Source organism: Chiloscyllium plagiosum, unplaced genomic scaffold, assembly GCF_037043375.1.
Source record: "Chiloscyllium plagiosum isolate Xiang-an unplaced genomic scaffold, Cpla_swu_hap1 HiC_scaffold_41, whole genome shotgun sequence".
In the NCBI taxonomy this organism is placed as follows: domain Eukaryota; kingdom Metazoa; phylum Chordata; class Chondrichthyes; order Orectolobiformes; family Hemiscylliidae; genus Chiloscyllium; species Chiloscyllium plagiosum.
Genome location: NW_028270179.1, coordinates 31,646,563 through 31,718,651, shown reverse-complemented (window position 1 = coordinate 31,718,651; position 72,089 = coordinate 31,646,563). Strand labels below are relative to the sequence as shown.

Genomic DNA, 72,089 nt, shown 5'->3' with positions numbered 1-72,089 from the left:
GATCTTCAGGGAAACAGCTGCATCAGACAAGGGTATTGTTTGAAAATACATCTACAGAGCATCAGCATGGGATCTCTGAGTCCATTAACGTTTCCACAAGGACACTTGTTGCTACTTTCATTCAGAAACAAATACATTCGTATTATCTTTACTCTCTTTGTAGATTCCTAGTCGGTCTGCCTATCTCTCCCAGTCTGTTTGGTGCTTGCACACTGCAGAGAACATGCATGCCCTAGGTCAACACCCAATGCACAAAAATCGAAAAAGACTACAGGACCGTTTTCGCGTTTAAACCATTTCTCTAATAACTTGCGCAATTGCTGAAATATCCTCTGCCTGAAACTGACCAGAACGGGGTTCGTCGAGGTGGGTTCGGGCTGGGGAGTTGGAATCCTGCACCGAACTCTCCCCTCACGCTTTTCAGTTTTGAAGAAAAGCTAAGTGAATCACTTCCTTCCCCATTGTGCATAATTTTCACTATCAAACAATTCCCAGATATCATTATTCATCCTTATTTAAGTTAGATTTCAGTGAATCAATGTATGGCTTTGCTTCCCCCAAATCCCCAACCCGCCCATTAATCAAAAGACGTGAAGACAATACTGAGGGCCGCATTCAGGTAAAGGGTTTCCAGGGATAGATGGATAACTGCTTTATCAGGAGGTGAATGTTTAACTAGTCTACGTAAATCTACTTATCCCTGAGCAGAATCCGGCTCTGATACGAAAATTCAACTTGTTAACAAAAGGGGTTAACAGTTATATTCCTGCTGCATCATTTGAGAATCTCACATACAGTTCGAGGTGCACCAATCCGAGAACATCTGCGAGTGTTTCATTATATTTCAGACGTCTGCCTTCAAGAAGGTGGATGCGCATTTTCAAGAGTGGCGACGAGTTCCTCACCACTGAAAGCATTGCGTCTAATCTGAACCAGTATCAATGGCAATAATATGATGAATAAAGTACAACGTCAAGTTGATCCTTTCTTTGTTGAGTCATTGAGCCCTGTCTGACAGAAAATGATTTTGTTGATGCCATGTAAGGAAATAAATCCTTCAGCATACAATGTTAACCCCTCATTTCGTTTCCTCGTATGAACATTTCAACCGAGTTTGCAGGACGGTTGTTTTCTCTAGGTCTTGTCCTCTTTTCTCTAGGATGTGAGAATTTTCCTGCTCTTTTGTCATCAGTCATACAAGTTCATATAGGACGTGCCTTGCTGCTTTTGCGGATTTGTGTTATGCGTATTCAGTTCTTTCAGGCCTGAAGAAGGTTTCTGTCGGAACTGGTGCCGCTGTTCTTTCTTAGTTCCTCTGTTACGCCATGTGGATTGGTCACACCACCTCAATACATCTTCCTTCTCTATTTTCTTTCACAACCATGCTCTGCCAATCCACTCTTTTCAATCGCGTCTCATCTTTTGAGCAGCTCTGAGATGTTTCCTTTCGAAGTTCGTTTCATAATTATTATAAGTGGATATTTCACCATGCTCTTCAACTCTTGTCTGAACTTGGATTGTGTCGCAATATAAATTAATGCGTTTGTGTTGCAATTTAAATTCTGCAACATATGTGCAACATCCTCAAATGTACATTCACAATTGTCATCGAGGAGTTCATTAACATTAAAAATGAACAAAATATACAGTAACCACAACAGTATAAAACTGCACGAAATGGTGAGGATTAAAATAAAAGAATTCCGTCTGCTCTCCATCTCTGGATGATTCTGTCCCTTGATATGAACGTTCAGTCCCTTATGGACTCGACTAGCCACTAACATTTGCCTGACTATCAGAGCATTGTGCAACAGAATTAAATCAAGTAGTAACAATGGTGTTAAAACCTTATCAACTATTCTAAATCCAATCCATCTCGGGTCAGTGAAATAGATTCCGTTTGTTAGAATAATACAGAAGAACATTGTTAATAATTCGCTTAGGCTAAAATCGGAAGTAAATGGGTGTTTTTTTTTAAGAAAAAATACTGATTGTTGTAAGAGTTCCTGTTGCAGTTTTCTTGCTGCAATATTTAATTTTAAGCCTCTTGGAACAAATTGCCATAAATCTATCAAACGTGAAAGCGACACTGAACCAGACTGAACAGTCCATTGCTAATCAAGCCAGGAGGTAGTTAAATTTACACACAGCAGTGAGCTTCAGGAGAGGCATCGGGAAATAATATCAGTTGATTCGGAGAAACATGACCTCAGTGATAATCGTCAGTAGATCCGCCATTGCCATGGCCACCATGTGGTGCAGTTGGAGATACCACAATTTCCCTGGGATAAGATGACAATTGCAATGAGATTTGCTGTTAGAGGAAATAGGCAAAAGGGTCTCAATTTTGTTTATATGTGTGTGGAGATAGTAAGCACTGAGATTTGGTTAAAAACATGGAAAACGGCCCTTTTCACAATTTAAACCATAACTAAGCCAAGACAGGTAATTGTAGATGCATTAATTTTGTTTCATGTGTGGAACTCAGGATCTCGACAAATCTACTGATGTGAAGGTCTGAATATTTTTATGTCCAAAGAATCATTGAATAACTACGGAAGCGGCTTTGCTCATTGAGACTGAACTGACACTCCGAAAAATATGCCATCCAGAGCCCCTATCCCTGTAAACTCACGAGAATTTTCCATGCCTATCCGGTAATATCACATTTCCCATGGCAAATACACCGAGCGTGCTCATCTCTGGACATTAAGGCTCAGTGGTTAGCACTGCTGCCTGACAGTGCCAGGTCAATTCACACCAGAACATCTTGAGCACAGACAATGAAACAATTATCTGAGCAGTTCCTACCTTGCAGAACGTTTTTCTTTTCCAATTTCCTCATTCAAGTCTGTTCTCTGGGGTTAGCACATCACCAGAGAACCGGGATTAATTCCAACCTTGGGCAACTCTCTGTGTGGAGTTTTCACATTCTCCCCATATTTGTATGGGTTTTCTCCTGGTGCTCCGGTTTCCTCCTTCCGTCCAAGGAAGTGCTTAAATGTACCCAATGACTCTGCTTCCACACCACAACTGGCAACGCATTCCATTCATTCACAACTCTCTGTGTAAAGAACCTACCTCTGATGTCTCCTTTATACCTTCCTCCTAATATCGTCAAACTATGACTCCTCATACCAGTCAATCCTGCCCTGGTGAAAACTCTCTGGCTATTGACTCTATCTGTTACTCTCATTATTTTGTACACCTCTATCAGGTCTCCTCTCTTCCTTCTTCTTTCCAGAGAGAAACGTCCGAGCATATTCAAACTTTCTTCATAAGGCAAGCCCTCCAGTCCAGGCCACATCCTCGTAAACCTTCTTTGCACCCTCTCCAAAGCCTCTGTGTCTTTCCTATAGTAGTCCGATCAAACGTGGGCTCAAAATTCCAAGTGTGGACTCACCAGGGACCTGTAGAGCTGAAGCAAACCATCGCAGCTCTTAAACTCGATCCCCCGTTTATGAAAACCAAAACACCATATGCTTTATTAACAACACGATCCACTTGAGTAGACATTTTGAGGGATCTTTGTCCGTGCACACCCAAATCCCTCTGTTCTTCCACATGGCCAAGAATTCCATCTTTAATCGTCTGTGTTAATTTCTGTTTATTGATAGAGAGAGAATGATATATTGTGTGTGTGTGAGAGAAATAGAATATGAGAGTTTGTGTGCGTGAGAAAAAGAGAGAGAGAATAGGAGATTGTGAGAGAGAGAGCGATGTGAAAGTGTGAGTGAGAGAAAGAATGTGTGTGTGCATGTGAGACAGAGAGAATGGGAGAGTGTGTGTCTGAGAGCGAGAGAGCAAGAGAGAGACTGTGTGTGAGACAGAGTGAGAATGAGTGTGTCTGTGGGAGCGTGAGAGAGAGAGTGAATGCTTTTGTGTTTGAGATAAGAGTGCGTGTGTGAGAGAGAGAATGTGAGAGTGTGTGTGAGAGAGAGAATGAGTGTGTGAGTGAGAGAGTGCGTGAGAGGCAGAGAGTGTGTGTGGGAGGGAACGTATGTGTGTGATAGAGAGAGTGCAAATGTGTATCTGTGCGAGGCAGAAAGAGGCAGTGCGAAATAGAGAGAGAATGAGATAGTATGTGCGTGAGAGAGAGTGAGAGTATGTGAGAGACATTGTGCGACAGAGTGTGCGTGTTTGTGTGTGTGAGAGACGGAGTGTGTGTGTGGGAGAGAGCATTTGGGTGAGACACATAGTGTGTGTAAGCGAGAGAGAGAGTGTGTGTGATAGAGAGTGAGAGTGTGTCTGTGTGAGACAGAAAGAGAGAGTGTGAAATAGAGAGAATATAAGACAATGTATGTGATAGAGAGAGAGTGAGAGTGTGTGTGAGAGAATTTGAGGCTGTGTGTGTGTGTGTGAGAGAGAGAGAGAGAGACTATGTGCGTGAGTGAGAGAGTGGATGCGAATGACAGTGTGTGTGTGTGAGGGAGAGAGAGAGAGATTATGTGTGTGAGTGAGAGAGTGGATGCGAATGACAGTGTGTGTGTGTGTGTGTGTGTGTGAGGGAGAGTGTGTGTGATAGAGAGAGTGAGAGTGTGTCCGTGTCAGATGGAGAGAGAGAGAGTGTAAGATAGAGAGATAATGAGATAGTGTGTGTGAGAGAGACAGAGTGTGAGAGAGCGTGAGAGAGAATGTGAGACAGACACTGTGTATGTGACTGAGAGAGAGAATGTCAGTGTGTGTGTGTGAGAGAAAGAGAATGTCAGAGAGAGTGTGTGAGGGATAGAGCGACTGTGAGTGTGCGAGAAAGAAAGAGCCAGAGAGAATGAGTGAGTGTGTGCGTGTGAGAGAGAGAGAAAGAGTGAGAGACAGAACGTGAGCGTGTGTATGAGTGTGTGTGTGTGAGAGAGAGGTAGAGAAAGGGAGAGAGGGAGAGAGATAGTGTGAGTCAGTGAGTGATGAGTGAGAGTGAGAGTGAGAGGGAGATTGTCTGTGTGAGAGAAAGTAAATGTGTGCATTTGCGATAGAGATAGAGTGTATATGCGATAGAGAGAATGAGATATTGTGTGTGTGAGAGAGAGATAACGCGAGAGTGTGTGTGCGTGAGAAAGAGAGAGAGAGAAAATGTTAGATTGTATGTGTGAGCGAGAATGTGTATGTATCTGTGTGTCTGAGAGAGAGAGAGTGAGAGCGTGTTTCAGTGTCAGACAGAGAGTTAGTGTGAGATAGAGAGAGAATGAGATAGTATGTGTGTGAGGGGGAGTGAGTGTTAGAGTGTGTGTGAGAGAATGTGAGACAGAGAGATTGTGTACGTGTGTGACAGAGAGAGAATGTCAGTGTGTGTGAGAGAAAGAGAATGTCAGAAAGAGTGTGTGAGGGAGAGAGAGAATGGGAGAGTGTGCGTGAGAGAAAGAGAGAGCCAGAGAATGAGTGAATGTGTGTGTGAGAGAGAGTATGTGTGTGTGTGTCAGAGAGAATGTGACAGTGTGTGCGTGAGAGAGAGAATGAGAAAATATGTGTGACAAAGAGAACGCGAGAGAGAATGAGTGTGTGTGAGAGGGAAAGAGAGGGCTAAAATGTGAGAGCGTTTGTGCTTGAGAGAGAGAGAAAATGTGAGCGTGTGTGTGTGAGAGAGAGAGAGAATGTGTGTGAGAGAGAGAATCTGAGAGTGTGTGTGTATGGGAGAGAAAATATGAGAGTTTGTGTGTGTGTGAGAGAGAGACAGTATGAGAGTGTGTGCGTGTGAGAAAGAGAATGTGGGTGTGTGAGAGGGCGGGAGAGAGATTGTGATAATGTGTGTCTGAGATAGAGTGAGTGAGTGAGTGAGTGAGAGAGAGTGTATATATGTGTATGAGAGAGAAGAGAGTGAGTGGCTGTGTGAGATAGAGAGAGATAGAATATGAGAAAGTGAGAGTATGTGTGTGAGAGAGAGGGAGAGAGAAAGTCCGTGTGTGTCAGAGATCGAGAGAGAGAATGCGAGAGAATGTGCGAATATGTGTGTGAGAGAGAGGGAGAGAATGTGAGTGTGTGTATGTGAAAGAGAGAATATCAGAGTTTGTGTGTGTGATTGTGAGAGAGGGAGAGAGAATGTGTAACTGAGTGAGAAAGTGTGTGAGACAGAGAGAGGGAGAGTGAAAGAGTGAGAATGTGAGTGTGTGAGAGAGAGAGGGAGAGAGTGAGTGTGGGTGTGAGAGAGAGTGAATGTGTGTGTGTGAGAGAATGTGAGAGTGTGTGTGTATGTGTGTGTGATAGAGAATATGTGTGTGTCAGAGATCGGCAGAGAGAATGTGAGTGAATGTGCGCGTGTGTGTGTCAGAGATCGAGATAGACAATGTGCGAGTGTATGTGAGAGAGGGAGAGACAATGTGAGTGTGTGAGAGAGAGAGAGACGGAGAGAGAATGTGAGCGTGTGTGAGAGATAGTGTGTGTGTCAGAGATCAAGAGAGCGAAGGCTAATGAATGTACGCATGCGTTTCAGAGAGAAAATGTGCGAGTGTGTGAGAGAGAGGGAGAGAGAATGTGAGAGCGTGTGTGATCGATGGAGAGAGAATATGAGAGTTTGTGTGTGCGCGTGAGAGAGAGAATGTAAGAATGTATGAGTCAGAGATCGAGAGAGACAATGTGAGAAAATGTGTGGGTGTGTGTCAGAGATCGAGAGAGAGAATGTGAGTGTGTGCGTGTATGAGAGAGAGAATGTCAGAGTGTGTGAGAGAAACAGGGATAGAGAATATGAGAGTTTGTGTGTGCGAGACAGAGATAATGTGAGAGAGGGAGTATGTGTGTGCACGTGTGCGTGAGAGAGTGTGTGTGTGAGAGAGAATGTGAGTGCGTGTGTGTGTATACGTGTGCGTGAGAGGGGAGAGAGAGACTGTTAGAGAGTGAGTGTGTGGGAGAGAGAGAATGTGATAGTGGGTGTGTACGCATGTGAGAGGGGAGGGAGAGAGAATGTGTGCGAGAGTGAGTGTGTCTCTGTGTGCGTGGAAGAGAGAGAGAATATATGTGTGTGAGAGAGATAGAGAGTGAGACAGTGTTTGTGTAAGTGTGAGTGTGTGAGAGTGTGTATGAGTGAGAGAGTGTGTGGAAGAGGCAGAGTGTGTGTGTGCGTGAGAGAGAGTGTGTGTGTCTGATAAAGAGAGTGGGAGTGTGTGTCTATGGAAGAGAGAGAATGTATGCTTGTGAGAGAGATAGAAAGTGAGAGAGCATGTGTGTGGTTGAGAGAGAAAGTGTGTGTGTATGTCAGAGATCGACAAAGAGAATGTGAGTGAAAGTGCAAGTGTGTGTCAGAGATCGAGAGAGAGAAAATGCGAGTGTGTGTGATAGAGAGGGAGAGAGAGTGCGAGTCTGCGTGTGTGTCAGAGTGTTTGTGTGTATCAGAGATCGAGAGAGAATGTGAGTGAATGTGTGCATGTGTCAGAGATCGAGAGAGAAAATGTGCCAGTGAGTGTCAGAGAGAGAGGGAAAGAGAAGTTGAGACAATGTGCGGGTGTGTGTCAGAGATCGAGAGAGAATGTGAGTGTGCGTGTGAGAGAGGGAGAGACAAGGTAAGTGTGTGTGTGTGTGTGAGAGGGAGAGTGAATGTGAGAGTGTGTGAGAGAGGGAGAGAGAATATGAGAGTTTGTGTGTGTGTGTGAGAGAGAATGTGAGAGTGTTTGTCTGTGAGAGAGAGAATGTGACAGAGAGATTATGTGTGTGTGTACGTGTGCGTGAGAGAGGGGGAGAGAGAGAGTGAGTAAGTAAGTGTGTGAGAGAGAGACTGTGAGTGTGGGTATTTCCGTGTGAGATAGAGATATGGGAGAGTGTGTAGGTGATTGAGTGAGAGTGAGTGTGCCTGTATGCAAGAGAGAGAGAGAATGCATGCCTGTGTCTGAGATAGAGAGTGGGAGAGAGTTTGTATAAGTGTGTGTGTGAAAGAATGTGTGCATGAATGAAAGTGTGTGTGAGAGACAGAGTGGGTGTGAGAGAGTGTGTGCGTGTCTTATAGAGAGAGTGAGAGTGTGTGTCTGTGTGAGATAGAGAGAGAGATACTGTGAGTGAGTGAAAGTGTTTGAGAGAGAGTAGGTGATTGAGTGAGAGAGAGGGAATGTGAGAGTGTTTGAGAGATATAGCGTGTGAGTGTGAGAGAGTGAGAGTGAGTGTTTCTGTCTGAGAGGGAGAGAGAATGTGTGCGTGTGAGAGAGATAGAGAGAATGTGTGTGTGTGTGAGGGAGAATGTGAGAGTGTGTGTGTATGTGTGTGAGAGAGTGATAGAGTCAAAGAGATGTACAACATGGAAACAGATCCTTCAGTCCAACCTGTCCATGCCAACGAAATATCCCAAGCCAATCTAGTCCCACCTGCCAGCACGCGGCCCATATCCCTCCAAACTCTTCCTATTCTTATAACCATCCAAATGCCTCTTAAATGTTTCAATTGTATCAGCCTGCACCACGTCTTCTGGCAGCTCATTCCATACATGTAACACCCTCTACGTGAAGAAATGCCCCTTAGGTCTGTTTTATATCTTTCACCTTCCACTCTAAATCGATGCCCTCTTTGTCTGGAATCCCCAACCCCAGGGAAGAGACTTTGTTCATTTATCCTATCCATGCCCCTCATAATTTTGTATACTTCTATAAGGTCACCACTCAGCCTCCGACGGTCCAGGGAAAACAGCCCCAGCCTGTTCAGCCTCTGCCTCTAGCTCAAATCCTCCAACCCTGGCAACATCCCTGTAAATCCTTTCTGAACCCTTTCAAGTTTTGCAACATCTTTTCAATATGAAAGAGACCAGAATTGCAAGCAATATTCCAATAGTGGCCTAACTAAGGTCCTGTACAGCCGCAACATGACCTACCATCTCCTGTACTCAATACTCTGACCAATACAAGAAAGCAAACCAAACGCTTTTTCACTATCCGTTCTACCTGCGACTCCATTTTCAAGGAGCTATAAACCTGCACTCCAAGGTATCTTTGTTCAGCAACACTCCCTAGGACCTTACTACCAAATGTATAAGTCCTGCTAAGATTTGCTTTTCTAAAATGCTGCGCCTCACATTTATCTGAATTAAACTCCATCTGCCACTCCTCAGCCATTGAATCATCTGGTCCAGATCCTGTTGCAATCTGAGGTAACCCTCTTCTCTGTCCACTACACCTCAAATTTTGGTGTCAACTGCAAACTTACTAACTGTACCTCTTACGCTCGCATCCAAAACATTTATGTAAATGATAAAAATAAAGGACCCAGCACCAATCCAGTGGCACTCTACTGGTCACATAGTACTAGGCTACATACTGAGACCTCGGCTGTGTCGTGGCATCTGTGAGCTCCAGCAAGGATGGGGTCAATGGGGAGCACCAAAGGGTCACCTGGCCCATCATCGGCATGATGTACCGGTAGGCCATGCCAGTGTCTACATCACCACCCAGTTGATTGGGCTGACGTGTTGAAGGTTTGAAGTCAGGGGATTAGCATTCAGGGCCAAGAATTGGTTGATGTCAAACATGGTCCAAAAGCATCAGGCCTAGCTTTTAATGGTAACACGATTTCAGAATTTCATCGAGACGTCTCTGACAAACCTTCCCTTCCAATCCAGCAATACAAAGGAGAGTGAATCACATCTGTTACCTACCTGCAACCTTCCAACAAAAACCCCACCACTTATCTCAAAAGACAGAGAGAAAATGAAAGACCTGGTCCTCGGGAGGGAAGGAGGAGAAGCGAGATAATGGAAGGTGGAGTTTGGAAAAACTGTAGCATTGAATTTAGGCGCTGGGTGTTGTGGTAGGGACGGGTTTCGGATGCATCAGGCATGGCATTATAGTTGGGGCTGGGTTTTGGGTGATCTAAACAGGGTAGAGTGTATGGGAGCGGTGTTTGGGGAGCGCTGGGCAGTCCACAGTGTTTGGGGCGGAGTTTGGGGTGTGCTGGGCGGGACACTCTGTTTGGGCGCGTGGTTTGGGCGTGCTGGGCAGGGCACAGTGTACGGCGCGAAGTTTGGGGTGTACTGGGCGGGGCACTGTGATAGGGTGCGGGGTTTGGGGAATTGCTTCTTCAGAATGGGAAACTGAAAACAACAAAATATTGGAGACCAGAGTAGGTCAAGGGCTGTATCCATGGACAGCGAGGAAACTGACGTTTTGAGTTTAGATGTTGATGTGTGGCGAGAGCAGCATTCATGCAACATTGCTGGCGCGATGGTTGGACTGCTGCGGATTAGAAAGGATGTTGACAATTCAAATTTAGTGTTCAGACTGTGTGAATTTTAGAACAACTCTGTTTCTATCTCCCAAACTGGCAAGAGTAGACCGTCCCGCTTGTGCGGGCGTGAGGGAGGAGAGGGTGATAGAGAAGGTAAAAAGCAAAGCTGAGGGAAAATGAAGCAATGAGCTCATAATTTGAAAGTGCTGAACTCGAATTAGTCCAGAAATTTGTGAACATGCCCAGTTTGAAGATGAGATGCTGCTTCTCCAGCTTGCGTCGTGATTCACTGGAGTATGGTAGAACACCGAGGACAGACAAATGAGCTTGCAAGCAGGATGCTGTGTTAAAATGACTGGGCTACGGGAAATTTGGGGTCATGCTTGTTTACAGACTGAAGGTGTTCTGCAAATGGGGGTGGACACTCGATCTTGAGCAGGGCTTCAGTGCAGAGTGGATCTCACTTACATGCACAAAACCAGAGATTCGGAAATAAACGTTGCAATTCACACTGACAGACAGCAAGATTCAGAGAAAGAATAAATCCCACTTTCAATGTATGACCCGAAACAAAGTTCCACAGTCACAGAGATTCGTAAATCTGACAGTGAGAAATTGGGAGCAAACGGTAGGTTCTTGGTCATATACAGTTCAGGCACTGGATAATGCAGAAGTAATGCAATGTTCTCTTTCATCGTTGAAGGTTGTCACAATGTATCAAACACAGGAAGCTTTGCACAAACGTCAATCAACAATCAATGAAGTACAGACTGAATTACTTTTTTTGTATAAAACATTTTAATCAAGTAGGAAACCACCATCAGACGATATTAAACCTGACATTTCATGGAACGACATGTTCCAAGAGCTCGCCTCCACTTTTATCATTCCCTGAAGGACCTGTCCAAGATTATCACAATTCATTTGCATGCATCGTTTTCTAATCTGTAAATGTCATCATTCAAGACAGTGATGGCAATCATTGGCCAGAGTTAAGGACTGTAAGACAGTTGGTCAAATTTACATTTAGTCTCAGTATTATAGAAGAAGGACAAAGTGTAATTTGAGCATAGTTTCTAGTTTATATTTGCCATTTATTGATGAGAATTGCTTGCAGAATCAGCAGAGGATCGGAGAAAGAATACAAGATTTTCTTCACTCGTCTGGCAATGATTGGCATTTTCGAGCATAGCTTTTAAAAAGATGATGAAGCAAGATTTCTGTCAGATTTCTCAGAACAGGCTTAACGTTATCTGAAATGACCCAATGACAAATATGAATGAAAGCTGATGGCGAGTCCACGGGTTGCATAGATACTAAAGTCTGTACATGGCTCTGGAGTGAAATAAAGAAAATTTGACTTGATAAATATAAATGTTTACCAGGTAAATTCCCGCTGCATCAGTTAAGAATCTCACATATTGTTCGAGCTGCACCAATCCGATCAAACCTTCGAGTGTTTCATTATATTTCAGACGTCTGCCTTCAAGATGGTGGATATGCATTTTCTCGAGTGGGGATGAGTTCCTCACCACAGAAACCATTGCATCTGATCTGCTCCTGTATCCATGGCAATAACATGATGAATAAAGTTCAAAGCCTAGTTGATCTTTTCTTTCTTGAATCATTTACCCTGCCTGACAGAAAATGATTTTGTTGATTGCCAAGTAAGGAATAGTATCCTGCAGCACACAAGCTTAACACATCATTTTGTTTCCTCGTATGCACATTACAACAGGGTTTGCATAACTGGTTTTATTTTTCGGCCGTATCTTCTTATCTCTGGGATGTGAGAATTTTCCTGCTCTTTTGCCATTAGCCATATAAGTTCATCTAGGATTCGCCTTGCTGCTTTTGTGGATTTGGGTTACGTCTGCTCATTTCCTTCAGGCCTTCGGAAGGTTTCTGTTTGACCTGGTGCCGCTGTTCTTTATTAGTTCCTTTGTTCCTCAATGTGGATTGGTCACGACACCTTAATACGTCTTGCTTCTTGCTTTTTTAGTCCCAGCAATGTTCTACCAATCCACTCTTTCCATTTGCATATCATCATTTCAGCAGCTCTCCTTTTTTTTCCTTTGGAAGTTAGTTTTATAATTAATGTAATTGGATACTTCACCATGCTCTTCAACTGTTCTCTGAACTTGGACTGTGTTGCAAAATAAATTAATGTGTTTGAGCTGCAAGTTAAATTCCTCAACATACAGCCAACTTCCCCAAATATATATTCAGAATTGTCATCGAAGAGTTTATTAACCTTAAAAAGGCACAAAATATACAGTAACCACAACAGTATAAAACTGCACGATATGCTGAGGAGTAAAATCACACAGTTCCGTCTGCTCTGCATCTCTGGATCATTCTGTCCGTTGCTATGGCGCTTCAGTCCCTTACGGACACGACTAGCTACTAATATATGCCTGACTATCAGAGCATTGAGCAACAGAATTAAACCAAATGGTAACAAAGGCGTTAAACCTTATCAAGCATTCTAAATCCAATCCATCTCGGGTCAGTGAAATAACTTCGTTTGTGATAACAATACAGAGCAACATTGTTTATTATTCGTCCAGGCTTAAATCGATAGTAAATGGGTATGTTTTTGAAACTAAAAAATATACTGATTGTTGCAAGAACTCCTGTTGCTGTTTTCCTGGTGCAATATTTAAGTTTAAGCCTCGCACAACAAATTGCCATAAATCGATCAAACGTGAAAGCGACAGTGAACCAGACTGAACAGTCCATTGCTAATCGAGCCAAGAGGTAGTTAACTTTACACACAGCAGTGAGTTTCAGGAGAGGCATCGGGAAATAATACCAACTGATTCGGACAAGCATGACCTCACTGATAATCGTCATTAGATCCGCCATTGCCATGGCCACCATGTAAAGAGTGGTGCAGTTGGAGATTCCACACTTTCCATTGGATAAGATGACAATTGCAACGAGATTTGCTGTTAGAGGAAATAGGCAGAAGGGTCTCAATTTTACTTATTTTCGTGTGGAGAAAGTAAGCACTGAGATTTGGTTAAAAAAATGGAAATCGTCCCTTTTCACAATTTAAACCATAACTAAGCCAAGGCAGGTAATTGTGGCTGCATTCATTTTCTTTCATACGTGGAACTCGGGATTTCGACGAATATAGTGAAATGAAGACCTGAATATTTTTATGTCCAAAGAGTCATTGAATAGCAACGGAGGCTGCTTAGCTCATCAGGACTGAACTGACCCACGGATGAACATGACATCCAGAGCACTCTTCCCTGTAAACTCGCGAGAATTTAGATGCCTATCCGGTAATCTCGCATTTTCAATGGAAATTTCACCGACCGTGCACATCCCGTGACACTAAGGCTCAATGGTTAGCACTGCTGCCTCACAGTGCCAGGCCAGTTCACAATAGAAAATCTTGAGCACATACAGTGATACAATTATTTGAGCACTTCCTATCTTGCAGAACATTTTTCTTTTACAAATCATTCATTCAAGTCTGTTCTCTGGGGTCAGAACAGCACCAGAGACCTGGGTTTGATTCCAACCTCGGGCGACTGTCTGTGTGAAGTTTGCTCATACTCCCCGTGTCTGTATGGGTGACCTCCGGGTACCCCGGTTTCCTCCCATAGCCCAAAGATGTGCATGTTAGAGTGAATTGGCCATGATCAATTGCCTATATTGATCACGTATGTGTGCCTTAGGTGCATACGTCAGGACTGAATATTGGGTAATGGGATTGGGAATGGGTCTGGGTGGGTTAACCTTCGAGGGTTGCTGTTGACTTGATAAGCCGATGGCCATTTATGCCACACTGTAGCGAATATAAGGTGCTCTTCACCATGGTCAATCCTCCTAACCTGCACATATCTGGACCATGGGAGGATATTAGAGCACCCAGAAGAAACACATGCTAACATGGGCAAAATGTGCAAACTGCATACAGTCAGACAAAGCTGGAATATAACCCGGGTACTTGGCGCTGTGTATCCCCTGAGAACACAGTTGAATGAGAAAGCTGGAAAAGAAAAATGGTCTTCGAAGTAGGAACTGCGCCAATGATTGGATCATCATCGTGCGCTACTGATTTTCTGGTGTGATCTGAGCCCATCCACCTCGGACTAGTCTGGAAACAGATATTTAATGATTTAAATTGGGGAAAAACTGCGTTCGATGGGACAGTCCACTTGTAATCAAAATTGATTTCTCCAAAAGCCTCACATTATGAGCGTGGACCTTTTCATTCATCGAGTACACCCATAGTGTGCTATGAGACAGATTTGAAATGGATAGAAGTTTGCTCACTGAGCTGGAAGATTTGTGATCTTCAAAGCAGAAGAACATGCAATCATGATGCATTGTTGGGTGTACTTCTCCTGTACATGTATAATTTCATAACAGGAAGGTAATATGAATTGGTGAACACTGAACAGTCGTTACCATTATTCTGTACTTTGGGAACTTTGTGCAATGTTCAAGAGAGACCTTTAAGCAATAATCTGGTTTGAACACGGAAGGTGGAGAAATTGTGGGAGTGCCAAATTCTGCCTTCATGCCGCAGTAAACACTAAACCCACAAAAAGAAAAAAAATCACCCAAAAGAGAAAATAGATTGATTTACTCCGAAGTGATGAGAGTTCCCTTTGAAATTGCGGGAAGAATAAGATTGGCAACTATGAGAAAAGCGAGGGTGATGGCCGTGGAACCATATGGAAACATGGAGGTAAGTGATGTGAAATTGATTAAGGCTCAGAAAATGTCAATACCCAGTTTATATCCTGTCATGTTCCCACGATGTGTATTAAAAATGTTAATCATCTGTGTTAATCTCTGCGCCTTGATAACAATTCTTTACTTAAGCAGGACATGTGAACTCGGATTCTATTTAAATAGAGGACCAGAAAGAAGATTAATCAAGATGAGAAAGTGCTGTCAATAAATCAATGCATCGAATTAGATTAAAAGTAAATGACGTGTGAAAATGAATGCAATCACCCACTCAAGAGCAAAGCTAAAGCATAATTTATGTCAGTAACAAAAAGCAACTGCTATGGCATTTGGTTGTCTATTTGTCATAGCGCACAGTGCAATCTAACATTGATAATCTCCATCAATACCTGCTTCAGGAGTTTCCCCTTTCCTGTCTCGAGCATAACAGGACAGATCTCTCTCTCTCTCTGTCTTTCTCTCTCTCTCTCTCTCTCTCTCTCTCTCTCTCTCTGTCTCTCACACACACACACATTCGCAGACACACATCCCTGTGCGGGAGAAAATATTAAACAAACAGGCATTTTCAGCGAAAAAAGAGTAGCATTGTACGAATAAAAACGAAATTTTGGCACCAGTAATAATATTATGGTTTCAGGATTGGAATAACCAGCAGATGATATCTGAAGTCACCGTGCATATCAAAAGCCAAAGCTTATACAGAATTGAACAATTTCAAGCCCTTATAAACACTTACCAGGAATACCAATTATAGTAAGGATCGCATAACACATTTTCCTGACAGCTCGTACAGTACTATGCATTTTTTATGTGAAATCGTTGTGTTGTTTTGTGCTGCAGACAATTTTCCAAGTTCAACTCTGAAATGTTCTAAACCAGTGCATTCATTTTATACTTTCAGGAGCATCCATTGGGACAATGAAGTGCTTTTCTTCATTTGGTAAATTTTGAGTAAACAGATTACAGCATGCGTGACATCCCCTGTTGACGAAAAACACAGGGTGTTGAGATTTAGTTGGAGCATGAAACACTCGAAATGGCCAAGTATGATCAGTTTACAGTCGAGAGTGTGGTGCTGGAAAATCACAACAGGTCAGGTAGCAACTCAAGAGCTGGAAAATCAACAGTTCGAACAAAAGCTCTTCATCGGATTTCTGATGAAGGGCGTTTGCCCGAAATGACTATTTTCCCGCTCCTCCATCCTGCCTGACCCGCTGTGCTTTTCCAGCACCACACTCTCGCCTCTCATCTCCAGCATCTGCAGTCCTCACTTTTTCCTGATCAGTTTAAAAATGTATTCACACTTGGAAACTGCTAAACTACAATATGAGTTAGAGATTAATCTGTTGCACTGTTCTAGTACTGGACCTAACGAATCCAGTTAAACAGATCAGAAACCCAAGGTAAACCCATTAAGATAGTTGTAGCCCAGCAAATGACTATTCAGCCTGTACTGTCATTCACAGCTCTCTGCGGGTTTCACTCAGCTGAGCTCACTCACCCACTTTCTTCTTTTTCTCCTGGACGTTACCCCACAGCTGCTTATTCAACTCGCTTTTGAAGAAATTTTTTATAGCCGCATTTTATCTCAGTTACGTTTCTGGATTCACAGTATGGAAAAGGATGGTTCCCCACTCCCACCTTTGCTATAGTGATGTGTAAAATTTAGCTCCATGAGTATTTCACATGTACACAAGTGAGAGAAATGCCTCTTTGTTTGAAATGTGTGGACTTTACGTTGCAGTTATCAAATCTGTCAGTTTTCTTGTTCACGAATTGAACCCGTTCTTCAATGATCTACCTGGTTTACAGCAGCAACTGCTTCAAAAATTGACCGATGGTGCACTGGTTGAGAAAGTGGAACTACCCTATAATGGACTCGATATTTTAAAATAAACATATCCGTGTATTTTTAATGATTAAAGTCTCTGCACAAATTGATTGCAGGGACTGCAGGGCCGAGGCAGTGGGTGATAAAATAAAAGCTTTTATTCTCATAATCCTATGGCGTCTTCAACAACAGGCACAGTTTGTGGTATCATCTGAAAAGAAGGGCCAGGGCATATGAAATTCACAGCAAACTCAGCGTCTTCCTGTGTTTTAAATCTCCATCTCCAGTCATTCAGACTGTCGCGATTTCAAAGTACTCCCTCCTAGTTTTGGACAGTGTGAGGGTACAGAAAGTGAGGTGTTCAGACGACTGCATCAAGGAAACCTGCATTCCATCCATTTACACCGTCTACATGGTTAGATGCCATGGAAATGCTGCCACCATCATCAAAGACCAATTGCACCGAAGTAATGACCTCCTCCAATCTCTTCAGTTGGGCAGAAGATACAGAGACCTGAACACACGCTCTCTCTTTCTCTCTCTCTCTCTCTCTCTCTCTCTCTCTCTCTCTCTCTCTCTGTCTCTGTCTCTCTCTCTCTCTCTGTCTCTCTCTCTCTCTCTCTCTGTCTCTCTCTCTCTCTCTCTCTCTCTGTCTCTCTCTCTCTCTCTCTCTGTCTCTCTCTCTCTCTGTCTATCTCTCTCTCTCTCTCTCTCTCTCTCTCTCTCTCTCTCTCTCTCTCTCTCTCTCTCTCTCTCTCTCTCTCACACACACACACACACACACACACCAGCAGTTTCCGAAACAACGTTTTCCTGGCTGTATTACACTGATGAAAGCACTCCCTAGACTAAAATAATGATAATTATGTTAGCATTATGCTGGTCGAATGTGTGTGAAATGTATAATCTAACCTACGTGTCTCTCTGTAGCTCTCCTTGAGCTGTACATCCTCCCTTATTGTCATCTGTCTGTACTGCTCATAAATAAAAAAACATTCAGTTAACTTCTGTCGACGTGACAATCAATCAATCAATCAAGATGGGGCCTGTTGCAGGATCTGAACTGGAGGACTAACAATGACTCATAAAGATAAAAAGATGTAATTTTATGACATGGAAACGGACACTTCTGTGTCCAACTTGCTCTTTCCCATGTATCCTTAATTCATTCAGCCCCTTTGCCAACAACGCAAACAGAAACCGCTGGAAAGGTAAAGTTTGTGCGGCACAGTGGCACAGTGGTTAGCACTGATGCTTCACAGCACTCGGGTCTCGGATTCAAAGCACGCCTCAGGTAACTGTTTGTGTGGAGTTTGCACACTCTGCCCGTGTCTGCGTGGGTTTCCTCCGAATGCTCCGGTCTCCTCCTACATTCCAAAGACAAAATGCAGTTTAGATGAATTGGTCATGCTAAATTGCCTGTAGTGTTAGGTGCATTAGTATGGGTAAGTGCAGGTGAATGGGTCTGGGTGGAGTGCTCTTCAGGGGGTCGCTGTGGACTTGTTGGGCCGAAGGGCCTGTTTCTACACTGTACGTAATCTAATCTAATCTCACCAGATCTATCAGCACCTGTGGTGATAAATCAGGGTTAATATGGCATTCTGCTTGTCTCAGGATTCCAGTCTGAAATAGAACCTCCCACCACCACCCTATCTGCCACTGTCAAGGCAATATATATCCAAAAAGTTCTCCCTCCTGGATTTCATGTGATCAAACCTTGCTATCCGGTCTACCATGCAGACCCTTATCGAAAACATTGCTGTAGTCCATTTGCACCATGTACCTTGCTCAGCCTTTATTAATCTTCTTTGCTACTTCTTTAAAAATTCAATCAAGTCATGAGACATGATTTCGCAAAAACAACACCACGTGGGCAGTTCCTAATTAGTCTATGCCTATCCAAATACATGTAAATTCTGTTCCAAATGATTCCTTTCAACAATTTACCGACCATTGAGATCAGGCTCACTGGTCTCTGTTTTCCTGCCTTTTCCTTACCACCTCTATCCCGCTTTATTCATTTTAAGACGTCCAGCACCTACGTCTCGGTAAAATAGACCCTTTTGGAGATATGACTATACATTTTTAAAAGTTATTTTGCTTTCATTTCCTTTTTAACAATAAATACTGATGTGGATCACTTTTTAATATCTCGCCTGTCTCTAAAACTTCCACACATATCACGTGGCCTTGTTGACCTTTTGGGGGATGGTGCTGTGGGGGGAGGAGTCTCTTCTCTCCCTCGTCACTCGTTTGTCCTTAACGTATTGGAGGAATCTCTTTTGATTCGCCTTAACCATGCCCCGTTATGCCTCCTGATTTTCCACCTGAATTCCTATGATTCCCATTATACTCCTTTTGGATTCACTCACACCCAGCTGTCTATAATTGACAAAAGCCTCCTTCTTTTTATTGACCAGACCCTCGATTTCTCTAGTTTTCCAGAATTCCTTCAACCTACCAGCCTTGCCGTTCACTGTATCAAAAATGCACTGTCTCTTGACTCTTTTCATCTCATTTTCAAAGGCATCTCAATTTCAAACTAACCCATTCACCTGCGAAAAACATCTGCCCGTCACTTTTTGAAAGGGAAGTGATGAGAGGAGAAGCGGCACTGACAGGTACAGAACCCTGGGGAGAGTCAGAACACCACCCTGCGGCCAAGAGGATTAACAGCACAAACACATTCAGTGGACAAGCCCAGTGCAGTCTCACAGAAACCTTTTGCTTATGAATTCGATTTTTCTAGACTGAATAAGAATGCTTGACCCTGACATTATTATAATCTTTCTCATATTTTTCTGGTTTCCTTCAAACATTGATTTCTTGGTAGTTCTGCTCCAATCATCGAGATTTATGACATGGAAAAAATACCCTTTATGCATGCCGACAAGATATCGTAAATAAATCTCCGTCCAACTGTCAGCATTTGGTACATATCCCCTAAGCTCTTCCTATTAATGGCCCCATCCAAATGCCTTTTAAGGGCAATAATTGTACCAGCCTCCACCACTTCCTCTGGCAGCTCATTATATATACGCACCACCCTCTGTCTCTACAAATGACTAGCCGCTCGACAGAATTCAGAATACTCCTCTCAATAAACAGTCCAAAAACTAAGCAGCAGATCGCACATCACCAATAAGACGTGGGGCAAGAAGACGATTCAGCCAAACAATTCTGCTCTGTCAAAAGAAACAAACAAAATTGTGACTTAGCTAATTATCCTCAGGTTCACTTTCCCACCTTTTTCCCGTGACTCTTGAATCACTTGTTCATTTAGGAGAAAGCCTCTACGAAGTCACGTAATAGTCAAACTTTGACATCTACTTAAGTGAAGAATTCTAGATGCACCCTCTAATAGAAGAAAATAATCCATATTTCTCAGCTAAATGTTAATGGTTCGCCACGGTTCTGCTGCTGATGGCCCACAGTTACCTCATAGATGTTCAGTTTTGAGTTGCTGGGTTCTTGTTAGGTATGTCAAAATTTGCCAGTAGTAGTGCCACATAACACAATAGAAGGCATCTTTATGATGTGTGGGAATTCACCTCTGTCATGCCTGTGCGCTCGACTCTCCCAGAAATGCCATTGCGGACAGACCCATTTGTGACCAGTAGGGTGGCTCAGATTCAGTTCATTTTAGATGTTTCCATTTGATGATCCACTAATCACTTTCCGTAGTCTAACTCTTCTGCTTTTTATCTCTTAGCCTGCTCCGTTTTTTTTTTCTGTGGAGATTATTTCTGTGATGAAGATTGAAGTGTCACACCCAGAGCATGCTGTGTGCCCCTTGGATCTCAGTGTATTCCTCAATTTGTTTTCATCATTGAAGAGGACTGGCGTACCACTGATCTCAACCATTCCTTCAGTGTCGCTGAGTCAAAATCCTGGAATTCCCTGCTTCATAGTTTATTTTGGTCTGCCTACACGACACAGTCTGTAGAGGGTCAAAGAACAGCTCACGACTACCTCCCCCCAACCTTCTCAAGAGTGGCAACGAGAGACGGGAGACCGGCCAGCAGCAAACAAGTCCCATGAATGAACAAAAATTAGATTTGGGGAAGACTTTGGAACTGTGCCTTCAGAGGAATGTCCTTTCTCTCCTCCCCCGCATCGGAGACCACCCTATTGGAGTTTTTCTTCCATCCTTCTGCCCTGTTGCTCCTTAGGTCCCTTTTGCACCATTCTCCTTTCACCCTAAAACTATGCCTATGCCCTCCAGTTCTGGACTCTCCTACCCCAGGGAAAAGAGTTTGTCTATTTATCCTATCCATCTCCCTCATGATTTTGAAAACATCTATGACATTACCCCTCAGCGTCCGATGCCCGGGGAAAACCAGCCCCAGCCTATTCAGCCTCCCCCTGTAGCTCAAATCCTCCAACCCTGGCAACGTCTGAACTCTTTCAAGTTTCATAATATCCGTTCGATAGGAAGGAGACCAGAGTTGCATGCAATATTCCAAAAGTGGCCTCTTCAGTTCTCTACAGCCGCAAAAATGACCTCCCGGCTCCTGTACTCAATTCTCTGATCAATAAAGGAAAGCATAGCAAATGCAAAATTCATTATTCTAACTACCTGCAAACCCACTTTCAAGGAACGACGCACTTGCACTCCAGGGTCTCATTGTTCTTCAATTCTCTCAAGTACCATACGATTGAGTGTATAAGTCATTCTAAGATTTTATTTCCCAAAATCCAGCACCTCATATTTATCTAAATTAAACTCATTTGCCACTCCTCAGCCAATTGATCCTTCTGGTCAAGACCCCGTTGTAGTCTGAGGTAAGCTTATCAAAAACACCACTGCCCCGGAACTGAGTGACTTGCTAAAGCCACTTCACAGAGCATTCAAAATCAATCAGATTGCTGTGGCTCTGTCGGCCAGGCCAGGAAAGGATGTCATGACGGACATTAGCAAACCAGAGGCGTTATCAGGGCAATCTATAATAGCGCCTGGATCAGTATTACTGATGGTTTCCTTTCAGTTACTGACTCATTAACTGAATTTAAATTCCGCAACTTCCCATTTCCACCATGCACACCTGGACAGACGAAACATCATGTGGACAATACGAAAATCACATGTGTAAACCACTGCAGTGAGACTTTCAATTAAGAAAGGACTGCCATTAGTAGAACTCCACACATTCGTTGGGAATGCGCCACTGGTTCGCTGACGTTCTACACTCGCCCATGCCCCATGTGAAACCTCTCATATGGTATGGGAACATGGAAAGGACGTAATATGGAATATTCGAGATATATTGGTAAGTTCGCAGATGACACCAAATGTAGAAGTGTTGCACACAGCGAAGAAGTTAACCTGAGAATCCAATTGAATCTTAATCAAATGGGTCATTGGGCTGAGGAGTGGCAGATGCAGTTTAATTGACATAAATGCTAGGTGCTGCATTTTGCAAAAGCAAATCAAGCAGGATTTATACACTTCATGGTAAGGTCCCGGGGAGTGTTGCTGAGCAAGGGACCTTGGAGTGCATGTTCAGTTACTTGAGAGTCAAGTTGCAGGTAAATGGGATAGTGAAGAAGGCGTTTGGTGTGCTTTCCTTTATTGGTAAGATCATTGAATAAAGGATTTGGGAGGTCATGTTGCAGGTATACAAGACACCGGTCAGGCCACTTTTAGAATATTGCATGCAATTCTGGCCTCCTTCCTAACGGAAGGATGTTGTGAACCTTGAAAGAGTTCAGAAAAGGTTTGCAAGGGTGTTGCCAGTTTTGGAGCATTTGAGGTGTTAGGAAGATGCTGAATCGGATGGGGCTGCTTTCCCTTGGAGCGTCAGAGGCTGAGGGGTGACCGTATAGAGGTTTTCAACATGACGAGAGGCATCGATAGGATATATAGACAAGGTATTTTCTTTCAGATTTGGGGTGCTGGTGTTGTGGGTTCAGAACTAGACGGCGTACGTTTTGGGTGAAAGGGGAACGTTATTAATGGAACCTAAGGGATAACGTTTTCGCACAGAGGGTGGTACATATATGGAATGAGCTGCCAGAGGAATTTGTGGAGGCTGGTACAATTGCAACATTTAAAATACATCTGGATGGGTTTATGAGAAGGAAATGGATGAAGTAAGAAGAAGGATGTGGTCCCAGTGCTGGCAAATGGGACTAGATTAGGTTAGGATATCTGGTTGGTGAGGGCAAGTTGGAAAGTATGGTCTGTTTCCTTGCTGCACATCTTCATGACTCGATGACTCCAAAAGCCTTTCAATTGGAAGGAGACAAGAATTTCACGCAGTATTCCAAAAGTGGCCTAACCAATGTTCTTCACAATCTTAGCATGGTCTCCCAATTGTTCTGCCTCTGGTACTGGGAGTCACAGTGTGTTAGATACACGATCTTTTTTTATGCTCTGGGACTGGGGAACATGGTGCATGAATGAGTAGTGAATTAGCAACAGAGACAGATGGCGTATACAGATCAATTTACTCCGCGAGGGCCCATTGAAATGTCACTGATGTATTTCGCAATGAATGACCAATCATGGAGAAATGGTGGGAAACAATGTGTGAAAGTTTGCCATTGAGGAGAGATCATGGTATGAAACGTATGACGCTGTTGTTGCTCGAGATATAGAGACTGTGATATAGAGATGGGGAGACGGATGGACAGAAGGTGTGAGAGACAGGAAAAGATCGAGAGGCACTGAGTTTGAGGTAGTGAGATGGCAGTGATAAATGATGAGACAGAAAGACAGTTAGTGGGAGAGAACTACAGAAGGTCAATGAGACAAAGGAAGAGGGACTGTCACAGAGATCAAGACAGACAAAGAGAAGGAGGAATAGAAAAGGTGAACACAAGAGACACTTGGTGATCGAGACAATTCGGGGGTGGGCAGAGAGATATCACGGACCTTTGTGCTTTGCTGCTGCCTGTTTGATGTGTCCTCAGCTACTGATGCTCCATGTGTGATGAGCTGTATGATGTTATTGTCAGGGATCAGCTGCAGTTCACACCTCATTGCATCTCGTACCCCCTCATCCTGGCCTAGCACATCTTTGCCAATGGGAAATGGGTGCTGACGTATTTGTCAGCAAAGGTCATAAAGCGGCTGTTGGGGGTATCTGGACAGTTCAGGTCCTTGCCAGAACTGCGCTACCACTATGGTTCGCTGCAGAGTGTCGAAAGGGGGGGTGGCGGGGGGGGGCGGGGAAGAGACATGAGACAGAAAGACAGTTATTGAACGAGAAATGGACACGGAAAAAACATAGCAACACATAGGACCGAAACAGACCCATTTTCTCCAGGCCGAACGTTATCCCACACTAAACTAGTCTCACCTGCCTGCTCCTTCCCACATTAAACGTTGTAAATTTACCAGAATCCACCACCTCATCAGGAAGCTGATTCCACATGCGAACTACTCACTGTGTACATAATTTGCCTCTGATGTCTTTTAAAAAAAATGTCTTGCCTCTCACTTTAAGCATGTATCGCCGTGTCTGGAAATTCCCCATCTTAGAAAAAGACAGCTAGCAGCAACTCTATCTATGTCTCTCATTATTTTATAAACTTCGAACATCCTCCTGTGCTCTTCTGTAAATATGTTCTGTATCCTGTTCAGCTTGTTAATATCCTTCCTATAATTGGGCGACCAGACATGAAATGATATTTCAAAAGAGGCATCATCAACATAACATCCCAAGTCTTAAAGTCAAAGGACTGAGCAATGAAGGTAAACGTGCCAAAAACCTTTTCAACCATCGTGTCCATCAGTGACACAAACTTTAAAGAATAATGAACGCACACCCATCGGTCTTTTTGTTCTACATCACTACACAAGGCTGTATTAGCCCTCTCCTTGCTTGTTGTACCAAAATACAAGAGCTCACATTTATCAAGATGTAAAGTCATAGAGTCATAGAGATGTACAACCTGTAAACAGACCATTCGGTCCAACCCGTCCATATATCCCAATACAATCTAGTCCCACCTGCCAGCACCCGGCCGATATCCCCGTAAACCCCTCATATTCATATACCCATCCAGATGCTTCTTTAATGTTGCAATTATACCAACCTCTACGACGTCCTCTGCCAGCTCATTCCATACACGTACCACCCTCTGCGTGAAACAGTTGCCCCTTAGGTCTGTTTTGTTTCTCTCAACTCTCACCCTAAACCTGTGCAGTCGAGTTTTGGACTCCCCGACCCCACGGAAAAGACTTTGCCTATTTGTCCTATCCATGCCCCTCATAGGTTTGTCAGCCTCGATAAGGTCACCCCTCAGCCACCGATGCTCCAGGGAAAACAGCCGCAGCCTGTAACGCCTCTCCCTGTAGGTCAGATCCTCTAACTCTGGCAACATTCTTGCATATCTTTTCTGAACACTATCAAGTTGCACAACAAATTTCCAATAGGAAAGAGACTAAAATTGCGCACAATATTCCACAAGTGGCCTACTCAATGTACTGTACAGCCCGAACATGACTTCCTAACTCCTGTACTCAATACTCTGACCAATAAAGGAAGGCATACCAAACGCCTTCTTCACTATCCTATCTACCTGCGACTCCACTTTCAAGGAGATATGAATCTGCACTCCAAGGCCTCTTTGTTCAGTAACACTCTCTCGGACCTTACCGTTAAGTGTGTAAGTCCTGCTAAAATTTGCTTTCCCAAAATGCAGCACCTCGCATTTATCTGAATTAAACTCCATCTGCCAATTCTCAGCCCATTGGCCCATCTGGTCAAGATACTATTGTAATCTGGGGTAACCCTCTTCGCTTCCACTACACGCCAATTTTGGTGTCATCTGCAAACTTACTAACTGTACCTCTTATGCTCGCATATAAATCATTTGTGTGAATGACAAAAAGTAGGGTGCCCAGTACCGATCCCTGTGGCACTCCACTGGTGACAGACTCCAGTCTTAAAAACAACCCTCCACCACTACTCTCTGTCTTCCACCTTTGAGCCAGTTCTGTATCGAAATGGCTAGTTCTCTCTGCATTCCGTTTAACCTTACCTTGCTAATCATTCTCCCACGGGGAACCTTGTCGAACATCTTACTGAAATCTATATAGATCACATCTACTGCTCTGCCCTTCTCAATCTTCTTTGTTACTTCTTCAAACAACTCAATCAGGTTTGTGAGACATGATTTCCCACGACAATGGATCTGTGAGAGAGATCAAGACAGCAGGGAGCGACGGGTAGAAATAGCATAAGAGAGCGAGTTGGCGATTATGACACAGAGAGGGGAAAAAGAAAGACCGAGACGGAGACAAACACAGATGGCAGATACTTGTGTCTTGCTGTTGCATCTCCGGCGCGTAATTCCCTAATTACCTGGATGGGTGCGGCACCAACAGCACTCAAGAAGTTTGTGAATGACCAGGCCTGCTTACTAAGCACCATATCCACTCCCTCCACCAATCACATTCCGAAGCAGCCGTGGGGACTAACTGAAAGATGCAGTGCAGAAAGTCACGAAGGATCCTCAGACAGCACTTTCCAAATTCGTGACCTCTTCCAACTGGGAGGATAAGGGTAATATATACATGGGGACTCCACCACTTTTAAGCTCACTTCGGAGCCACTTTCCACCCTGAAAATATATCAACCATACCTTCAGTGTCACTCGGTTAAACTCCTAGAATTCTCTCCAGAAGCATATTGCGAGTTAACCTGTCGCACGTGGACTACAGTGGTTCAAGATGGGAACTCAGCCTGTATTCTCAAGGGGAAATAGAAAATGTAATATATTCATCCTGCGCTTGTCACGCCCGTCTACATCAGGAAAATGCAAAAGATGGAGGCAAATAGGCATCCGATTTATAAAAGTAATGAGGAGAAATTATTCCCTCAACTAGTTTTGAAAGGATAGGATTCGTTTCCCACAGGGTGGCGAATGACAGGATATGGAATAAATTGAAAGGAAGATAGAGACGGATTGTAATTACTAGCTGGCTGTAGAATTATGATGAGCGGACAGAAAAGTAGTATTCAAGTCGAGATGAGATCAGCCATTGGCATATTAAATGGTGGAATAGACTTGAATTGCAGACGCCTGCTCCTCACTCACACGTTCCTTCAGTAGTACGAAAATGAGATTCCTTCAGCAATAGCATTACACCGCTCAATGGGGAGAGAAAGACAGATGGAAGGCTCTTCCTTTATTGCACAAAAGTTTAATTCTGTATTGCCCAACTCCTGGGAAAGCCGAGATCCATCAGCTGAGAGCTGCTTGGATGAGCTGCGAGGTGTGAAGCAATGATCTGATTGACCGACAGATTGAGAGACACATCGGTGTTCAAAAAGGCACTGTGAATTATCTTGTATGTGCACACGAGCCAGTACAATATGAAGGGCTTATGCCCGAACGCCGATCCTCCTGCACTTCGGATGCTTCCTGACCTGCTGACTTTTTTAGCACCATACTCTCGACTCTAGCTCCACCATCTGCAGTTTCACTTTCGCCCAGTACAATTGATGAAAAGTACAGAAATGCTCCTCTTCATTTTATTGAAAGGTGTCCCTCCATACTACCTTCAAGATTAACTTCAATATTAATGTTTCACCCAAAAGAAACATCTGTGTCCACATCTTGGGACCTTTCAGTTTTCCATGAGACTGCTCCTGGATTCATTGTTCTGGATTATTGTTCACAGAGGGTGGCAGGTTCCAAAGTCCCAGTTGTACAATGGAAGAATATGGATGTGCTAGTGTTGTATTTGGGTGGCTAAGCTCGAGGAGTTGATTTATTTACAAGAAAATGCAATCATTTATCTATAAATCAGAATCGCGCACGCATACGTTCAAGGGCAATGTGAGCCTTCCATTTAACAGCCTCACCGTTGGCCAATGGAAAATCCTGGAAGCGCGGAAGCAAGCTGGTCGTCCAGCCAATCACTCTCCTCATTGCCCAAATGCGAAGATTAGATCATGTGCTGGAGTGCTCATTCGTGCTCAGAGAAGTTGCTACTGCTGCTACTCATCTCTCTCTGAATGAAGATTGACCTTCATCCAGACTGAAACATCCTGCTGTGTGATATAATCTATGAACATTATTGTGTTTTTCAGATTTTTTTCTGATCCTGCGTTATATTGGAGATTTGCAAGAATTGAACAGTGGGGAATGTGGCAGTTTCTAGAAACTATGGTCCAGGCCAATGGCTCTCTAAAAGTCAGTGGTGTCGTTTACTGTTTTAAGGAAGGGTCACTCGACCAGAAACGTTAACTTTGATTTTTCTCCAATGATTCCGCCAGCCCTTCCGAGCTTATCCAGCAATGTTTGCGTGTGATTGTGACATCATTGACTCAGTGACATGTGATGAAGCATTCAATTAATATTAAATTGGGATATACCTTGTTCTGTTACACTGCACATATTTGACATTATCATGGTAATATAACATCCAAGTGTTGTTTCCAATCTTTGCTGAGAGGTAGATAAGTCTGTAATTTTTAACTTGTAACTTTGTTGTCCGTGTACAGTAATGAGTAGAGAGGGTTCTTTCTTGATTATATGTTTTAGTGAAATCTGTGCCTTATACTCATAGAGATGTACAGCATGGAAACAAACCCTTCGGTCCAATTAAAATATGCCAAACTAGATCTCTCAACCCAATCTAGTCCCACCAGCCAGCATCTGGACCATATAGCTCCAAACTCTTCCTGTCACATACCCATCGAGGTGCCTTTAAAATGTTGCAATTGTACTAGCCGCCACCACTTCCTCTGGCAGCCCATTCCACACACGCACCACATTCTGTGTGCAAAAGGTTGCCCTTTATGTCCGTTTTATATCTTTCCACTCTCACCCTAAACATATGTCCTCTAATTCTGGAGTCCACCAACCTACTGAAAACATCTAGTATTTTCACAGTTTCCATGTTCCTCATGGTTTTATAAACAGCTATAAGGTCTCCCCTCAGACTCCAACGCTCCAGGGAAAACAGTCCTAGCCTATTCAGCCTCACAGTGTAGCTAAAATCATCCAACCCTGGCAACGTGTTTGCAAATCTTTTCTGAATTATTTCAAGTTTGCCGATAACCTTCCCACAGGAATGAGACCAGAATTGCATGAAATATTCCAAAAGTGGCATGACCAATGTTCTCTTCAGTCACAACATGAACTCACAACTCCCATAGTCAATCCTTTGACCAATGGGCGACACGGTGGCACGGTGGTTAGCACTGATTGCCTCACAGCGCCGGAGACATGGATTCAATTCACATCTCAGGGAAGTGTCTGTGTGGAGTTTGCACATTCTCCCCCTTTCTGCGTGGGTTTCCTCCGGGTGCTGCGGTTTCCTCCAACAGTCCAGTAACGTGCAGGTTTGGTTAATTGGCCATGCTAAATTTCCCGTTATGTTAGGTGAAGGGGTAATTGTAGTGTAATGGGTCTGGGTGGGTTGCTCGTCGGAGATTCGGTTTGGACTTGTTGGGCAAAAGGGCCTGTATCCACAGTGTAAGTAATCTCATCTAATCTAATGATAAAGGAAAGCATACCAAAAGCCTTCTTCACTCTCCTACCTACCTGTGACTCAACGTCCAAGGAGCTATTAACCTACACCCCAAGGTCCCTTTGTTCATCAATATTCCCTATGACATTATCATTAAGTGTATAACTCCTGCTGAGGTTTGTTTTCCCAAAATGCAGCACCCCGCATTTATCTAATTTAAACTCCATCTGCCACTCCTCAATGCATTGGCTCATTTCATCAAGATCTCGTTGTAATACGAGATAACCTTGTTTACTGTCCACTACACCGCCGATTTTCATCTCATCTTCAAACTTACTAACTGCACCTCTTAAGCTCACATCCAAATAATATATAAATGATGAAATCGATTGATTTTTTTGGTTGAATTCAATTTATTAATTGAGAGTGTACAGGTTAAATTTCTCTTAGTTCAGGCTTTCTTCAGTTTCTGATGGTCACGAGTTTACATATTTGGGAGGCTCCTTTACCAAAACACTACTCGGGTACTACCTCCCAACCATGCTCCTCCTCGAAACAGAAAAAGAAAATTCTGTGCATTGGTTGATAACGTGACAAGTGTTTTCTTTCGAGTTTCTTTATTTTCAACCGTCGACTTCGGGAATTTAGAAGAGTGGGAATGGAGGGTCGGGCAGTTGAATATTCCTCCTGCAGTACGTGGGGTGGTATGGGTCGCCTCTAGTATCCCTGGTGACTTCATTTGTGGGAAGTGCACGCAACTCTAGCTCCTCGAGAATGGTGTTAGGGAACTGGAGCCGGAGCTGGATGAACTTTGGATCATTCGGCAGGCGGAGGGGATTATTGAGAAGCGTTATAGGGAGGTTGTTACTCCACAGCTACGTAAAGAAGGTAGTTTGGTTACCTTCGGGGTAAGAAAGTGAACTTAAAGGTAGTACAGGATTCTCCTTTGGCGGTTCCCCTCAATAACAAGCATACTGTTTTGGATATTGATGGGAATTATTACTTACCAGGGGTAAGAAATGTGGCACGGGTATTTGGCGCACAATCTGTCCCTGATGTCGAGAGGGGAAGGGGGAAGACCAGAGCTTGAGTCGTTGAGGACTCTATAGTTAGGAACAGTTCAGAGGATTTGTGGGAACGAGAGACAATCACAATTGGCGTGTTGTCTCCCAGGTGCCAGGGATCGTGATGTCTCTGATCATGTTTTCAGGACTCTTGAGGAGAGGATAAGCAGCCGAGTCGTGGTCCACATATGCACCAACAACATAAGTAGAAATAAAGGTGGGAATCTAAGGCAGAAGTTCAGGGAGGTAGGGTGGAAGCTTGGATCTGGAACAAACAGTTAGTATGTCTTGTTTGTTGCCTGTGCCACGTGCTAGTGAAGCAAGGAATAGGGAGAGGGCGGAGCTGTACACGTGGCTACAGGGATGTGGTGCACGAGGAAGGGTTTTGGATTTTGGATAATTGGAGCTTTTACTGCGAAAGGAGGGACCTCTCCAAACAGGATGGTCTTCACCTGAACTAGACGGCTACCAATATCCCGTTGGGTGGGGGGTGGGGGGGGGGGGGGGGGCAGATGTAGAATTTGTTAATACTCTTTGTGGAGAAGTGTTAAATTAATGCAGCAGGGAAATGGGAATCTGAATTGCTGGTCCAGCGTACAGGAAGTTGAGCGTAGTGATGTCAGGGATAGGTTTCCAAGGTCGCTTGAGGGCACTGGCAATCACGATGCTGGTTTGAAATGTGTGTACTTCAATGCCAGGAGCATCTGAGATTAGATGGTTGAACTTGCAGCATGGATTTGTCCCTGGGATTTCGAAGCTGTGACCATTTCGCAAACATGGCTAGAAGAGGGACAGGATTGATTGTTGCAGATGCTGGGATTTAGATATTTTAGCAAGAACAGAGATGATGGTAAAAGAGGAGGGACGTGTGGAATTGTTAATCAAGGGTAGTATTAGAGCAGAGCTCTTCCACTGAAATAGGTTGGGCCGACGTTAGAAACAGGAAAGGAGAGATCTCTCAGTTGGGAGTTTTCTATAGGCCTCCGAAGTGTCCCAGGAATGTAGAGGATAGGATAGCAAAGACGGTAGTCAAAAGGAGCGAGAGTGACAAATTAGTTGTTATGATGGACTTTAAATTCCTCACTACTGACTGGGAATACTATAGATCAAGTAGATCAGACGGGTCAATTTTTGGACAATGTGTGCAGGAAGATTTTCTGACACAGGATGTAGACAGGCCAACTGGGGACGATGCTCTTTCGAATTTGATACTGAGGAATGACACCTCCCAGGTGTTAGATTTGGAGGTAGGTGAGCATTTTGGCTATAGTGACCATAATTCTGTTATATTTGCAATATCTTTGGGCAGTTTTAGGTTATACCGCAGGAAACAAAGGTGTAGCTGGGGGGAAAGCAATTATGATGCGATCAAGAAAGATTTAGGATGCACAGAATGGGAAAGAAACTGCAGGCAATGGACACTCTTGATAAGGCGTGAAGGTTCAGTTTGGTGGTTTAGGAGTTATATGTTATGCAAAAACGATCTAATGTTCAGACTAAGAAGATCCAGGAGGGGATATGAGAAGTTGTTCGCAGATAGTATCAAGGAAAACCCTAAGGCCTTTTATCGATATGTCAGGAATAAAAGAATAGAGTAAGGTTCAGGCTAATCAAAGATAGCAGTGACAAGTTGTGCATAGAATCAGAGGACATAGCAGAAGCGCCTAGTTGGAAAAAGACAATGTTAGTGAGAATACGGAGATACTGGCAACAAGATTAGCTGAGATTGAGGTTGAAAAAGAGGAGAGTATTTAGCAATTTTGCAAGATCTGAAGTTAGGTCCTGCCTCATTCACCTTATTGAGTTATTCGAGAAGTTGATAACACAGGTGTGTAAAAATAAAACAGTTGAGGTGGCGTATATGGACTTCAGTAAGGCGTTTGACATGGTTCCACACGGTAAGCTATTGAACAAAATACGGAGTTTCAGGATTGAAGGCGATTTAGCGGTTTGGATCAGAAATTGGCGAGCTGAAAGAAGACAGAGTGTAGTGGCTGATGAGAAGTGTTCATCGTGGAGCTCAATTCCCGTCGTTTGCCGTAAGGATCTGTTTCGGGACAATTGCTGTTTGCAGTTTTTATAAATGATCTGCAGTTGGGTGTTCAAGGATGGGTTAGTATATTTGCGAATGACACTCATGTAGTCAGAGTTGTGGATAGTGCAGAAGGATGTTGTGGGTAACAGAAAGACATTGATAAGATGCAGAGCTGGGCTGCAAAGTGACAAATTGAGTTTAATGCGGAAGATTGTGAGATAGTTTAGTTTGGAATAATTAAAAGGATTGCGGAGTACTGGGCTAATGGTAAAATTCTTGACAATGCAGATAAACAGATATATCGGTGTCCAGGTGCATATATCCCTGAAAGTTTCCACCCAGGTTGATAGGTTTATTAAGAAGGCACGTGATGTGTTGGCGTTTATTGGTAGGGGGATTGAATTCCGGAGCCACGAGGTCATGCTTCAGCTGCTCAAGACATTGGTAAGGCCACACCTGGAGGACTGTATGCAGTTCTGGTCACCGCATTATAGGAAGGATGTGAAAGCTATGGAATGGCTTCAGAGGGTTTACGAGGATGTTTCCTGGAAGGGAAGGAATGTCCGTCCAGCAAGGTTGAGGGAACTGAGGAAGTTTTCATTGGAGAGATAAAGGTTGAGAGGTGACTTAATCGAGGCGTATCAGATAATCAGTGGGGTAAATAGGTTGGAGGGTGAGAGTCTTTTTCCTCGGATAATGAAGGCTAACACGAGGGGACGTAGCGTTCAATTGAGTAGTAACAGATGCGGGATAGATTTTGGAGTGGTTTCTTTACACAGATTAATAGAGGTGCATCTGCAACGCTACTGCCCGAAACAGTAATCGGACTCGCCGGCGTTAGATTAGGTGGGCAGCAGATTAATTTCACAGGCTGGCGTAACATCGAGGTCCGAAATGCTTGTAATGTGCTGTGACCCTATTTGTTCTGAATCAAACATTCAGGGCAACAGGCAATAAAGAAGAGAACAAAGTAGGACTCCAATACAGGAGTCCATCAGAGAAGGCAGATGAACTCAGGGCATGGTGAGTAACATGGGAGTGGGATACGTTGCAATTACAAAATGTGGCTCAGGGATTGACAGGACTGGCAGCTTAATGCTCTAGGATATAAATGTTCCAGGAAGCATGGGGGTGTGGGGCGTGGAGCAGAATGCTACAGAGGAGGAGAAGTGGTGATTTGATAAGGGAGAATATTTCTGCTGTACATAGGGATAATACTGCTGGGAATATATCCAGGAGCGATTTGGGTGAATCAGAGAAATAAGAAATGGATGATTACCTTATCGCAGTTGTATTAGCCACCTCGTAATAGTCAGCAGGAAATTGAGAAACCAATGTATAATGAGATTTCCGTTATATGTAAGAATAATAGGGTGGTTATGGTAGTGGATTTGAACTTTCCAAATGTAGAATGGGATTGTCATCGGGTTTAGTTGGACAGGAATTTAAATGTGTACAAGGAAGCTTTCTGACTCAGTATGTAGATGTTCCTACTAGGGATGGTCTAAAAATTGACCTACAATCGGGAAATAAGGGAGGACCGTGACCGAGGTGTCAGTGGGGGAGCCCTTTGAGGCCAGTAACCACAACAATATTAATTATAAAATAGTGACGGAAAAGAATAGACTGGATTTCAAAGTTTAAGTTCAACATCGGAGGAAGGCAAATTTTGATGATATTGGGCAAAAACTTACAAAAAGGTTGGGGGGGATGGAGGGGATATGGCGCTAGATAAAGGGACGGTTGGAAAATGGGAAGCTTTCAGAAATGAGATAACCAGAGTCCAGAAGCAGTATATTCCATTCGGGTGAAAGCAAAGACTAGTAGATGTAGGGAATCCTGGATGACGAGAAGAATTCTTAAGAGAAAGAAGAAAGCGTATGTCAGATATGGGCAGGAAAAATCGAGAGAAATCGAGAGAATCCTTAGAAGAGTATAAAGGCAGTAGGAGAAAACTTAAGAATGAAACCGGGGGCAAAAAGGAGGCATGAAATAGCTTTGGCAAATAGGATTAAGGAGAATCCAAACGGTTTTGAAAACACGTTAAAGACAAAAGCATAATTATGCACAGAACAGGGCCCCTCAATTAGCAGCAAGGCAGCCTATGATTGGAGACGCCGGAGATGGGGAGATACCAAATGAGTATTCTGCAGCATTGTTTACTGTGGATAAAAGCATGGAAGATACACAACGTGGGGAAATCGATGTTGACATCGAGAAAAAAAATGCCCATATTACGGAGCAGGAAATGCGGGATGTCTTGAAACACAAAAGTGGACAAATCCCCAGGATCTGATCAGGTATACCCTAGAGATCTGTGGCAAGTGATTGTTGGGCCCTTTGGTGAGATATTTGTTTAATCAATAGTCATAAGTGAGGTGCTGGAATATTGGAGGTTGGCTAACGTGGTGCCACTATTAAGAAAGGTGGTAAGGAAAAGCGAGGAAACTGTGTACCAGGGACCATACCTACGGTGGTGGGCAAGTTATTGGAGGAATCCTAAAGGACAGGATTTACATGTATTTGGAAAGGTAAAGGCTGATTATGGATAGTCGACATGGCTTTGTGCGTGAGATATCATGTCTCTCAAACTTGGTTGTGTTTTTTGAAGTAGTAACGAAGAGGATTCATGAAGGCAGTCACGATTCTGTTCTTCCAATCGGAAGGATATTGTGAAACGTGAAAGGGTTCAGAAAATATTTGCAAGGATGTTGCCTAGGCAGAGGTTAAATCGGCAGCGGGTGTTTTCCCTGGAACGTCGGAGGGTGAGAGGTGACCTTATAGAAATTTATAAAATCATGGGGGTGCATCGATAGGAAAAACAGACAAAATGTTTTCTCTGGGGTGGGCAAGTGCAGAACTAGAGTTTTCTGATGAGAGGGAAAGATATAAAGGGAACCTGACGGGCAACGTTTTCACACAGAGGATGGTGCGTATTTGGAATAAGCTGCCAGACGAAGTAGTGGAGTCTGGTACAGTTACAGCATTTAAAAGGCAACTGGATGGGGGCATGAATAGGAAGGGTTATAGGGAAATGGGCCACGTGCTGGCAAGTAGGACTACATTAGGTGAGGAGATCTGCTCGGCCCGGATGAGTTGGACCGAAAGGTTTGTTTTCATGCTGTACCTCTGAACGACTCTATAACAAGCATTTGATCATTCAGTATAATAATGGCTGTTCGGCCCATCGAATCTGCATCAACAGTAAACATAAATGTATCAATTAGTCTGATTTTGCATCAACTTTAGAATATTTTCTTTTGAAATTTCATCTTGCACTGAGATATTTTTAAACTACTTTGACAGGATAATCGAAGAGAAGGATTTGACGAAAGAAATCGGAAATTAACATCATGTCAAGATATGAATGCCATCGATTTTGTCAGGATGTGAACATCATGGACCTTTCAATGTGGAGGGAGAAATGTTTCTCTGTTCTGTCTGCTTCAAAATATTAACAAAAAACATTATGATACACCCACATCCTTGTGACAGTCTTTCAGTGCACGGAGAGAGAAAAACTTAAAACAGCCTTAGAAGAAAATTGCACAATTCACACCAGAGAGAGACCATTCAAATGTTCTATGTTTGGACGAGCCTTCAACAGATTGTTAAACCTGTAGAGAGAATGCGAACAGTTTCAGCATGAATGAAGCCTGGAAATGTATGCATTGTGGGAAGAGAGTCTATTATCCATCCGCTTTTGTGATTCATGAGCGCGGACACACTGGCGAGAGGCCTTTCACCTGTTTTGTGTGTGAGAAAGGATTCAGTGGTATCGCCAATCTGCTGACACACCAGAAGGTTCACGCTATGGACAGGCCATGCAACTCTGACATGCGAAGGGACTCGCTGATCCATCCGCTCCGCTCGCACACAAGCAAGTTTGTAACAGGAGGACGGCATTCCCGGATCTGATTTTGGAAAGGAATTCACCAGATCAGCTAACGTGATGAGACACAAACGAGTTCACCCTGGGAAGAGGCGGTACACTCGCTGTGATTGTTGGAAAGGATTTGCTAAGTCATCTGGCTTGTTTATTCGCCAGCGGATTCACACTGGGGAAAAGCTGTTCACCTGTTCTCAGTGTGGGAAGGGATTCACAGATTTTCCCCCCTTCAGAGACACCAGTGAGTTCGCACTGCGGGGAGTCCGATTCCATGCTTTCAGTGACAATAGACAATAGACAATAGGTGTAGGAGTCTGCCATTCTGCCCTTCGATCCTGCACCACCATTCAATACGATCATGGCTGATCATCCTTCATCTGCATCCTGTTCCTGTCTTCTCTCTCTCATTCTTGATTCCACTATCCTTGAGAGCTCAATCCAACTCTTTCTTAAATTAATCCAGAGATTGGGCCTCCACTGCCCTCTGGGGCAGAGCATTCCACACAGCCACCACTGTCTGGGTGAAGTTGTTTCTCCTCATCTCTGTCCTAAATGGTCTACCCCGTACATTTAAGCTGTCTCCTGTGGTTCAGAACTCACCCATCAGCGGAAACATGTTTCCTGCCTCCAGAGTGTCCAATCCTTTAATAATCTTATAGTCTCAATCAGATCCCCTCTCAGTCTTCCAAACTCAAGGGTATACAAGCCCAGTCGCTCCAGTCTTTCAGGGTAAGTGAGCCCCGCCATTCCAGGAATTAGCCTCGTGAACCTACGCTGCATTCCCTCAATAGTCTGAATAAATAGCCAGCGAGGGGAATGATTCATTGCATTACCCAGCCTGCACACACAACAGCGAGTTCACACTAGACGGATGCCGTTTGTCCACAAACTGTGTCCCCACAAGGTGGTCAAAAAGATTGGTACTGAAGATGTAACTGTGTCAGTGGCAATAATATATTCTCACTGACAATGGGTGGAACTTTTCAATCAAATTGCTGGTGATCAAGGAGTAAATCAGTGTTGGTAAAAGTGGCTGGTATTTCTCCAGGGAAATGTTCAATCAAAAAGGGAAGTTTCTGAGGAGCCAATTCTTTCCAACGCAATAACCACGACTTAAATCTATGCAATCAATTCTGAAGCATTTATATTTTCAGTAAAGTCACTCCAGATATCAAAGGAAAATTTTTATTCTGAATTGCCGGCTGAGCTGAAACGTTTATTAGAAAAAAGCATTTTCCAAATGTTCATTGTGTTAATCAGAAATATACATATAAAAGCAAATTTAGAAATCAAATTCGCCCCTCAAACATAAAAATGCATCAGAAAAACATAACCATGGAAGATTGTAACCAGCCATGAACGAATTGCCGGGTTTTTGACAGGCGGCTGTGTCAACACAGTTAGTGGAACATTTTCAGACAGAAAGCTCTAGAAATCACAGGTAAAGGAATGAAAAACTGGGGAGGAGTCGAAATAACTTCCAAAAGGCTATGGCATATGTTTTGGTTGATCCCTTCAGAAAGTGAATGATTCTTCAAGACTTCATGCGTTAAAAATCTTCGGCTGTAAAAGTGAAATTGAAATCAAAATATTATACAGATAATTCGGATTGTGTTACATAAGGACGCTTTCTTTCGCTTCCCATTTGCGCAATAAAGTTTGTACATGTTTAACAAAGTGACATGTGGTGCCATGAATTTTTAAATTACTTGCTGAATGTTTCAAAGTACCTTTAAATGCTGATTGTCCTGACAAATATTGCAGGATTCTTGACATCTGTGGACAAAGGAGACAAGCGTCAGTCAGTGAGAAGCTCCACAAACAGTGAGACAGCAGAAGCCAGTCAGGCTCAGAAAGTGGTGGCCAGATAAAGCACCTCATGAAGGAACAGCGCTCAGAAAGCCAATGTTTCCAAATAAATATGTTGGACTATAACCTGGTATTGTGGAAATTTTGGCTGCTGCAGAACGAGTCCCTGTGTCTGCCTTGTGACCACTGGACCACTGGACCACTGTTCTGCAGAGCAAATGTCAGCTTACTACGTAAGTAGGTATTCTTGTAAATGGTCCCGTGGAATGCATTGAATTGGGAGGGTGGGTGGTGTTATCTGCTGAGAGAGAAAACAGCAGTACAATACTTGAATCCAGACTGCATCACCTGTCCCTCCCTTCACTCCTCACCCGACACACACACACACACACTGGCCCCAGATCTGAAACCCATACAGAGGTTGGTCACTCCCTTGTGGATGATGGGTGCAAAAGGCAATCTCAGCTCCTGAAGCTCACCCACAGATTCATAGAGCCCGACAGCACGGTGGCAGGCCCTTTGGCCCAAACTGATACATGCTTAACAAATTGTCTGTTCCCGTTAACTCCATTTCCCTACACCTGGCCTTGATGCTTCTAATCCTTTCGTATCTACGTATTTGTACAAATGTCATTTACTTGTCGTTAATGTAACCGGCTCAACCACTTCCACTGGCAGCTCATGCCATATGCGTAGCACCCTCTATTATGAAAAAAAGTTGACGCTCAGGTTCCATTCTTTCCTTTCCACTATGACCATAAACTGATCACCATTAGTCCTCTGTAAAACTCCCCGATTACCCCACCCTCAGAAAAAGACTGAATGCAATCACAATATCCATGCCGATCATGATCTTATACAACTGATTAAGGTACACTTCAGTCTCCTATGCTGCAAAGAAAATGCCCTATCTTGACCAACATTTCATAATAACAAAGCCCATTCAGGCCAGTCAGCATCTGTGTAAATTTCGATTGCACTTTTCTTCCAGTTTAATGACATCCTTCCTGGAAAAAGGTCATCAGTACTGTACACATTACTCCAAGTGTGGCCTGACCAACGTCTGGTATAACTGCAACATAATTTCCCAACTTCGATACTGAATGCTCCGACTATTGAAGGCAGTGTGTCAAAAGCCTTCTTCATTGATCTGCATATCTGTTGTTCCGCTTTCAGAGAACTGTGAACCTGAACTCCAAGATCCCTCTGTTCCACGACACACCTTAAGGCCCTACCATCATATAAAACTTCTACCTTGATTTGACTTCCCAAAAAACCAAGACATCACACTTATCTGTATTAAACTCCATTTGCCGTTTCTCGGCCCACTTGTACAGCTGAACAAGGTCCTGCTGCGATTACTATTAAACTTCCACACTCTCCATGATACCGGGTATTTCAGCTTCATCAGCAAACTTACGAACTCATGCTTTGACATTCTCTAAAAAGTCATTGATGCAGAAAATAAACAGCAATGGGCCCAGCACCAATCCCTGAGGCACGCCACGAACGACAGGCCTCCAGTCCGACAAGTATTCTTCCACTAATACTCTCTGCTTTCTGCCATCAATCCAATTGTCGCTCCAATTTCCCAGCTTGCCCTGGATTCCATGCAGCTTAACCCTCCAAATCAACCTACCATTTGGATCATTGCCAATGGCTTTACTGAAATTCATGAGGACTACATCTATGGTTCTGTCCTTGGCAACCTTCCTGGCACTTCATCAAAGCAGTTTAACAAATCTGTGAGACATGATCTCCCATTCATAAAGACATGCTGACAACTCTTTATCAAACCCTGACTTTCGAAATGTATATATATCTTATTCCACAGAAAATTCGCAAGTACCTTGGGCAGTGGTTAGCAATGCTGTCTCACACCGCCAGAGACCGGCGATCAATTCCTGTCGCAGGCAACTGCGTGCGTGGAGTTTGCACATTCTCCCCGTGTCTGCGTGGGTTTCGTTCGGGTGCTCCGGTTTCCGCCCACAGTCCACAAACGTGCAGGTCAGGTGAATTGACCATGCTAAATTGCCCGTAGTGTTGGGTAAATGTAATGGAATGGGTCTGGGTGGGTTGCTCTTTGGAGGTTCGTTGTGGACTTGTTGATCCAAAGGGACTGTTTCCATACTATAAGTGATCTAATCTAATCTAATTTACCCACCACAGATGTTAGAGTTACTGGTCTGTTGTTCACAGGCTTTTCTTTGAAGCCCTTCTTGAATGTGCAACAACATTTGCTCTCCTCCAGTTTTCTGGCTGTGGCTAATTCTGTTGTGAAACTAACAGTCAGGGCCCCTGCAATTTCTTTTCTGGGCTCTTGCACTGTTCTTGAATACATCTGGTCAGGGCCAGGAAAATTGTCTACCTTCATAGTTTCTAATACATCCAGCACCGCATCTACAATGGTATGGATTGCCCCCAGGATATCACCATTAACCTCCCCAAGTCCCCGAGGCTTCATGTCTTTCTCCACAGTAAACACAGAGGAGCAATATTCATTGAAAATACGTCCATCTCCTGCGGTTCGACACATAGGTGTCCACTATGGTCATTGCGGGGCTTTAATGTCTCTGTAGTTATCATTTTTCGTTTAATGCAGTTAAAGTACCTCTTTGGGTTCGCGCTAAACTTCTCAGCCAAGTCTATTTCATACACCATTTTCGCCCTCTTGATTTCTTTCCAAAGTAAATCCCAGTATTCCCTGTATACCTCCAGGGACGCCCTTGATCCCGGCTTCCTGCACCTAAGCCACAGCTACATGTTTCTGCACAAAGCCTCAACAATATTTAACATCCAAGGTGCCATATTCCTGCCATCCTAGCCCTTCCTCACACAGGAATATGTCGTGCTGGAACTGCAGCAATCTCAATTTCAAAGGCCTCCCAATTACCATTTGTCCTTTTACCTGCAAACAACCTATTCCAATCAAAACCTGCAAGCTCCTATCACATTTGGCCTTTCCGCAATTAAGGACTTGAACCTGTGGACCAATTTTGTCCCTCTCTATGTCTATTTTAAAATTAATAGAACTATGGTTACTGGTAACAATGTGCTACCCAGCGTCACCTCAGTCAGCTGTCCTGCCGTATTTCCCAGGAGTAGCTCTAGTTTTGCCCAATCTGGAATAGGATCCTCTATATACTGCTTGAGGAATCTTCCCTGAACGCACTTCACAAATTCCAACCCATCGAATCCTATAGTCTCTGGCAATTCTAGTTTTTGATAGAAAAATTTAAATCCACTATTGTAACAACCATATTATTACTTCAAGTCTCCTCGATCACCCTGCATATTTATTCTCGTAATTCCCATTGACTATTTGGTGGATTATAGTATAACATTACCTTAACATGCTTGGTTCTCAGCTCCATTCATAAAGCCTTAGTGGGTGATCCTTCAGTTATTACATCTGGCCATTGCTTGAATATGCACCTTCATCAAATGCCTTCAGCTCCCCCTCTCCCCTTCCACCACCTCCATCCTGCGAGAAGCACCTGTACATGGTCACCTTGGGGATGGTGGATGGGCAAGGGAATGGGACAGTTCCTATTGCCCACTACTTTGTGGTTGATGGGAGTAATCGGGCAGTCCGAGCTCCGGTTGCACAATCCATTGAGGGTGATGGGGGAATTGACTGGATGGGGAAACATGAGCTCCCACTTCTCAATCTATTGTGCATGTGTTTGAATGGTTTGGGGAGTCATTCAGAATCAGTCCCAACTCCTATTGCTGCCTAAGGGAAAATGTCCAATGAGGATAAAGAGAATCCTGGCAGGGTGTGGTGTCAATGATCAGTGAGGAGGGATTCGGCACCAACAATCGGGGGAAGGGTGGAAACCCAGCTGTGATTGGAAAGGCCAATGTAAAGGCAGCGAGTTGTTGAGACTGAGTGTGAGGGTTCACTGGTTGGGCCAAGGGAGAAGGCGGGCAGCGAGAAGGAAATACAATCAAATGAGCTCTGGGCGGGTGATTGAAAGCCTACCTACAGCAAATCCACTGCGTTTTCCTTGGAAGGCCTTTGGAAGACCGTGAGGGTGTTGAGGGACTGTTGAATTGTCCAATCACAGTACGTTATTCACTGCCAATGGGCAATAACGAGAGGGAAGTATCCGCATCGCCACCAATAGACAACAAAAAATAGACAAGAGACAGTCGGCACAGGAGTAGGACATTCTGCCCTTGGAGCCTGCACCACCATTCAATCTGATCTTGGCTAATCTTCCTTAATCAGTGTCCCTGTTCCAATCAGTATACGGATAATGGAGAGGTGTTCTGTGGGGATTGGCCAGTACAACACATTGGAACATTGGGAGGATGAGTAAATGGCCGGCGGGCTACTGAGCCAATCGTAAGAGGGAAAATGGGCGGGTCAGCACGATGTAGTGTTAAGCCAATCACTTAGAGGGAAGGGTAGGTGGGCACATATGATGGACAGAGGCCCACTTGAATCGAAAATCAATGGCTTGGCAGGAAACAAGGTTGGATCTGCCTACCAGCCAATATGTGGCAGCGGTGCGGACGGAGTCCATTTCGAAAGGAAAAGGTGACAAAGGTGAAAAAATGAGAGACAGGGGGAGAAAGTGGCAAGTGAATGTTCCATTATATTTGTGTCACAGATTGAGTGTGTGTGTGCGGGCATGTCTAAGCACTTGTCCATATCACTGTGAACTCTTCTTATTCGTGGCCCCGTTCAGATTCCTTTTGAATGTTATAACTGTACAAGCCTCTTTCATTTCCTTGGGCAGCTTATTCCATACACGCACCACCCTCTGCGTGAAAAGGTTACCCCTTAGGTCCGTCTTTTATCTTTCCCCTTTCAACCTAAACCTGTGCCCTGTCCAATTCTGGACTCCCGCATCCCACGAAAAAGACCATGTGAATTTATCCTAACCATGAAATTCTTGATTTGACAAACTTCAGCTTTCGAAGCTCCAGGTAAAACAGCCGCAGCCGATATAGCTTCCCTCTGTAGCTCAAACCCTCCAAAGTTTGCAACATCCTTGTGAAATATTTCTCAACCCTTTTCAATTTCACAGTATATTTCTGAAAGAAGGGAGATGTGAATTGGGCATGTTATTCCAAAAATGCCCTCAACAATGTCCTGTACAGCTGCAACATATCTTCCCAATTCTGAGACGCGATAAGGTAAAAACAATGACTGCAGATGCTGGAAACCAGATTCTGGATCAGTGGTGCTGGAAGAGCACAGCAATTCATGCAGCATCCGACGAGCAGCAAAATAGACGTTTTGGGCAAAAGCCCTTCATCAGGCTCTCTGCCTTTATTGCTGATGAAGGGCTTTTGCCCGAAAAGTCGAGTTTGCTGCTCGTCCGATGCTGCCTGAATTGTTGTGCTCTTCGAGCACCAGTGATCCAGAATCTGAGAAGCGATGCTGAGTCCAAGAAAGAAAAATGTGCAAATAAACTTCTTCACCAGCCTTTCTACCTGAGACTCCACATCCATGGAACGATGCATCTGTACCCCAGGTCTCTTTCTTCTGTGATAGTCCGCAGGGACATATAATTAACTGTATAAGTCGTGCCTGGGATTGCCTTACCAAAGTGCCGCATGTCACCATTTTCAATATTGAAGTCTATCTACAACTCATTGGCCCACCTAATTAAGTTACTGTTAGGCTCTGATTTTTTTTTTCAGCGATGATTCTATTGTTGTTGTCACCTTGGCTCCAGCTGGAGCTCTGTAGATAGTGGGCTCGAGCTGATCAACTGCCCTCTCCATGCCCGCCGGCCCTAAATCAAACATCGTAGGATCCTTGCCGGCACAAATATACTCACCGTCTCCTAAGGCATGCTGTCTTTCAGCAGTCAGGGCTTTGATTTCGCATGTTACAGCTGTATAAAAATTTAACTTGTCCACCTTTGGATTACTGCATGCAGTTCTGAATGTCGTACTGTAGAGAGTTTGTGCGGGCTTTGGTCAGAGGGCAAGAAATGTTCACCAAGATATTGTCTGAATGAGAGTGGATTAGCTAAAAGGAAAGTCGGCAAACGTTCTCTCCACCTCGGAGGCTCCCTGTCTCATTCCTGATGAAGGGATTTTGCCTGAAACATCGATTTTCCTGCTCTTTGGATGATGCCTGACCTGCTGTGAATTTCCAGTACCATTCAAGTCGAGACTCTGATCTCCAGTATCTGCAGTCCTCACGTTCATCTGCACAAACTTGCAGTGTATTCACGACAGCGTTGAATGTTGAGGGACAAATTGATAGAAGCACATAAAATTATGAGAGGAAATGATAGGGTAGTTAGCCATTCTTTAATTCACGTGGATGTGTCAAATAATAGGGAAGAAAGAATTAAGGTGAGAAGATAAGGTCGAAAGGAGATGACGAGAATTTCTTTTAAGAAAAGAAAGTGGTCGGTGCCTGGACCCTAAAACCAGGGAAGGTGGGAAAATCAGATATGATCGCAATGTTTAAGAGGCATTTGGATAGACATGTGAAAAGGCAGGGGATAAAGGGATAGGGATCATATGCAGGCTGGTGGGATGGATTTGGAATGGCAGCAAAACCGACACAAATGTGGTGGGACAAAGGGGCTGATCATTCTGTGTCCTGTAAACAATCGAACATTTCAATGGGGTGTGTGTTACACACTTCTAAAGGTGACTTCTCTAAAATAACGGATACTCAAGAGTGAGTTACAAGTTGGAATGTGACTGAGCGCTGCATATTTGACAGGGTCCCAGGAACGTACAGTATTTTTGTTCTAGATACACAGTCTGATCATTCTATCCGTGTGGCTGTCAGACAGAAATTGTCATTGACGGTCCTCCCCTGATGTTCGGGCCTTTTCTGAACGGTGCAGTGTTCTCCTACCCCTGCCCCAAATTCGGTGTCTTCCATCTGCGCTGACCATTCCAATGGGGGTGACCAGGAATGTGTTTCTCTACACTCCACGTACAATCAGGAAGATGTTGGCCTGACGATGGGCGGGTTTTTTTCGGAAATTCTGACATCACAATGCAATCTAGAAACAGGGAAGGCCAGAGAATGAGTCTGTGTGCGTGAGTGAGAGAGAGAGAGAGACTGTTAGAGTGTGAGGGTGTGTCCATGCTCGCGTGTGCATGGCTGGCTGTAGTCGCACAATAGTCCATGCAAACGTATGTATGCACAACTGGCGTGTGATAGTTCCCATGGGAATCAGATGGTATTTAAGAGGCCCTTTCATCCAACTAGTTTGTATCAGCAAAACAATGTTGCGTCGAGGCAGGGCCAGGCGGGTGGCGGAGTGGGGGGTGTGGGGAGGGTTTGTTGCAGAGCTTGCCAGTGTGGACTGGAGAGTGCAAAAACAAAGGGTGGATGGTTGTGAGATAGGGAAGAGCAAGAGAACATTGGGGGACCCAGCACTAGACCGACTGGGGGTGGAGTACAATGTGAGGGAAACAGTGTGTGAATGGGGGTAGCAGGGAGGGACAGAGAAGGCAGGGGAGGGCGGGTAGAGGTCGAGAGCGATCGAGGAAAGGGCAGAGGGCGAGAGCAACTGCGGGGTTTGTGGCTGTGGGAGGAGGGAAGAATGTGACAGCAATGGTGGTGAACCAGCATAGCAGAGAGGGACAGCAGGGAAGGGCATGGAAAAGATGTCGAGAGCAACCGGGGGAGGTGTGGCAGTAAGAAAGTGAGAGAGACGTGTGTGAGAGTGATCGAGGGCCCGAGAAATGGCAGGGGAAGAGTAGAGCGTAAGAACAACATATCAAGAAGGGTCACATCGCAAGGAGATGTGACAGAGCGTGACGGCGATGGGGGAGGAAAGAAGGCGAAAGTGAGAGCGAAGAGTGTGCAGGAGCGTGAGCAAAAGAGAGAGAGAGAGAGAGGGAGAAGTGGCAGGATGTGGTCAGAGCACGTGGAGAGAGGCAGAAAAGGGGAGAAGAAAGAAAATGAGATCATCATGGATCAGAGATTTCATTTTGGTAAATGATACAGGGCTGTGGGGAGAGAGCGGAGCAAGCAGATTAGTTTGGGGATTGATACAGGAGTGTGGGAAGAGGGAAGGGCAGTGCAATTCGTTTACCGGTTGATACAGGAATGTAAAATGAAGGGGACAAAGGCACTCACCACTCTCATTGACATTTCGTAGATTCCACCGAGACAACAGACCATAATTGTAATCTCTCGGGGAATAGTCGAGCAACCGTCGGGGAAACATTTTTTAAACTCTCACAGGCACCATGCCTTCATTAAAGTACTTTACCCTGGTCTTCATAGAGCACGTTCATGGGATGAGTAGGTAGACGGGTGATGAAGATGGCGATTGGTGAGGGAGGTGTTGTCAACAGGCAATGCTAAGTGAGCTGACGAATAGGGAGACTTGCAGTGTCTTTTCAATCTTTGTGTTTTTCTTTCATAAACTGCCGATCCTGTTTGTATATCGGTGATTGGGGTACAGCGACGTCAGACGAACAGGAGCCCAATGACTGGTTCCTGGTGAAGGCAATCGGTGGGAACAAGTGACCAGTTTTCAACAGGGACGACTCTCCATTTGATAACAATGTCGCGATTCATTGTGAAGACACCGAGGATAGTCTGGGCTGTGACCAAGGCGTGGAGAAGCTTCATGAGACCCTAGAGAGGAATGAGTGCGAACAGCACTCCCGGTATTTGGATAACTGGTGCTCTTTCTGGGGAAGGTGGGACCTGTATAAACAGGATGGTCTGCACCTGAACCTGAGGGGCACCAGTATCCTTGGTGGGAGGTTTGCTAGTGCTCTTAGGCGTGGTTTCAACTAACTCTGCAGGGACATGGGAACCCAGACTGTAGCTTTAGGGTGCAGGACCTGGAGTGTAGGGAGGTTAGGAACATGGCATCAATTTCAAAGGAGGGTGCCTGTAAACAGGAAAGTGGCTTGAAGTGTGTATACGTCAATGCAAGAAGTATACGAAATAAGGTAGGTGAACTTGCAGCGTGGGTTGGTACCTGGGACTTCGATGTTGTGGCTATTAAGGAGACATGGGTAGAACAGGGACAGGATTGGCTGTTGCAGGTTCCAGGGTTTAAATGTTTTAGTAGAGTCAGAGGTGGGGGTAAAAGAGGGGGAGGTGTGGCATTGCTTGTCAAAGATAGTATTACAGCTGTGGAAAGGACGATGGATGAAGACTCGCCATCTGAGGTAGTTTGGGCTGAGGTTAGGAATAGGAAAGGTGAGCTCACCCTGTTAGGAGTTTTTTACAGGCTTCCTAATAGTCCTAGAAACGTAGAAGAAAGGATTGCGAGGATGATTCAAGAGAAGAGTGAAAGTAATAGGGTGGTTGTTATGGGGGACTCTAACTTTCCTGATATTGATTGGGAAAGCTATAGCTCAAGTTCCTTAGATGGGTCAGTGTTTGTCCAATGTGTGCAGGAGGGTTTCCTGACCCAATATGTAGATAGGCCAACAAGAGGTGAGGCCATACTGGATTTGGTTCTGGGTAATGAACCAGGCCAGGTGTTAGAATTAGAGGTAGGTGAGCACTTTGGGGACAGTGACCACAATTCGGTGACTTTTACTCTAGTGATGGAGAGGGATAAGTGTGCACTGCAGGGCAAGAGTTATAGCTGGGGGCAGGGAAATTATGATGCGGTGAGGCATGACTTAGGATGTATGGCTTGGAAAAGTAAGCTTCAAGGCAAGGGGCGTAATTGATATGTGGAGCTTGTTCAAGGAGCAACTATTGAGTGTCCTTGATAAGTATGTACCCGTCAGGCAGGGAGGAAAGGATCGTGTGAGGGAGCCGTGGTTTAATAAGGAATTGGAATCCCTTGTTAAAGAGAAGAGGGCGGCCTATGTAAAGATGAGGCGTGAAGGTTCAATTGGGGCTATTTAGAGTTATAAGGTAGCCAGGAAGGACCTGAAGAGAGTGCTAAGAGCAGAAAGGAGGGGGCATGACAGGTCTTTAGTTGGTAGGCTTAGGGAAAACCCTAAGGCTTTCTATAGCTATGGCAGGAATAAAAGAATGACTAGGGTAGGAATAGGTCCAGTCAAGGATAGTAGTGGGAAGTTGCGTGTGGAGGCTGAAGAGATTGGGGAGACACTGAATGAATACATTTAGTCAGTATTCAATCAGGAACAGGACATTGTTGTCAATGTGAGTACTGAGTCACAATTAACTAGAATGGATGGATTTGAGGTATGTAGAGAAGAGGTGTTGGAAATTCTGGAAAGGGTGAAAATAGATAAGTCCCCTGGGCCTGATGGCATTTATCCTAGGATTTTCTGGGAAGTAATGGAGGAGATTGCAGAGCCATTGGCCTTGATTTTTATGTCCTCGTTGTCTACATGAGTAGTGCTAGAAGATTAGAGGCTAGCAAATGTGGTTCCCTTGTTCAAGAAGGTGAGTAGGGATCACCCTAGTAACTATAGGCCGGTGAGTCTCACTTCTATTGTGGGCGAAATCTTAGAATGAATTGTAAGGGATAGGATTCATGAACATCTGGATAGGAATAATGTGATCAAGGATAGTCAGCATGGTTTTGTGAAGGACAGGTCGTGCCTCACAAACCTTATTGAATTCTTTGAGAAGGTGACTAAGGAGGTGGACGAGGGGAAAGTGGTAGATGTGGTGTATATGGATTTTAGTAAGGCGTTTGATAAGGTTCCCCATGGTAGACTCCTGCAAAAAATACGGACGTATGGCATTGAGGGTGAGTTGGAGGTTTGGATTAGGAGTTGGCTGGCTGGAAGAAGACAGAGGGTAGTAGTTGATGGCAAAGGTTCATCTTGGAGTGCCGTCACTAGCGGTGTTCCGGAAGGATCTGTTTTGGTTCCATTGCTGTTTGTCATTTTTATAAATGACCTGGAGGAGGGGTTAGAAGTTTGGGTGAGCAAGTTTGCGAATGATACGAAAGTCGGAGGAGTTGTAGACAGTGAGGAAGGATATGGCAGGTTACAGCGAGATATAGATAAGCTGCAGAACTGGGCAGAAAGGTGGCAAATGGAGTTCAATGTAGCTAAGTGTGAGGTGATTCACATTGGTAAGAGTAATAAAAAGATGGGGTACTGGGCTAATGGTCGGATACTTGGTAATGTGGATGAGCAGAGGGATCGTGGTGTCCATGTACACAGATCTTTGGAAGTTGCACCAAGGTAAATAGTGCGGTGAAGAAGGCATATGGCGTACTGGCTTTTATTGGTAGAGGAATTGAGTTCCGAAGTACTGAGGCCATGTTGCATTTGTATCAGTCTCTGGTGCGGCCGCATCTGGAGTATTGTGTGCAGTTTTCGTCGCCATATTATAGGAAGGATGTGGAGGCACTGGAACGGGTGCAGAGGAGGTTTACTAGGATGTTGTCTGGTATGGTAGAAAGATCGTATGAGGAAAGGCTGAGATACTTTGGGTTGTTTTCATTGGAGAAAAGAAGGTTTAGGGGTGACTTGATAGAGGTCTACAAGATGATTAGGGGTTTAGATAGGGTCGACAGTGAGAATCTTTTACCACGTATGGAGTCAGCTATTACAAGGGGGCATAGCTTTAAATTAAGGGGGGTAGATATAAGACAGATGTTATGGGTAGGTTTTTTACTCAGCGAGTCGTGAGTTCATGGAATGCCCTGCCAGTAGCAGTGGTGGACTCTCCCTCATTATGGGCATTTAAGCGGGCATTGGATAAGCATATCGAGGATAGTGGGATAGTGTAGGTTAGGTGGGCTTGGTTCGGCGCAACATCGAGGGCCGAAGGGGCTGTACTGCGCTGTATTCTTCTATGTTCTATGTTCCATATGAATGTGGGTGTAACTGAAGATCGGATGGGCAGTATGTGTCAGCCCGTTAAAGTGTAGCAGGTCGGGCTGTGCCAGAGGGCTGGGGTCTGGGTTGGAAACACCAGTTGGTGTCCAATTGGAGCAGAATGTGGCTGCAAAGCTAGAGACGGTGAGGGGAGTTGGAAGAGAGACGATAAAGCGTTGGAGAACTGGAAAGGAAGCGGTGGGACCATGGGAGGCTGGAGTGGGAAGGAAGGCAGAGCGGAGCATCAGGACCTTAACCATCCACTGTAAGTGGGGACAGTGAGTATGTTGGTGCCATCGAGGATCTTGTGATGTTAGATCCAGGGCCAGCAGACATGGATAAGGCAGTTGATCCCTTCATCAGGAATGTCAGGCAGTGATTATGCCCAAAATGTCCATTGTCCTGCTACTCGGATGCTGCCTGACGTACTGTGCTTTCTCAGTGGCAAACTCGGATCTCCAGCATCTGCAGTCCTCACTTTCTTCTTCATCAGATGCTCCGATAGGTGTGCGATGGATTTTGAGTTTGGTAAGACAACCCTAGACAGGTCATATACAATTAATGGCAGGACGCTGGAGACGAGAGTGAAGAAGATGTTCGGAATGGTTGGCTTCATTAGTCAGAATATAGAACCTAGGAGTTGTGATGTCATGTTTGGCTGTACATGACATTAGCGAGAGCACGATTGGAATACTGCATTCAATTCTGGTCTCCCAGGCAGAGGAGAGATTTTGTTAAATGCAGAAAAGATTGAAGGATGTTGAGTTGGGATTTGTGCCACAGGGAGAGGAACAATATGCTGGATCAATTTTCCAAGGAATGTTGGATGCTGAGAGGTGATCCAGTCAGTATGACGGCGCATCCATTTAGTTAGTCGCCTGTGCATCCATTCGGTCAGTCAACCAGTCAGTCAGTGAGTTCAATCAGTCAGTCAGCCAGTGCCTCCATTCTGTCAGTCAGTGAGAACAATCATTCAGTGAGTTAGTGCGTTCTTTCCGTCAGTCAATCATTGCGCCCATTCAGTCAGTCAAAGTGTGGGAGAAAGTAAAAGCGACGTGACTTATTTAAACCAAAATAGTCAGGGGTAGAGACTTCGAACAATTAACAAACTGTACCATGACCAGAGGGAGTTACATCTTCCTTCGTGAAGTCCGACACAATTCGACAGAAATACAAAATGGTTCATGCTGCATAGATAATCAAAGCTCGCTGCCCATAAATTGTGCACCATCGGGGCAGTCATGAAGTTCCCATACATTTTCCAGACCAATATTTCTTAATATCTACGAAACTGAATGGTATATTTTATTCCAGGTTTTGCAAGGCTAGAATTCCCAATAAGTGACAGAGAGAAACAATTTATCAATTTCTGGCATAGAACTAACTACACTGAGGAGCCGAGACATCTTGAAGCTGCAAGTGAGTATTATCAGAGCGGGATTGGAATCATACTTCTTTAAAAGGCTCGAAATCTTACTGCAAAAATTGCTTTGTAACCGAATGTATTCTAAATGTTTTGTGTCAATTTTGGCCAATTCTTCTTCAATCCTTACTTTTTGTTTTAAAGAAAAGCACAGATTGGGAGCCAGGGGGGTTGTCAGGGAGTGGTAGTTGGAGATCGGACAGATCATCCTCGGGATTGGTAAGAAAATGGGCAGAAGGGTCCAGGTAATGAGAATCGCCATTTGGGGTTTCATCAGGAAGAGAAAACCTAGGCATCTGCGGAATCACTGAGGACCAGAGCCAAAACAAGGAATTGAATCTTACACTGGCCAGTTGGACACAGGCAATAATCATAGTTAGGATAGCAATGGCCACGATGAGGATTATGAGGCCTTGTACAAGGTCACTTCATCATACCCGAACCATCGGTCCATCCCACTCCACAAATCCCACCAGGAACTGTTCTCGTGGAGCTCTGTGACTACTTTACAAATGTGGTTAGCAACATTGGTGATGTTCTCAGTGGCAGGGGGAATGGTGGTGCAACAGGTAGAGCCTATCAGGGCACCTGTGCTCCGTTTCTCAGCTCACAAATAATCCAGGGCCAGCCTGTTCTGCAGGGCCATAGTGGGAATGGCGACCATTTCTGCATTTATCTCAGCAAGGGCTGTGGCAGTGTTGTTTGAAGTAAGGCCAGGCGCCTTACTTCAATATGTATCGAGCAGTTGCAAAAGGGAAGAGAAAAATCCGATAAACTGTTTTGAAATGGCAATGGATCTGTTACAGCGAGACCAAGGCTGTTTAAATGAGGACGAGTGGGATTCATAGAGGAAAGGAATGACATACCCCAAATAGCAGTTGGCAGTCTAGAAAAAGGTGAAGGCTGGGCTCAGCTGGACAGTCCCACTCGGAGTGGCCGTGAACACTTTTCTTGGGAATCTGAGTGATCGGAAGGATGTTTTCCAGGCCAAGAGAAATGATGTGCAGAGAGAAGGAGCATGTGCTGGATCTCACCTCCCAATCCCTCTGCAGGCTGTTTTTGAAGCAGATCGTAGCCTGCGCAGTACACCTTGGATTGTGGTTTTGGTAAGGAACAGGGCAGCGGGTATGCATGCAAGATTTCATGCAACTTCAAGACATACCTGACCGTCTGCAGACAATATCCTGCTGACTCCCAGATATACCTTATTGTTTTGTTGTGGTGAGGGGTAGAGGGAATCTGAACCATCACACCGGCAGGCTGGGTCTGATATAACCACCATTCAACCATCTCAGAGGTATGAAGTGTGACGGTCAATGGGGAATGTCTCCGAAAGGGTGGACAGGAATATGAATACATATTCAGCATCGGGAGGAATTGACCTTCTGTACATAAATAGAAGTATTAAACTTTAATTCCTGTTAACTGGAGGTTTTCAGGTTATCCATTGTGTCCCAACCAAACTTAGTCAGTGAAATAACGATAAGAAAGAGTGCAGTGAAAGGAAGGATGATCAGGCTGAGACATTTGCAGACGGATGCTGAACAAATGTCTCTGACGGGGACTCCTGGTTTTCCTCCAGGTCTTTTGCATTGTTTTGCGCGCATCTATTTGGGCCTCCCCTTGACCTTGACCGCTGTGCAGGTGACAAGCAGAACCAGGAATGGATCTTCCATTTGCCCATTCCTAATTTTGAGGCTTAGTGTACCTGTGATTGTAAACTTTGATGAGCTTGGGGTAACTAATGGAAATATTTCCGACGTGTCCACCACAATATTAGCAGCCGTATCAGTTAGTGGGATGGTCTTCATGCCTCTGCAAAAGAAAATCTACAATTATTAGACAATATTCAGAAAAATATATGCGAGATGATTCTATAAAAACAAGCTGTAGCCAAGTAAAATATAAGGCCCCACCAGGCAAGAAAGTCGCTAACAAACTCAAGTCATCCTTTTTCACAGCATGTGTCTTGTTGATTTACAAATTGCAGCAGCTCTTTTCTTAGCTGCTTTCTGAAATTCGGGGTACCACTAAGTTTATAATCGAACAATAACCATTCCCTCCTTGCCCAAGTGTATACCATTGTGCACACAATCAACTAAAATAGGCAGCAGCAAAGAAGGAACACAACTTGTTGGTTTGAGTATCGAGGGATTACCCTATTTGAGGCAACAGTTTATACTCTTCAGCCAGCGGCATCCCAGTTATTCTGTACCTTGCCCAGGTCTGTCATACATGTCCGCATATTGTCTCTACTAGGGGTTTGCTGGCGACCCAATGGGGCCAAAACTTTGGGATGCAAGTCTGCCTGCTTGGCAGCAACATCTGTCTGTTCGTTCCTTCGACGACTGTACCAATTGCCTGAACGACAGCCGAACATCTTGATAATTGCCAGATTGATTGGACAAATCATTATTGCGAATAGGCTGCCCATGGAGGTTAAAACTCTTCAATGTTCCCACAATGCTCTGCAATGTTGGATCACATCAAAATGACAACGAGAGTCAGTGAAGACTTACATGTTTTCCTTTCGATCGGATGCAAGCACATTCTCAGGTGAACGTAGCACAAATAGCCAACTTTCTGGTATTGAAACTGGCTCTAATGCAACGAGGGGTAAGTCGGCTTCTCAGAAATCAATTGTGTTAGAGGATTCTGTAGTCAGCTATACAGACATAAGTTTCTATGGCCAACAGAGAAAAAGCAAAATGGTGTGTTGTTTCCTTGGTGCCAGGATCAACGATATCTCAGAGATGGTGCAGAATGTTCTCACGGGGGAGAGGGGCCAGCACGAGGTCACTGTCCACATTGGAACTAACGGCATTAGAAGGGAAAATGGAGAGACTCTGAAGGGAGATTACAGAGAGTTAGGTAGAAATTTAAAAAGGTGGTCCTCAAGGATAGGCATATCTGGATTACTCCCAGTTCTACGAGCTAGTGAGGGCAGGAGTAGGAGGACGGAGCAGATGAATACATGGCTGAGGAGCTGCTGTATGGGAGAAGGATTCACATCTTTGGATCATTGGAATCTCTATTGGGTAGAAGTGACATGTTCAAGAAGGAAGGATGCACCTAAAGTCAAAGGGGACTAATATATTGCAGGGAAATTTTCTCCAATTACTTGGGAGGATTTAAACTGGTAAGGTGGGGTGGTGGGTGGGACCCAGGGAGATAGTGAGGAAAGAGATCGACCTGAGACCGGTACAGCTGAGAACAGACGTGAGTCAAACAGTAAAGGCAGGCAAGGACAAGGAACGACTAATAAATTAAACTGCATTTATTTCAATGCAAGGGGCCTAACAGAGAAGGCAAATGAACGCAGGGCATGGTTAGCAACATGGGACTGGGAGATCTTAGCAATTACAGAAACATAGCTCATGGATGGGCAGGGCAGGCAGCTGAATGCTCCAGGATACAAATGCTACAGGAAGGATAGAAAGGGCGGCAAAAGATGAGGGGGGGTGGCATTTTTGATAAGGCATAGCATTACAGCTGTGCTAAGGGAGGATATTCCTGGAAATACATTGAGGGAAGTTATTATTTGGAACTGAGAAATAAAAAATGGTTGATCACCTTATTGGGATTGTTCTTTAGCCCCCCCGCAAATAGTCAGAGGCAAATAGAGAAACAAACTTCTAAGGAGATCTCAGCTATCTGCAAGAATAATATGGTGGTTATGGTAGGGGATTTTAACTTTCCAAACATCGACTGGGGCTGCCATAGTGTTAAAGGTTTAGATGGAGAGGAATTTCTTAAGAGTGTACAAGATAATTTTTGCTTCGGTATGTGGAGACCTACTGGAGAAAGTGCAAAACTTGACCTCCTCTTGGAAATAAGGCAGGGCAGGAAATAAGGCAGTGTCAATGGGGGAGCACTTGGGGGCCAGTGACCATAATTCAATTCGTTTTAAAATAGTGATGGAAAAGGATAGATCAGATCTAAAAGTTGAAGTTCGAAATTGAAGAAGGGCTAATTTTGACGGTATTAGGCAAGAACTTTCAAAAGCTGATTGGAGGCAGTTATTTGCAGGTGAAGGGACGGCTGGAAAATGGGAAGCCTTCAGAAATGAGATAGCAAGAATCCAGAGAAAGTATATTCCTGTCACGGTGAAAGGGAAGGCTACTAGCTATTGGGAATGCTGGATGACTTTAAGAAATTGAGGGTTTGGTTCAGAAAAAGAAGGAAGCATATGTCAGACAGGATAGATCGAGTGAATTCTGAGAAGAGTATGAAGAAAGTAGGAGTATATTTAAGAGAGAAATCAGGAGGGCAAAACTGGGACATGAGATAGCTTTGGCAAATAGAATTAAGGAGAATCCAAAGAGGTTTTACAAATGTATTAAGGACAACAGGGTAACTAGGGAGAGAATAGGGCCCCTCAAAGTTCAGCAATGCGGCTTCTGTGTGGAGCCACGTAAAATGGGGGAGATTTGCATCAGTATTTACTGTGGACAGGGATATGGAAGATATAGACGGTAGGGAAATAGATGGTGACATCTTACAAAATGTCCAGATGACAGAGAAGGAAGTGTTGGATGTCTTGAAGCAGTTAAAGGTGTATAGATCCCCAGGAACTGATCAGGTGCACCCGAAGACTCTGTGGGAAGCTAGAGAAGTGATTGCTGGGCCTCTTGATGAGATATTTGTGTCATCGATGGTCACAGATGAAGTGCCGGAACACTAGAGGTGGCAAACGTGGTGCCACTGTTTAAGAAGGGTGGTAAGGGCAAGCCAGGGAACTACAGACCAGTGAGCCTGACCTCGGTGGTGGGCAAGTTGTTGGAGTGAATCCTGACGGAAAGGATGGTCATGTATTTGGAAAGGCAAGGACTGATTCGGTATAGTCAACATGGCTTTGTGCATGGGAAATCATGTCTAACAAACTATTGAGTTTTTTGATGAAGTAACAAAGAAGATTGATGAGGGCAGAGCAGTAAGATGTGATCTATATGGACTTCAGTGAGGCGTTCGACAAGGTTCCCCATGGGAGACTGATTAGCAAGGTTAGATCTCATGGAATACAGGTAGTAGTAGCCAATTGGATACAGAACTGGCTCAAAGGTAGAAGGCAGAGGGTGATGGTGGAGGGTTGTTTTTCAGACTGGAGGCCTTTGACCAGTGGAGTGCCACAAGGATCGGTGCTGGGCCTTCTACATTTTGTCATTTACATAAATGATTTGGATGCGAGCATAAGAGGTACAGTTATTAAGTTTGCAGACGACACCAAAATTGGAGGTGTAGGAGACAGCGAAGAGTATTACCTCAGATTACAACAGGATCTGGACCAGATGGGCCAATGGGCTGAGAAATGGCAGATGGAGTTTAATTCAGATAAATGCGAGGTGCTGCATTTTTGGGAAAGCAAATCTTAGCAGGACTTATACACTTGAGGGTAAGGTCCTAGGGAATGTTGCTGAAAAAAGGGACTTTGGAGTGCAGGTTCATAGCTCCATGAAAGTGGAGTGGCAGGTAGATAGGATAGTGAAGAAGGCGTTTGGTATGCTTTCCTTTATTGGTCAGAGTATTGAGTAGAGGAGTTGGGAGGTCATGTTGCGGCTGTACAGGACATTTGTTCGACCACTGTTGGAATATTGTGTGCAATTCTGCTGTCCTTCCTTTCGGAAAGATGCTGTGAAACTTGAAAGGGTTCAGAAAAGATTTACAAGGATTTAAACTGGGTTGGAGGATTTGAGCTTCAGGGAGAGTCTGAGAGATGTTCATAGCTGACTGTGGATGGCTAGATGGAAAACAAATGAATCAAGAGAAACAGTATAAGGTCACTAAGGCAGAGGAATATGCAAAAACGACTTCAAGCAACAACGCTGCAAAATAAAGAACTGACTGTTTACTCGGAACCCCGAGCCTACGACTGGCATACCGACCCTATTGGAGAATGGGGATGACACTAATCGGGATAAGGCAAGGGAATTTTATAACAAGATTTATGGGCGGCATGGTTCAATTCCCGCCTCAGGCGACTGACTGTGTGGAGTTTGCACATTCTCCCCGTGTCTGCGTGGGTTTCCTCTGGGTGCTTGCGTTTCCCCCCACAGTCCAAAGATGTGCAGGTCAGGTGAATTGGCCATGCTAAATTGCCCGTAGTGTTAGGTAAGGGGTAAATGTAGGGGTATGGATGTGTTGCGCATCCGCGGGTTGGTTTCGGACTTGTTGGGCCGAAGGGCCTGTTTCCACACTGTAAGTAATCTAATCTAATCTAAAGCATACCCTCTCAGCCCCGAACATCTCCTGATTTCCCTCAACACATTCCTCATTACAAACCTTTCCTTCTTTTGAAAATAAAGCGTCAAGTCTTCATAGCAAATATCAAGAGGATGATTGGCCTGAGCCATCCTAAAGCCCGGGCCATCCCGTGAATCAGAGTTACGTTAATGAAGCATGACCCTGACTGCAAGAACTCACTCTCCTAATTTTCTCAACCCGTCCGAAGATTGATACAAATCTAAAGACAGCAAAATTCTGGGAGTGGCCTGAGCACGAATGGCTTTTGCTATGAGACTGAAATAAGCAACCATCTGTCTGATGGAAGTGGAATAAAGCCCAGATTTGAAAAACAACCGAGAATGATGAAGGGCTTTTGCCCGAAACGTCGATTTTGCCTGTCCTCGGATGCTGCCTGAATTGCTGTGCTCTTCCAGCGCCACTGGTCCAGAGTGCATAAATAACGGCCGAATCCTACGGCACAGATATGAACAATGGGATATTGATTTTGTTACATGATTTATCAGAACATAATGTTGAAATTGTCAGTGAGGGAGTGTAATTGAGAAATAGTAAAGCAATGACTCGTACTTCATAATCACCAATGCGATGCAGCAATCTTTAAATTAAATGGAAACAAGAGAGTCCTAAACAACATTAAACATGTTAGTATCGTTTTCTAAAATCACTGTTGGTTCGGGATATTTTGGATCTTTCTTTATACTCACAGCTTTACAATATTTAAGCAAATTAAATGAAATTCATGCAATTCCTGCACTAAATGATCAAAAGTTAAAGTCTGAAGTGATTTTCCACAATGCTTGATTTAGATTTTTATTAACATTGAGCAGCGACCTGTTCTCATCCTGGAACAGAATTATTCTGCGCCAGAGGTCACGATCTTTTGCGCTACTACTTTAATTCCTTAGTCTATTCCTTCATTTGTCGAACATGTAAGTGTGGGAGGGGTGAAAATGGTCTTTTGCTTTCGCATGAAAGAATAGGGATTTTGAGACCAAGTTTATGCTGATGTCAAATGGTTCAAAATCTCAGGAGGATTCTTTTTGTTTAAACCAAAATGTTAATGTCGGTATACAACACGTTAAAATGATTCATGCTTTCACGTAAGCATGAATGGGATTAGTTAGAAATTGACAGTAGGGAAGCCATGGCCTGTAAAATACAAGGTGGGTGGGGCGATAATTTTCATTTCATAATCACTGATGGTTCTATACACTTAAAAGATATCATCTTAAATTCCAGAAATGCAATTCAAATTCAAAACACTCCAGGATCTCAACTCCAGGCAACAAAACACAAACATTCATTAACCAACAAGCAAATGTGCATTCGAACCAAATCACATACGGTTCACCTTTCTGCAAGATGCAGCTTAGTCAGTCTCTCTTTCTCTCTCTCTCTCCCTCCCGCTCACACGCACACATGAACATTTTCCAACTTCCCTCATATCTCAGTTTACAGATTTTGTTTATTCCTTGCTTGTAATGGCCATGAGGCACTCACTGTCCAATGCAATCAAACTTAGGGAGATTAGCCTCATAAATCTTGGCTGTGAAACATAGTTGCTTAACCACGTGGGAAAATTCTAAATACCTCCCAGACGTTCCATTTGAAATTTTAACAACATTTTCAAAGCAAGATGTTCGTGCCGCTGCATTAGTCTACAACCCAGGGGAAATGCAATGGAGTCCTTAATAGATACACAATGTGTCCCGTGTGGCAAATCGCGTGAAACCTGGATATCCTGAAGCAAGCAACTATAATTACTACAGATTTGCACGAGTCAATTGAAAATAATGTTGGGCAATTGAATGGATCGGGGTTTCTTGAATTGGCAGCCAAGCGGAATTTGCACTTGCCTTCGTCTGTGCAAGATGGAGCTATAATTGCAGAAAATTACAGGAGAATTGAGAGCTGCGCCCACGCCAGTTTGTCACCCTGCATACCTCAGAGTGAGTCTGGGGCTTATCAAATATTTCACAACCGTGGGGAAAGCAAATTTGTATTTACTAATTTTGTAAACGTTAAGATGCTTTCAACAGCACAATCCATCCAAACAATAGGGCCCTGTTGAGTACTCACATGAGTATCTTGCGGCTGTGGAGCGAGAATTACGTCAGCATTCGCAACAGCATTTTTTGTACCTTGCCAAATTTCGATTTTTGTTTTGGACGAGACCAAAGCAGCAATCGCCCTCTTTTTCTCATTTCTCCAGCAATATTGGCCAGTGACCTGGCAGAACCAGGGTATCTCCTACCGTGTTCCTGTGATATTCGGATTTACCTTGGTCCTTCAGGGTCTTTCTGGACAGATCCAGAGGACCTGGACTCCCTTCAAAACAGGACAAAGCGAATATGGGGCAGTCATTCCACATGACGTTTGAAATTAACAAACTCCATGGATCCTTAGTAGTCGTGGCATGAGCCTGTAACCTGCAAAAGAGAACGAACAAAAGCACACAAAGACAAACTGGCGTGGGCGCAGCTCTCAACTTTCCTGTAATTTTCTGCAATTATAGCTCCATCTTGCACAGACGAAGGCAAGTGCAAATTCAGCTTGGCTGCCAATTCCAACAGCATTCCCTTGCGCAACTTTTCTGAAACCCATTCTTCCACTCTCAGAAAACTCTTAGCGACTGAACGAGCCAATAGTTCAGAAAACACTGTTTAAACCAACCGAATTCAAATCCCGGAACAACAGACAGCAACACCTACTGCTAGCCATTTTTATGTCCAACAATCACAAAGTTGAATTTTGAATTACACAATCTATCTCGACAACAGCCTTCAAATTGCTAGAACCCTGGAATATATTTTAAGAAGTTTGTGCCAAAACTAACGTTTCCTCATTTTAAAGGCAGACGTGAGTTGTGTTTCCACCAGAATGCAACGGATCAGACGACTCGGCTTTAAACAAAACAGAATTCATTTAAGCACAACAGTTGGAACACGAACAAAATAGAAAGAGGAATTTAGAATAACTGCACTGTTGCAAAATTTAAACGACCCGCTACAGTAACAAGCAATAATTAACTGTTCAAAAACAGAAGCATTCCATGAACTGAATTCTTGTAAAAAGGGAAAATTCAAGCAAATTCTTGCAGGCAGGAGGAACAATATGCAGAAAAATACTTCAGAAGAAAGTCAGAGGAATTCTTCAAAGCAGCTTGCGACTCCCATGTACTCAGCATCTTTTTGACTACTACAGCTAAACCAAACTGCAAAAAGCCATAACCATGAGACCTGGCCACCGCTATCCAATTGTTAAGCTATACTCTCCGTCACCATCGCCTTTCCTAACTGTTAAAAATTAAATAAAAACAGGTCCAAAACTAGCTTTATAAAGTGGCAGACTCATCACATGAGCAAGGGAAGAAATCATGGAGGCCCTGGCAGAAATGTTCACATCATCTCCAGCTACGGATATGTTTACAAGTGACTGGAGGGTGACAAATATTGTGTCTTTATTGAAGAGAAGTGCAAAGGAGAAGTCTTGAAACTATAGATCGATGAGTCTGACAAGAGTGTTAGGTATGTTATTGGAGTGGAAGTGGAGAAATAGAATTTACATGTATTTGGAGGGGCAAGGACATTTTAGGGATGGTAAGCATTACTTTGTACGTCGGAAATCGTGACTAACAACCTGGATTGAGTTATTTACGGAATGAAACCAGAAGATAGATGAAGACAGAATGCTGCACGTTATTTACATGGACATTAGAAAGCGTTTGTCAAGATGGAATTCAATTAGAAAAAAGCCAGATATTGCATTTAGGAAAAGGAAGACGGGCTGGATTTATAGATAATGGCAGGGACGTGGGAGTTTTGTTAAACAGAAAGATGGGGGGGGGGGGGGTTTCTTCCATAGTTCGATGAAAGTTGTTTCACAGGTAGTCTGGGTGGTTAATAAAGGTATTATCACGTTTGCCTTCCGTGCTAATAACATTCAGTATAGGAATGGGAATTCATTTTGAGGTTGTACACGACCTTGGTGATGCCATGTTTGGCGTATTGTGCATGTGGTTGCTCTGTTATTTGAATGGTATTATTTAATTGGAAAGGATTCGGAAAATATTCACCAGGCTGTTACTGGGACTGAAGGATTTTAAGTTACGGCAGGCTGGATAGTCTGATATTTTTAGCAGTGGCGGTTCGACGATTGAGTCGTGACAATTTAGAAGCTTATAACATTGTGAGACGGACAGATATGTTGAATAGCAAAGGCATTTTCACTCGGGTGGGGGAGTTGAAAACTAGGGGGCATGTATTTAAGGTGACAGGAAAAATGCTGAACAGGGACATGAAGGGCAATGTTTTGATATAGAGGGTGGTAGCATATGGACTGACCTGCCAGAGAAAATGGAACAGATAGGCAGAATTAAACCATTCAAAAGAGGTTCAAAGACATATGGGCCGAGCGGATCCAAGTCGTTTTAGTTTTGTTTATAACTATTGACAGGTTAGATGTGTTGGATCGAAGTCTCTGTTTTTTTTTCTGCTGCATGACTCTGAGAACCTGTGTCGCTGTTATAGTGGGGGGTTCCAAAATATGACAAAAAAGTGAGTTCCAGAGGTGATTCAAATTAACTCATTCATCATCAAGCATTTAGTTTCAGTGTTTTATGAGGGAGATCACAACTAGCATAATATAGTGATTTTTCACCGCATTTTCATCCAAATCCTTTCCCCGCAGGAATATTTTATAATAATCAGTTACTATCTGTTGGGCTGTTGTGATATTCATATTCAATATTTTCGCACACCATGTAAAATCGTATTCGTGACAACTTCAACATTCAGGTGCAGTCGACGGCATCGTGGTATTTTTGCTGGATAGATAAGTTGCAGGATGACACAGTGCTGCCTGGGTGTGGTATTTTAATCCTTGCACATCAGATAATGGAATTTAAACACAGTTAGAAAAATGTCTGAAATTAAGAGACTAATTACGAACATGAATCTATTGGCAATTATCAGGTTAAATCTCATCTGATTCATCGATGTTCTTCAGGGAAATAAATTACTATCCTTACCTGTTCCGTCCTACATGTGACTCCAGACCCACACCAAGGTGCTTGACTCCTTATTGGCATCTAGGAAATTAAAGTTTGCCAATATATGTTCGCAGAGCCAGCGATACCCTCATTTATAAACTGAATAAAGAAAGAATGTAATCTCTTAGTACAGCATTCTATCACCCGAGATTTCTTCACCAAGGTGAAGGATGAAACTCGAGTGAAATCATATTGTGTTTTGCAAATTAGTGCTTAGTATTATCTCAGAATCATTGTTGTCTGAAAAAATGAATGCCTGTTAATTGTACTTACATCACATGACACAAACGAAAAAACGTTTTAAGAGAAAATTCATTCTCTGGGATAGAGCTAACGGATCTGAAGAGCAAATATATTTTGCAGCTGCAAGATCAGTCTTCTCAGAGCAGGAATGTACTCACAATACACAACCAGGCTAAAAACATTACAGTAAAATTTGTTTTGTGACAAAATGGCCTCTCCCTGCTTCTTGTCAATTTTGATCATTTCTTCAACACAGTGTGTCAATTCAGTCAGTCAATCAAACTGAAAGTGAATGGGTCAATTCAATCAGTCGGGCAGTCAGAGTGTCCATTTACTTCGTGAATGCAGTCAGTCAGTTAATCACTTAGTGCATTCACTCAATAAGCCAACCACTGTGATCATTCTGGCAGTCAATGCATCCATTCTGTCAATCGCTCAGAGTGTACACTAAGTTAGTGAGTTAATTCAGTCAGTCAGTTTGTTCGTTCAGCCATTTAGTGAAACAGTATGCCCAGTCAGTCTGTCAGTGTATGCAGTCAGTCATTCAGTGTGATCATTCAGTCAGCCATTCGATGTGTTCAGTCAGTTATTCAGTCAGTGTGTACATTCAGTCCGGCACTTATTCAGTGAGTTCGTTAAGTGTGTCAGTCAATAAATGCATCCATTTAGTCAGTCAGACAGAGCGTGCGTTCACTCAGTCAATGCGACCATTCCGTCAGTCAACAGTCCCTCTATTTAGTCAGTGAGTGGATTCATTCTGTCAGTCAGTAATACAGAGCGCCCATTTACACAATCAGTGCGTCCATTTTGTTAGTCAGTCAGTGCGCCCATTCAGCCAGTCAGTCAGTTAGTGCATTCATGTATTAAGCCAATCAATGCGTTCAGTCAGTTAATCACTGCATACATGTGGTATATACAATGACTGCAGGTGCTGGAAACCAGATTCTGGATCAGTGGTGCTGGAAGAGCACAGCAATTCAGGCAGCATCCGAGGACAGGCAAAATCGACGTTTCGGGCAAAAGCCCTTCGGCTTTTGCCCGAAACGTCGATTTTGCCAATCCTCGGATGCTGCCTGAATTGCTAATCACTGCATCCAGACAGGCAGTTAGTCAGTGAGAGTGTACGTTCATTCAGTGTGTCCATTCACTCAGTCAATGAGACAGTGTGTCCAGTCAGACAGCCAGTGCGTGCAGTCAGTGCGTCAATTCAGTCATTCAGTCAGTTAGTGCGATAATTCAGACAGTCACTGCGTTCACTCAGTCAGTCAACCGTTCAGATCGTTTGTTCACTCAGTGCGTCCATTCATTCAATCAATCAGTCGGGGCATCTCGTCATCATTCAGACCATCAGTGCATCCAGTCAGTTAATAGGATTGTCAGTCCGTTAATTTAGTCAGCGTCTATTCACTCAGTCATTCAGTCAGTACGTCAATTATTCCAGTCATCCAGACATTCTGCTAGTGTGTTCATTCATCCATTCAGTCAGGACATTCGTACCGTCAGTCAGTGAATCCTCTCAGGCGATCGGTTAGTCATTCGCCCATTCAGTCAGTCAGACAGTGCATGTGCCCAATGAGTCAATCTGTCATTGAGTTAGGGCGCCCATTCCTTCAGTCAGTCAGTAGTATGACCATTCTGTCAGTCAGTCAGTCAGTGTGTCCACTAAGTCAGTGAGTCATTGAGTCAGTGCGTTAGTACTGTCAGTTAATCGGTTAGAGACTTCATTCAGTGTGTTATTCGGTCAGTGCATTTATTAAGTCCATTCAGTCAGTTCATCAGTTTGTCAGTCAGTGTGTTCAGTCAGTCGGTCAGTCTGTGCGTTCATTGAGATAGTCAGACATTGATTCAGTGCACCCATTCGGTCAGTCTATAATTCAGTACGTCAATACACTCAGTAACTGCACATACACTACGACATCCACTGTGTCAAGTCAGTCCATGAGTGCATGCATTCATACAATTAATCAGTCAGGGCGTCTCGGCGTCTCGTCATCAGTCAGTGCGTCCAGTCAGTCAGTATGACTGTCAGTCCGTTCATTCCGTCAGTTCGTCAGAGTCCATTCACTCATTAAATCAGTGTGTCTAATAAGTCAGTTAGGCAGTCAGTCTGCCAGTGCATGCATTCAGTTAGTCAGTGCCTTTATTCAGTCGTTCAGTCGGTAGGTCAGAGCGTCCATTCGCTCAGTCAGTACATCCATTCATTCAGTCAATCAGCTGGTGCGTCCATTCAGTCGGTTATTGAGTCTGTGCATTAATTCAGTCAGTCTCTCTGTCTGTGCCTTCATTCAGTATGTCATTCGATCTGTGCGTCCATTCATTCATTCCGACAGTGCATTCATTACATCTGCCTGTCAGTCAGTCTGTCATTACATCTATTCATAGCCATTTTAAGAATGAATTTGGAATTTACTGAGTAGTCGTCACTATCTTCAACATGCTGATACACACACACACACAAACTCAAACACTTGACCGGTATTAGACCCAACAGCTACCTGGAACTCTATCACATTCCTCGTAGGACGAGCTATGTATCGGCATTAAACATCTCCTGGACTGACTTTAAATCTTGCCTCCATTGAAGTTTTTCCCACGAAGGCAGTCTCAGTTTGTGTCAGCAACGTGGAAATGCTCCGCAACTGCAGCATAATCCTCTCACACATATTTGCATTTGGTGACATATCTACTCATGTGTCTGTCTTCAACTTTTGGGAGATGTGCTGTCAAATCACATGCATGGATATTCAATTAATGTTATTTCTAATCACTAGTATTAATCGCAAAGTGGAAGTAACTTCTCGGCATTTGCCCCCCACCCCCCCCCCCCAAAAAAGAATGGGTGTTAGAAACGAAAATCGCTTCTCAATAATCGCTCTAGACAAATTCAGGAAAACAAAGTTTTATTAACAAGTCAAGTCTGCAGAGTCGGGCACCCTTAAAGAAAAGGCGCGCTGAGGCTTACAAAGTCTCCATTATTTATAGGACAAGTCCCTCCTCTCCTTGGCTCCAACAAGCCATGAGGTTCACATTCTTAAAAACATCATTATTTTTATCACAAAGTCTGCAACAAAAGGCTCCAGAGTCTCCAAAGTGTGTTGTTTTTCTCACCCTGTAGTCTTATCAGTCAAAAGCTTTAATCTCGAAACAGATGTCTCAAGTCGTACTCCCATCCTGGAATCTTATCAGCGAAGGACTCATCCTTCTCTGCTGTGTGAATGGCTTCATTAATCAAGAGCCTGCATGCTTTTACTATAGCTCACAAATTGTCAGCATTCTGCACAATTTAAACTACTCTACTTTTGAGTATATAAAATGGTTGTTAGAAAAGAAACAAAGGTTTTGTCTTTTATTATAGATCAGTCTGTGGTCCAGGCACATCTTAAAGTTTAAACCGAAATTACCTCTTACAATTCCACCCTTTTCTTTCTTTAAGATGTGCCTGACCAAGATAAGCCCCCCCCCCCCCCCCCCCCCCCTTCCCTCAAGGGCCCGGGAAATCCTTGGTCTTTCGCAGCAACATCACTTTAAGTTCCCGTGTCCCATGTTGTGGAACCACCACTGCCTGGAGTCGGGAAATATTTTTCTGAATTAAAAACTGAATACAGGGAGTTAGGCAGGGTAATACGAGAAGAAGAATCATGCCGCCCCCAACCACCAGCAACGCCGTGCGCCACCAGCTACCACCTAGGAGACCATCCCACCATCCGATGCCACTAAGAGGACGCCAAGATTGTACTGGCACATGGGCCAATCTCCGAATTTCATCGGAAATTTTCAAAACCGCTTTACCATTATCGTCAATTTCTAGACAGCAGTTTGTCAGGTTAAATTTCCCGCACACACCCCCCTCCGAGGCCAACAGATAATCCAAGGCAAGTCGGTTTTGATATATAGCAGCCCTCATCTGATCCTGCTGCTGAGCCAACAGCTCTAGGGCCAGGGCAGTCCGGTTAGTAATGACCTCTACGACTGCTTGGAGCCTGATAATTCGATTTAGCATATAGATAGGAGTACGATATCCCCATGATCCGTCCTGTGCCCAAGTCGCAGGCCCATAGTATTCAATAATCCGGGCCGGTGGCCACTCATCCCCCCAATCACCGACTTGGATATCCCTTGGCGACCTACGCAGGGAGTCAAAGAGTTTAACTCCCAAATCATCGCCTTCCTCCCGGGGTAATAGGAAGAACGCAGGTCGTATTAGACCCAGGAAGCATACCCCAGCCCATCCCATGGGCAGTTTGGAGTATGCCTGATTACCGCATATCCAAAATAGGCCATCTGGAGCAGGCCCTCCCTGCCTCACAACGTCATCCCACAACTCCTTTACCCCAGGGACGCCCTCATAAGGACCAGGACCACTGCAATTCCAGTATTCGGATTGTTGACCCTGTGGCAGAGTCTGGACAGGATTATTCCAGCATTGATTCCCCTGACAACCACCGCTCCACACTCTTTTCATGCCATCGGAAGGGTCAGCACTGAGCTCGTAAGAGGAGGAATCAGAACGTAACCGAATGCAATTTTGATGATCTCGGTTTGCAATGTACCAAGCAATATTCTCAGGCCACCATACTCGCGTGGTTGCATCCAATATATTCTGACAGGGACTAATCCCTACCTTCACGGTCCCCTTGCCTTCAATACAGAACTGGCCCTCAGGGCTGTTTGTCAGTCTCCACCCCTGGCTTTTTCTGTCGTTGTCACGAGTCCAAGTGGTTTGCAGCAATTCCCCTATGTCTAAGCTTTGACCAGTCCACGGCCATTGTTCCGACATATGCGGCCCCCCACAGACCCAGCAATTGCTAACATTTAAAACAGTGGCTATTCTAGAGGTGAGATCAATAAACAGGTTTTGTGTAACATCAGGGAGTTTAATCTGTCCTTCTACCTCTTCGTATACAGATGGCACTTTAGGGAGCACGACCGTTCCCTGTCGGTCTTGCTCTTTCCCCAACCCCCGATCAGGGATCTGTATCTTGGTCTCCTTGACTCTGTCAACCTGCTCCCTGAGCAACACGGAGGATAGGTCCCGCCTCCCAGTTTTGCTAATACACACCCAGCGGTCATTTATAGGGCATCCATGGATTTTGCCACCGTATCCTTTATTATATACCTGATAATAGGGTCTCCCATCCTCCCAACATTCATGGCGTGCACTCACATCGTAACACCTATCGTCCACATAGGAATGGGACACAAATGATCCCGAATAGATTCGAATCCCAAGTCTTACTGTAGTTCGACATTTGTCACATCTCCCCTCACCCTCCCCCACATACAGGAGTAAACTGATCAATATCCCCACCAATACAGTCCAAGTAGAGTTCATTATTGCTGTCTTTTCAGTTTTACCGACAACGGCTTGTCCCCTTGTTCGCATGTCCAGGTGCTTTCTTCTTCAGGCGGAACGGGCCCCTTTATCCTTGATGCGTGGACCCACCCTTTTTCTTTCGTTCGAACAGCTGCCTCAGTTGTTAACAGAACCAGGAACGGTCCTTCCCACCGCGGCTGGAGCTTTTCGGCCTTCCAGGTCTTAACAAGTATCCAATCTCCGGGCTCCACCTTATGCAGGAGGAAGTCGAGCGGCGGAGTCTGAGCCAGGAGACCTTTCCTTCGGAGTTCTGCAAAAGAACGGGATAAGGCCAGTAAATAGGTTCTGATAAATACATCCCCCCCTTGTAGAGTGGGACATCCATCAACCTTACTCCAATACGGTAATCCGAAGAGCATTTCATAGGGGGAAACCCCGACATCTCGGCGAGGTGCCGTACGTATCCTCATTAGGGCAATGGGCAGGCACTTTGGCCAGGGTAACTTAGTTTCTAACATCAGCTTAGTCAATTGGGTCTTGAGCGTGTCACTCATTCTCTCAACTCGACCCGAACTCTGAGGATGCCAGGGTGTGTGGAATTTCCATTGGATGCCCAGGGCATTACAGATCAAATGGTGTAGCTTAGAAATAAAATGCGTCCCGCAATCGGAGTCAATAGATTCCATTATGCCATATCTCGGGATTATATTCTCTAACAACAGTCGGGCCACGGTTGGTGCATCGTCTTTGGCAGTTGGGAAAGCCTCTACCCAGTGAGTGAAATGGTCTACTATTACTAGCAGATATTTCCATCTCTGTACTGGGGGTAATTCTGTAAAGTCAACTTGGATCCTCTGAAATGGCCTAATCGCTAGGGGCTGACCACCAGCTGGCATAGAACGCATGGTTTTCTGATTAATACGCCGGCAAGTGGGGCATCCGACTACCTCTTGTTGGGCTAATGTGTATATCCCCCTGCATACATAGTCTCTCAGGATTGTGTCACACATGGCTTGCACCCCCCAGTGGGTCTGATGGTGTAATCGGTGCAGAATACCCCGGGTGATCTGTTTGTTCAGTACTTGTCTCCCATCAGGAACCGTCCACTTCCCGTTAGTATCTAGCCGGGCACCCAATTGATCCATTTTATCAATCTCCCCCTGGGTGAAGACGGGTTGTTTAGCGAGGCCCTCCCTCAACGGTATTAACGTTAACAATTGGACGGACTTTTCGACCGCTGCCCGCTTGGCTTCCTCGTCTGCCAGCCGGTTTCCCACCGCTTCCGGTGTCGACCCCTTCTGGTGACCGGGTACATGGACTACTGCAAGTTCCGTAGGTAACGCCAGGGCTTCCAACGTTAGGCTGATCATTTGTTCGTGAGCTAATTCCTTTCCCCGGGAAGTTATCAATCCTCGCTCTTTCCAGATTTTCCCGAAAGTATGAACGACTCCGTATGCATACTTTGAGTCAGTATATATAGTCCCCACTTTCCCTTCCAACAGCTTCAGGGCCCTCTGGAGGGCGTACAACTCACAGGATTGGGCTGACCACTTCCCGGGCAGTCGTTCAGACTCAATCGTCCGTTTCGTTGCACCATCTATAACAGCATAGCCACTGTATCGTACTCCACTGATGCACCGGGAGGACCCGTCGATATACAGTTCCTGTCCCTCACCCAGCGGGGCTTCTTGCAGGTCCTCTCGGCTTTTGGTCTGCAAGTCCACAAATTCCACACAATCATGCTCCTGTTCCCCGTCTGCAGGACGTCCGTACAGAAACTGGGCTGGGTTGCAACTGAGATCTTTTGCAAAATTGAGATCGTTCCCGGTCATCAAAATCGTCTCATACTTTAGGATGCGAGAGTCTGTTAACCAGCGGTGAGCCTTCTGAGCCAGTATGGCACTAACCGAATGTGGGGAGTATACTGTGATCCTTCCTCCAAAGGTAAGTTTTCGGGCCTCTTCTACTAACATTGCCGTAGCTGCCACTGCCTGTATACAGGTCGGCCATCCACGTGACACAGGGTCTAACATTTTTGACAAAAATGCAACCGGCTGACGTTTCCCTGCCCGCAGCTGAGTGAGCACACCCTGGGCAATTCCGCCGGCGCTATTAACATATAACTGGAACGGTTCCTTCAGGGTGGGTAAAGCCAATACCGGAGCTCGAATAAGTTTATTTTTAATAATATTAAATCGCTGCTCCTCCTCATCTGACCAGTCCACCTTTTGTCCTTCTTGTCCCAGTTTGTCGTACAAAGATTTTACTAAAGTGGTGTAACTTTCAATCCATATCCGGCAATACCCTACTAGTCCCAGGAATTGTCTGACTTCCTTCTTCGTCCTGGGTATTGGCATACCCGTAATTCCTGATATTCGTTCTGGCGTGATACGGCAGTGCCCCTTACTGACTTGATGGCCCAGATATCTTACTTCTCGCTCCACAAACTGGAGTTTTGTCCTGGAGACGCGTAGACCCTGTTTCCCCAGGAAGTTCAACAGGGCAACGGTGTCTGCTCGTACCTCCTCTTCTCTTGGTCCTGAGAGTAAGAGATCATCGACATATTGGAGCAATTGATTCTCCGCGTTACACTGAAATCCTTCTAAGATCTGCTCCAGTATTTGTCCAAACAAATTGGGTGACTCCGTGAATCCCTGCGGCAAGACCGTCCATCTTAACTGTCGCTTTCGTCCTGTGAAGGGATTCTCCCATTCAAAGGCAAAAAGGTTCCGACTTTCTTCGTCAAGGGGGCAACTCCAAAAAGCATCCTTCAGATCTATTACGCTGAACCATTCATGTTCGGGGGGAATTTTACTCATTAACGTGTAGGGATTAGGTACCACCGGGTATCTAGCCTGGACTACTTCATTCAACCCCCGCAGGTCTTGCACCAGACTATATGTCCCGTCCGGCTTCCTCACAGGGAGTATTGGAGTATTGAAAGGGGACATGCATTCCTCCAGTAGTCCATCTGTGATTAATCTTTCTATCACAGGTTGTAACCCCTCCCGTCCTTCCATAGCAATCGGGTATTGTTTCCTTCTTACCGGGCCTCTTCCTGGTAACATGGTGATTTGGAGAGGTTTGATGTTTAGACCCCCTCTGTTCCCCTCTCGGTACCAAACTTCCGGGTCTATTTGTTGATCATCATCTTCGGTGAGGGTGAACAACCTTACCACCATTTCCCCGTTACTTGGTACCGTTCCGATCCCTAGTTTGACCTGCAAGTCTCTTCCCAACAAATTAAATCCCGCCGATGGCAGTAGAAGGAGGTCTCGTTTAGTAGTTCTGTTTTCATATCCAATTTCCACGTCCTCTACCACTCGGACTTGTAATTTCTGTCCTCCAATTCCAGATACCCCCATAACTTTTCCTCCTGCTCGGGTGCCGGGGGGTATTTGGATTATACTTGATCTTTCGGCTCCCGAGTCCACCATAAATGTGATCTCCGATCCTTGAGGCCCTACTTTCAAGTTTACCAGGGGTTCCTGTCGATAGTCCTTTTGCCCCAAGGGTAGGAACCCCCGACCTCCCTAATCTTCCTCCATCAGGGCGTACGACCTCACCTCCCGCTTGTAGCGGGAGCACTCCCGTTTAAAATGTCCCTCTTCATTACAATAGTAACATCTGAGTGTCCTCTTCGTTTCCCTGTCGCGGTCTCGCGTTCCTCCACTCTTCCTTTGTTCCGGCCATGGTTCTCTTTTCCTCTGCTCTTGCCACGACTCTCCCCTTTCCTGTTTCTGCCACGGCTCTCCCTTTTCCTTTCTTCCAGCTGTCATTTGTTGCACCGTTTGCATCATTATCTTTGTCGCCTTCCTTTGCTTCTCATCGTCCCTTCTCACAAACACCTTTTGCGCCTCTCGTAGTAATTCACTTAAAGATTTACTATCCCAATCATCCATTTTCTCTAACTTTTTTCGTATGTCCGACCAGGCCTTTGATACAAACTCTACCCGTATGAGTTGTTGCCCCACGTCCGTCTCAGGGTCCACCCCAGCAAACTGCTGCAAATTCTTCCTAATCCTGTCTAGGAAGTCCGTAGGGGTTTCCTCCGTGTTTTGATGATTACCAAAGGCCTTGGTAAAATTGTGCCCCTTTGGGGCTGCGTGTCTTATTCCTTTTATCCAATATTCCCGCATGTCTCTCATGTTGCGCCGTCCTCCCTCCGTGTTCTTATCCCACTCGGGGTCGGT

At 44.4% G+C, this 72,089-nt stretch overlaps 1 protein-coding gene across 1 annotated transcript; it reads right to left on the bottom strand.

The window, feature by feature from the left end:
- Positions 1-43,536: 43,536 nt before the first annotated feature.
- On the bottom strand, positions 43,537-69,105 carry LOC148138212 (uncharacterized). Its single transcript, XM_087981885.1, has 6 exons — positions 67,938-69,105; positions 66,443-67,068; positions 59,570-59,718; positions 53,566-53,671; positions 52,755-52,861; positions 43,537-43,757 (listed from the first exon to the last, which is right to left on the bottom strand). The coding sequence occupies exons 1-6, from the start codon at positions 69,039-69,041 to the stop codon at positions 43,537-43,539; spliced, it is 2,313 nt and encodes a 770-aa protein (XP_087838011.1). The 5' UTR covers positions 69,042-69,105.
- Positions 69,106-72,089: the final 2,984 nt, after the last annotated feature.

Excerpts from the sequence above, each read along its gene's own strand:
- LOC148138212 (XM_087981885.1), bottom strand. The coding sequence starts at position 69,041 with ATGGATCAATTGGGTGCCCGGCTAGATACTAACGGGAAGTGGACGGTT. Across the intron at positions 67,069-67,937 it reads AAGGGGACAAGCCGTTGTCG|CTCAGTGCTGACCCTTCCGA; the intron begins GTAAAACTGAAA and ends TCCTCTTACGAG. Across the intron at positions 59,719-66,442 it reads CGACTTGCCTTGGATTATCT|GTTACAGGCTCATGCCACGA; the intron begins GTTGGCCTCGGA and ends TCTCTTTTGCAG.